Genomic DNA, 72,089 nt, shown 5'->3' with positions numbered 1-72,089 from the left:
TGCATATGGATCAACAAAATGGCACACTGCTTGCCCTACAGCCATTCCTTTCCTCCCTAGTTCTCCACCCCCATTGATCTCAGACGAACGGCGCTTCGTCCGTGGGTTCAGTCCTTGCCGGCTCAGAACTCAGAGCAATGTTAAGCCAGCAGCGTACATTGAGGGCATCATCTGGCATGACTACAGTTATCTAGTTCTCACAGACGGTCTCCCCCCTTTTCCCTCCTGCCCCTCACCTCATTCCTGCCTCAGAAAGGAAACAGGCCAAATGGGAGAAGAGAGGCACTGGGGACATGTACCATCAGAAAGAGACACAGAAGGCCCCTCTAGGCCTCGAATACCCTGGACATGTCCAGTGACATTTAAAAGAGGAGGAGCAAAAAAAGAAGCAGCATTTGCATATTATGTCCTTCAGAAAATTATTTATTTGGGTCCAGTAAGGTGTCCTGCAATGTATGTACGCTGGTCTCAGAATCAGCAGTTACTAAGTGTGCTGTTCTGGGCAAATCAACTCAGTTAGCCTGAGTATTAGTTTCCTCAGCTAGCGAATGCACATAAGGCCTCCTGAAATCTAGCTGTGGCAGATTAAAGATGGCCACACACTTTTTGACACCTCTCCTATTGAGATGTGGAGTCCTGGTTCACGATCTTTGAATAGTGAATAGGATACGGCAGAAGTGACATTGTTCAATTTCTGAGCCTAGGCCTTACTCTTCTGGAAGCTTCCATTTTTCTGTCTCCTGGAATACTTACTTTGGGAGCCCTGAGCCACCATATATAAAACCCAACTACCCAACGACATAGAGAGAACAGCTAAAGGGCTCAGCTAAATCTAGCCTTCCAGCTGTCCTCATCAGGGCACAGTCATGTGGTAAAACCAACTTGGACTCTCCAGTCCAGCCCAGCCACCATCCACATGCCAGCAAGTGACTCCAGTCAATGCCACTTAGAAGGATTGCCCAGCCAAGTTCTACCCAAATATCTAACCTGCAAAATCATGAGACATAGTTTATTATATAATAATAGGTAATCCACTTTAGACGATTGTGAGACTCAAAAAGAGACTGTAGATGGAAAAGAACTTGTAGACTGCAAAGCAACATGTTTGTCAATAGTATATAAAAGAGCAAATACAGTCTCTGAACACAGGCGTTTACCAAGTATTAATTTTGGTGACATTTGCCATTACTACTTAGGGATGCAGTCACTTGCCATCAGGTGACAGCAGTGGAGATTAAGAGAAATACATTCAACATCTAGATATTTATTCTGATAAGGGCCAAGGCTTTTTAAGTGAGGGATACTAATGCAAACTCCAGCTCAGCAAAGATACTATCAGGCTTCAAGTTATTTATTTCATAAAAGAATTTGGAACAATGATTTCTTTTCTTTTCCTATGATTATATTCACCTTAGAGTATTTTGAAATAATAAAATCAATTAGCCAGACTATACAAAAACATGGTACTGTATCTGAAAATTCCATCAGTGTTTCTTGTTGAAAATCTTTCCAAAATGCCATAATAACTTTCTTGCCTTAGTAAGTTGTTCAGGAAATCCAAGATCTGTGAAAAGTTACTTTATAAGTTGAGTGTTTGAAACTTAAAATGCATTTTCCCCCTGAAATAACACTATAAATGATAATAAGATTCCAAGACACAATGCCAATAGAATTACAAATGTTTTATAATGCTGCATAATTATGTATTTTAAGGTTTCAAAAAAATGTCCCCAGCCAATTCCACACAGTGATTTCTTTAAACCCCATAAAATATACTCCACATTATCAAACCCTTTTCAGTCAGATCTGAGGGACTCTGCAGGATGTCAGAGCCCACCCAGTAGGGCAACAGCTTCGGGGAGGTAGCGTCTGCATCCTGTTGCCTGTGTCTGTCCGGGGCTCAACACAGAGCCCATCCCCGGGAAGTACTCGGCAGCTGTCTGCTGTTGATCCCTGAAGCAGCCGGGTACAGCGACTAAAACATGGTTCAAATCAGAGAGACCGAGCTTGGATTCCGCCCTGCCTCTTGCTAGTGGCGACCATGAGCAGAGCTCAGCATCTGTAAGCCTCCGTGTCCTCAACAATAGAATGGGAATCAATAATGCCAACCACATGGTGCTCCTGCAAAAATTTCATGGAACGTTTTAACGAAAAGCTTGGTACCATGCCTGGCACACAGGAAGTCCTCCAAAAGGGGCAGCAATTATTATTACTATTACTGAATGCCGACATATCCCATTTGTGGCTCCATCCACTGCCTAATTCAGCAGTTCTGGGGAGTGGCGGGGGAGGGAGGAAGTGCAAGAAGAAGCTATTACAACTTCTGTGTGTATTTCTTTTTATCCCAAAATATTGGAGGCAAATTAAGCTTTACTTATATTTGATATACGGATTTATATTAGCATATATATATATGAGTTATAAATAGATACATTGAGAGTATACACTGCATTGCTCAATGTTTAAATTTTAAATAATACGGCTGTACACATTAAAATGTTTGAAGAGCACTGGCCTAATCCTTCAAATAAATCCTTGGAATGGAAGCAAGGGCAGTGGTAGACCCTGACCTCAAAGAAAGAGACCAGCTATGGGTAGAAGGAGCTAATGTCCTTAGCCACAAGACTGCTACTGAGTCTCTGTCCCCGCAGCCTCCAATAGAGTCAAAGTCCTGCCTCTTAGGCAGGAGTGATGTTGGAGGGGCAGAAGAGAGGGGGAGAGTAAGAGAAAGTGGGATGAACTCTAACAGCCAGCCAGCCAGTCAGCCAGGCAATCTGTTGGTGACAAAGTTGGCCAGCAAGTGGGCTGGGGTTCCCCCTGGTCAAGGGACCTCACAAGATGAAGGAGGTAGAACTTCCACAGGGCTGCTGGCACTGGGTCTGAAAAAGTGAAGGAGACAAATGAGGTCAGAGGGGTGGCTGGGAAAGAAATCTGACCCGCAGATGTGGGCTCTGCGCTAGTGCCTGGGCGGAGGGGCAAGCAGTAGGTGGGAGATCCTAGTGAGGTGGTGTCCCAGTGGGGTGGTGTCCCAGTAGGGTGGTGAATCCAGGACTAGAGTGCCATCTGTGTATTTGAGACATGTGTAAGACAGGCAGACGTAACTCAATTTGGAGCATCAGTTTTTGTAGTACAGAGGTTTGGACTATCTATCAGATCTTCATGATATTCCCTGGAAATCCTTCCCCCCCCCCAACAATTTTATAAGAGGCAGCATCATGAAGAAGGTGGAATGCTGGGCCAGGGAGTCAAGAAAGCTGTATTCTTGTTCCAGCTTTTCTATTATTTAGGTGTGTCCTTCCATCAGTCACCTAGTGCCTCTGAATTCCATTTTCTCACCTGAAGAATGAGAGCTGATTTACCTGGTCTCCAGAGTCCCCTCCAGCCCTGGGATTATGAAGTCCAAGAACCTGAGATGGGCATATTCTCTTATGATTTGCCTCTTATGCCTAAAAACTGAGTACAGGGGAAAATTACAGCTTATTAAGTGTATCTGGTAATTTACCAGTGTTTGACTGTTTCCCATTCTAGAGTCTTCTTCAATGTCTTTACTCTGAAGTAACAGCTATGTCACCACTCCTACTTGCTGTTCACATGATGAGGGCAGCTCAAAGCATTAACTCTTCTAGAGCTCCATAATATAGATTAAGGTAGTCTGAGAGAAAAAAGAGTAAGAGATGGAATTATTAGCTCGTAGGAAGCTGTAACTAAAGTAATCAGATGCTTCCCAAATGCACAGGAATGAAAACAGCTACTGACCCAATTGTATAAAGTAAGATAAATTCACCACTCCACAGCAGATAAGCACTTCTCTTTGTTTTGTTTTTGTCTTTTCCATTGTTCCCAGAAACCATCTGATCATCTAAAAAGCATACTGGAATTCAAAAAGCAAATAAGAAATGGGAGGCAAGAGAACACAACTCTTGAATTGCCAGATTCCACCAAGTGAAAATTCAGTTGGAGAGCAAAGAGAGTAGAAAGGAGAGCCTGGTGTCCAGAATAGAGGAGACATCAGCTATTACGAGTGTGTTCACTGTAAAGTAGAGACAGAGATTGGGATGTTTCCATTTTTTTCCCTCTGGACTCCCTTCCTCTCTCTACTGACCACCCCCACCCCAGTTTGAGTCACTGGGTTATCAGACCTGTTCTCCTAGTCAGTTTGAGCTGCTATAACAAACGACCCATAGACTGGGTGGCTTAAACAACAAATATTTCTCACAGTTCTGGAGACAGGGAAGTACAAGATCAAGGGGCTGGCTGATCCACTATCTGGTGAGAGCCCTTTTCCTGGTTTGTAGACGGCTGTCTTCTCCTTGTATCGTCATATGGTGAAAAGCAGAGAGAGAGAGAGAGAGAGAGAGAGAGAGCGTTCTTGAGTGTCTTCTTTACAAGGGCACTAATCCTATTCATGACATCTCCACCCTTATGACCTTATTTCCTCTCAAAGGCTCTACCTCCTAATGCCATCACATAAGGGAGTGGGATTTCAACATATGAATTTTGGGGGGTACACAAACAGTCCATAATACCTGTCTCCCTAAAGACATACTCAAGAAACAAGTGAATTATCATCTTAAATTTAAAAGGAATCTGGAAAAAAAGAAAGAAAGGAAGAAAACAAAAGCCATATTTCAACATATTGCTAGCTAGCTACATTTTTTAAGAGGAAAAAATAAATCTAAATGGAAAACTGCCAGAAATGTTAGAAAATGTTTACAGGGATATTGTTAGAAAGTTTCTGTTATGGCAAAAAAAAAAAAATGTTTGTATAGTATCTTACTCTGCCAGGAAGCAGTGCAAACATGAGGAATCTGTACACTTTCCTTCTCTACAAAGGAAGCTACAATTGAGGAGGGTTAGGTCCCCAGAACTCCCAGTCATCGGTATCCAATTATGGATATGGACTCTGGTGTTATCATTAACAGGAACCCCAGATTTCCATTGAATTGATTTAATTTCTAATCCATAGATTTCCTCAGAATCCCTAATAAGCAGAGCTAAGAGCATCTTGTGTTCTGCTGGGTTGCTAGCTTATTAATATCATTTCAAGTTCAGCCACCTTCTCAGTCCCCAAAGCAGTCCCCTTGAGCTCCCTTCCCCCAATCTACCACAGGCCTTAGCCTCCTACTCCAAGGCAGTCCAGTGGGTCTGCTCAGAGGGCCCCGAAATCAGAGAGATTGTCGCAGCCACACCCTCACCCCACCCAAAACATCAGGGCCTTTATTTTAGCTCAGGACTCAGCAACAGCAAGCATGTGCCAGACCACACGGTTAGAGGCGCTCTGAATTACTGAACTTGCATTAGAATGGTAACCATCAGGTTAAGGGGGATTGTTTCATACCAGTGCTCCGGGTACTTTCTGGTAAAACGAGTGAAAGGTGTATCCTTTGACATGCCTACTACTTTGAAGCACACTACCATGAAGGTGTAAAAAGATTATTAAATAGGGGCGCCTGGGTGGCACAGCGGTTAAGCGTCTGCCTTCGGCTCAGGGCGTGATCCCGGCGTTATGGGATCGGGCCCCACATCAGGCTCCTCCGCTATGAGCCTGCTTCTTCCTCTCCCACTCCCCCTGCTTGTGTTCCCTCTCTCGCTGGCTGTCTCTGTCTCTGTCAAATAAATAAATAAAATCTTTAAAAAAAAAAAAAAAAAAAAGATTATTAAATATGTTTTTATTGGGCGCCTGGGTGACTCAGTCTGTTTCATTTCAGGTCATGATCTCAGGGTTGTAAGATCAAGCCCCACGTGGGGCTCCATGCTCAGTGTAGAGTCTGCTTGAGATTCTTTCCCTTTCCCTCCCCCTCTGTCCATCCCCCTGCTCTCTCTCTCAAATACATAAATAAATAAAATCTTAAAAAATTTTTTTCACTGAATTCTTAATTTCAGTTATAGTATTTTTGAGCATTCTAGAATTTTTCTTTTTTTCAAATCTGTCACATCACTTTTTATAGTTTTCATTTCCTGTCAGAATGTTCAAACATGGCTTAATGTCCTTGAACACAGTGAGCATAATTTTTTATAGACTGTATCTGATCAATCCTATACCTGAAGCCTCAGTATGTCTGTTTCTGTTGTTTCTGCTGATCATGGTTTATGACATCTTATCTCCTATTGTGCTCACTCATCTTTGGTTGTGTAGCTGACATTGTGAATTAAAATTATTTGTAGAAATAATGTGAGATCTATTATCTCCCTCCTAAGAGGATTATTCATTGTATTTTATTTTATCGTATTTTATTTACTTATTTTGCCAGGTGTCTAGGGGCATCAGCCATCCATAATCACCTCAATCTCAGTTCAGGGCTTGAGATCAGGGCTTCTCAAACTGATATAAATTACGGATCTTGTTAAAGGGCAGATTTTGATTTAGTAGAATTGGGGCAAACCTTGAGACTCCATATTTTTACCCAGCCCCCCCAATGATGTCAGTGCTTGTGATGGTTAATTTTACGTGTCAACTTGGCTGGCCACAGGATGCCCAGATTAAACATCATTTCTGGGTATTTCTACAAGGATGTGTCTGGATGAGATTAGCATTTAGATCTGTGGACTCTGTAAAGTATATTTCCCTCCTCAGGAGACATCCAGTCTATTGAGGGCTTGAGTAGAACAAAAGGTGGAGGAAGGGGGATTTCACCCTTTTTTTCTTCCTGCCTGGTTGCTTGAGCTAGGATGTAGATCTTCTCCTGCCCTCAGCTCTCCTGGTTCTCAGGCCTTCAAACCCAGACTGGAATCTATATCATTGGTTTTCCGGGTTCAGGCCTTCAGACTCAGACTGAATTACACCACCAGCTCTTCTGGGTCTCCAGCTTGCAGATGGTAGATTATTGGACTTCTCAGCCTCTGTAATCGTATGAGCCAATTTCATATAATATCCATTTATACAGATGGATATCTCTCTATATCTATCTATCCATCCATCCATCCATCTATCTAATCTCCATCCTATTAGTTACATGTCTCTGGAGAACCCTAACTAATACAGTGCTGATGGTCCATGGTTCCATACTTTAAGGAACAAGTACTTAGAATGACTTGAAGCAGGCTTGCAGTTCTTTTGAGTGCTGACTTATTTCCCGTTTCTCCTCACATGGGTGTTTTCCATTTGATTTCTGCTTCCAGTAAGTCTAAAAGTATATCTGTAGATTCTGATGGGTTTTCTTACATAAGCTGTCTTGTGATCTGAAGTAATGACAATTTTATTTTTTCTTTTCCAATTCTTATACTAACTTTTGTTTGTTTTTCTAGCCCTATTGTACTGGCTAGGACCGCTAGTATAATTGAAATAGTCATAGCAGGCATTCGTTAATCTCATCAAAAAAGGCATGCCTGATCTCAAGAAAAAAAGCATTCAATAGTTCCCTGTTGTCATGTTCACTGTAGGATTTTGTACATATGCTTTATTAAGTTAACAAAGTTTTCTTATTACTCCCAGTTTGCTAAGACATTTAAAAAAAAAAATAATGAATAGGGGACGCCCGGGTGGCTCAGTCAGTTGGGCATACAACTCTTGGCTTTGTCTCAGATCATTATCTCAAGGTCATGGGATCGAGCCCCACGTGGGGCTCCACACTCAGTGCGGAGTCTGTTTGGGATTCTTTCCCCTCCCTCTCCCTTCCCCTCTGCTCCTCCCCCTGCTCTCTCTCTCTCTTTCTCAAATAAATAAATAAAATCTTTAAAAAAAATAATGAATGGGTATCAAGTTCTATCAAGTGCTTTCTTAGATATGTCTTTACATATATTGAGGTGGAGAATTATATTGTTAGACTTCCAAATGTTAAACTGAGACTGCATCCTGGAATAAACCTAACTTATTCATAACATATTGTCTTTTTATACAGTGCTGGATTTGGTTTGCCAATATTTCACTTAGGAATTTTACATCCATGTCCATGATAGAGATTGGCCTGTAATTTTACTTTCATTTAACATTCTTTTCAGTTTTGATATTGTATTAGTCTGGGTTCTCCAGAGAATAGAACAATAGGAGATGAAGATAGATAGATAGATAGATAGATAGATAGATAGACAGACAGATAGATACCTATATATAGCATAGATATAGATAGCTATAGATACAGGTATATCTGTATGGATTGGATGATGCCCATTAACAAAATAATTTTGGTAAAACACTTTGTTCAATAGAGGGTCAATGTCTATTTAAGTTACCAGTATTTCTCGATATGCCATATTTTCAGTACTATTTAGTTCAAAATATTTTCCATTGTGAGCTCTTCTTTGACCCATGGGTTACTTAGAAGTTTATTATTCTATTTCCAGTATTTAGGGCTTTCTCATTATCTTTTTGCTATTTGTTTCTAGCTTAGTTTCATTGTCATTAGAGAATAAACTTTGTATTAATTGTTTCGACATTTGTTGAGTTTTGGTTTTTTGGCCAGGAAATGGTCAATTTGGGTAAATATTCCATGTGCACTTGAAAAGAATGAGTAATTTGAAGTTGCCTTGGGGCACTGTTCTATACATTAATTGTGTTAGGTTAAGTTTAACTGTATTGTTCAAACTTTCTGCTTATTCTGTCACTTACTGAGAGAGGAGTATTGAAATCTCCACCTTGGATAAGCTATTTGAGATGTAAGTAGGTCCTGAGAGCTTGATGAGTAAGAAGGAGACTAAAAAAAAAAAGAGATAATCTGAACTGAATTAGAAATTAACAGATATATGGGGTAGATGTGGAAACCCAGAGAAGGTTAAGAGGGAGACCCCTAAACTACATGATGTGAAGGAGACAAAAGATTTGTAAAACAAAAGAATATCTATTCTATTTAAAGGTGTTTTGGGTTTCTATAATGTAAACTCCTCTCTGTCTTTCAAGATCTTCAGTAAAATATGCTACTCACTAAAACACATGGTGAGAGTGTTCTGTTTTACTTTGTCTTGAGGAAGTCAAGGGAAGAATCGAAGCCTATGTGTGCCTGTCACAGTACAGAGGTGACACTTGCTGTCAGCGTAGATCTGCTTCCCCAGAACTTTGGGGAATACTGAGTACCTGCTGAGTCCAGGCGCTGGCCAGGTGCATTAAATGCACTCTCTCGACCTTTCATTGTAGCGTAAGCCAAGTCAGAAGTGCAAGAGTGAGACCATCTGTGAACTGAATTATGACAGTGGAAAATAAGTGAGAGAGATCATAAAAATGTGAACTTTGCCCTTTAACCTCCCACAATTCCCAGAAATCTTGGGGAGGACACTGTCTTCAGGACACTATCTTCAGAATGATTCCAGCCATCTTATCCGGAGCTGAAAGTAAGGGGACCCCAGTTGGCATCTAGGTTACGTAACTTTGTAGTATTGCCATCAGGAGATAATGTTGGTAAAGCACGTGGTTCAATAGAAGGTCAACAGTCAGAAGTTACTATTCAAGCTGTTCTTGTATCTTTCTGTCTCCCCAAACTGGCAGTTAGGTTCCAGAGAAAAGGGCAATGTCTTTCTCAGGTGACACCTCCACCAGCACCTTGTGCTAGCACAGAACTATGGCCTAAGTAATACGTCTGCTGTTGTCAGGTTCTCAGAGTTCCCCAAACGTGAATAGGCTCGAGGGCTGTGTTAGCTATCTACTGATGCATAGCCAATTGCCCCAGTACATAGGTGGCTTAAAACAGCAGTTACCGTCTGTTAAGAATTTAGGGACAGCCGAGCTACACGGTTGGACTTAGGTCTCTCAGGAGTTGCAGTCAAGATGTCAGCTGGGGCTGAAGTACAGTCTGACGCTTGGCTGAGGCTGGAGGTGCCACGTCTGAGGTGGTTCACTGACATGGCCATTGGCAAGAGGCCTTAGTTCCTCACCACCTTTCCTCAGAGCTGCTTATGATATGGCAGCTGGCCTCTCTCAGACCCAGGAGAGTGAGACGAAGGCAGGAACCACAATATCTTACAACCTCAGCTTGGAAGTCACATGCCATCACTTTCACTTTATTCTCTTCAGCAGGAGTGATTCATTACGTCTATCCCCCACTCAAAAAAGGAGAGTTAGGCTCCACTTTTTAAAGTACCAAATCATTTGTAGAATTTTTTTTAATTTAAAAAAATTTTTAGAGTGTAGTTGACACATGATGTCACATGAGTTGCAGCTGTGCAGCACGGTGATTTGACACGTTTATACATGACGCTGTGCTCACCACAAGTGTCGCGACCATCTGTCCCCATAGAGCGCTATTAGAATTTCATCAACTGTATTCCCTGGGTTCTGCCTTCTATTCCCGTGACTTATTCATTCCATAACTGGAAACGCCCACTCCCCTTCACGCATTTTTGCCCAACCCTCTTCCCCCTACCCTCCGGCAACCATCAGTTTGTTCTCTATATTTATAGGTCTGGTTTTGCTTTTTGTTTGTTTATTCATTTGTTTTTTTAGATTCCACACATGATTGAAGTCATAGTTGTCTTTCTCAGTCTGACTTACTTCACTTACAGTATTTTCTAGGTCCATCCGTGCTGTCCCATATGGCACAATCTCACCCTTTTGTATGGCTACATAATATTCCTCTGTGTGTGTGTGTGTGTGTGTGTGTGTGTGTGTGTGTACACATATCATATCTTCCTTACTTATCAGTGGACATTTAGGTTGCTTCCATATCTTGGCTATTGTAAATAATGCTACAAATTTCAAAGCAGTGTTTTCATCTTCTTTGAGAAAATACCCAGTAGTGGAATTGTTGGATCATATGGTATTTCTATTTTAATTTTTTGAGGAACCTCCATACTGTTTTCCACAGTGGCTGCACCAATTTGCATTCCCACCAACAGTGCACAAGGGTCCCTTTTTCTCCACATCTTTGCCATACTTGTCATTTCTTATCCTTTTTATTTTAGCCATTCATAAGGTGATACCTTATTGAGGTTTTGATTTGCATCTCCCTAATGACGAGTGATGTTGAGCATCTTTTCATGTAACTATTGGGCCATTTGGATGTCTTCTTTGGAAAAATGTCTACTCAGGGCCTCTGCCCATTTTTCAATCAGATTGGTTTGTGTGTGTGTGTGTGTGTGTGTGTGTGTGTGTGTGTGTGTGTGTGTGTTGAGTTGTGTAAGTCCTTTGTATATTTTAGATATTGACCCCTTATTGGATATATCACTTGCAAATATCTTCTCCCATTTAGTAGGCTGCCTTTTTGTTTTGTTGATGGTTTCCTTCACTGTGCAAAAGTTTTTTATTTTTATGCAGTCCCAATAATTCATTTTTGCTCTTGCCTTAGAAGACATATCTAGACAAATGTTGCCACATCTCATGTCTGAGAAATTGCTGCCTTTGTTCTCTTCTAGGACTTTTACAGTTTCAGGTCTCACATTTAGGTCTTTAATCCATCTTGAGTTTATTTTTGTGTGTGGTGTAAGAAAGTGGTTCACTTTCAGACTTGCATGTAGGTGTCCAGTGTTCCTCAATACCATTTATTGAAGAGATGGTCTTTACCCCATTGTATAGTCTTGCCTCATTTATTGTAAATTAATTGGCCCCATAAGCATGTATTTATTTCTGGGCTCTCTATTCTATTCTATTCCATTGATATACAAGTCTTTTTTGTGCCAGTACTATATTGTTTTGATGACTACAGCTTTGTATTATACCTTAAAATCTGGGAGTGTAATACTTCTAGCTTTGTTCATCTTTCTCAAGATTGCTTTGCCTATTTGGGGTCTTTTGTGATTCTATACAAGTTTTAGGATTATTTGTTGCAGCTCTTGGTATTTTGATAGGGATTGCATTGAATCCGTGGATTGCTTTGGGTAGTATAGATATTTTAACCATTAATTCTTCCAATCCATGAGCATGGAATATCTTTCCATTTGTTTGTGTGATCTTCAATTTCATGCAAATTTTAAAGTTTTCAGAGTATATGTCTTTCACCTCCTACATTAAAGTTTATTCTTAGGTACTTTATTCTTTTTGGTGGCATTGTAAAGGGAGCTATTTTCTTAATTTCTCTTTCTGCTACTTTGTTTTTAGTGTATAGAAATGCTATTGATTTCTGGGTATTAACTTTGTATCCTGCAACTTTACTGAATTCATCTAGTAGTTTGGGTGAAGTTTTTAGGATTTTCTATATATAGTATTATGACATCTGCAAATGGTGACAGTTTAACTTCTTTACCAATATAGATGCCTCTTATTTTTCTCTTTCTAGTCTGATTACTGTGGCTAGGACTTCCAGTGCTATGTTGAATAAAAGTAGTGAGAGTGGACATCCTTGTCTTGTTCCCAATCTTAGAGGGAAAGCTCTCAGTTTCTCACCGTTGAGAATGATGTTAGCTGTGGATCTTTCATATATAGCCTTTATTATATTGAAATGTGTTCCTCTTACACCCACTCTGTTGAGTTTTTGACATGAATGGATGTTGAATTTTGTCAAACGCTTTCTCAGCATCTATTGAGATGACCATATGATTTTTAACTTTCATTTTGTTGAAGTGGTGTGTCACATTGATTTCCGCATATTGAACCATTCTTGCATCCCTGAGATAAATTCCACTTGACCCCAGTGATCCTTTTAATGTATTGTTGAATGCAGTTTGCTAATATTTTGTTGAAGAATTTTACATCTATGTTCATCAGGGATATTGGCCTATAGTTTTCTTTTTTATTGTGTCTTTGGTTTTGGTATCAGGGTAATGCTGGCCTCATAGAATGTATTTGGAAACTTTCCTTCCTCTTCTATATTTTTGGATAGTTTGAGGAGAACAGATATTAACTCTTCTTTATTTTTTTACTTAAATTCAATTAGCCAATTTATAGTACATCATTAGTTTCAGATGTAGTGTTCAATAATTTATCAGTTTCATGTAACACCCAGTGCTCATCACATCACATACCTTCCTTAATGCCCATCACGCAATTACCCCAACCCCCTCCCCATCTCCCCTCCAGCAACCCTCAGTTTGTTTCCTATAGTTAAGAGTCTTTCATAGTTCTTCTCCCTCTTTGATGACTTCTGTTTTGTTTTCCTTCCCTTCCCCTGTGGTCCTTTGCCATTTCTTATGTTCCACGTATGAGTGAAACCACATGATAATTGTCTTTCTCTGATTGACTTATTTCGCTCAGCATAATACCCTCCAGTTCCATCCATGTCAATGTAAATGGTAAGTATTCACCCTTTCTGATGACTGAGTAATATTCCATTGTGTGTGTGTATACACACATACACACACACATATATACACATATACATTTATATATATATATATATATAATCTTCTTTATCCATTTATCTGTCAGTAAGAACTCGGGTCTTTCCACAGTTTGGCTATTGTGGACATTGCTGCTATGAAAACTGGGGTGCAGGTGCCCCTTCAGATCACTACATTTGTTTCTTTGGAGGTAAATATCCAATAATGCAATTGCTGGGTCGTAGGGTAGCTCTATTTTTAACTTCTTGAGGAACCTCCATACCATTTTCCAGAGTGTCTGTACCAGCTTGTATTCCCACCAACAGGGTAAGAGGGTTCCTCTTTCTCTGCATCCTTGCCAACACTTGCTGTTTCCTGTCTTGCTAATTTTAGCCATTTTGACTGGTGTGAGGTGGTATCTCATTGTGGTTTTGATTTGTATTTCCCTGATGCCAAGCGATGTGAAGCATTTTTTCAGATGACATAATACTTTATTTGGAAAACCCAAAAGACTCCACCCCAAAATTGCTAAACTCATACAGGAATTTAGCAACATTGCAGGATATAAAATCAATGCACAAAAATCAGTTGCACTTCTATACACTAACAATGAGACAGAAGAAAGAGAAATTAAAGAATTGAACCCGTTTACAATTGCACCAAAAACATAAGATACCTAGGAATAAACCTAACCAAAGAGGTAAAGGATCTGTACTCCAAAAACGAATTTTAATTTCTTTCTCTTATCTTTTTTATCTCTCCCTCAGAAGATAAAACAACATTTAGGGCCCTTTGCAGTTCTAAGATGGCATGTGTCTCTATCAACATTTAAATTATTATTCACTGTAGGGATGGTGCCGTTGGGCTAAATTCTCCCCATTACCTACCTGTTTGGTTCTTGCGAAGAAAAATGCATTCTGTGGGACCTCTTTCTGTGCTGAGGTGTGCTCCCTGACACCTGGGGCCTGACTGGAGATAACGCCACAGTGTGTCATGTACAGCCGTGGGAGAAAATGACAGATGATTCTATCATAGCTCCAGGAAGGATGGTGATGGGCAAGCTTCTCCTGATGAGTCCACAATAGTTATATGAACACAAAATTCTTCTAACAATTAGACTTAATCATTAAACATTTTTTCTTTGCTTTGTCCCAAGAGGAATTTAAGGCTGTTGTTTTTTTTAAGTAGCTCTTCTAGCTTATCAATAAATCAGTTTCCTATTTTTAATCACTAAAAAGATATGACATTTTTATTATCTCTAGCAGTAAAACTTTCTTATATTACCCCACATTCTATATTTTATCAGAAATTTAAGAAAAACAATTTGGAGAAATGCTTTTACTTAGCAATATATTTTATAAATTGATAGAATTTCCCACTGCATAAATACCATATTTTTTTCAAAATTGAGGTTCTTTATGTGTAGTTCCCCACTTTCATTCATCTCTTCTTCTTCTTCTGCCTTTGTTGCCCTTAGATTTGCTCAATTAATCCTGTTTTAAATAGTTCATAAAAAGTACTTGGGAGTGCTCATGTGAAAATGATGATTGTTCTCATAATGGTGTCCTTCTTTGTAGGATCCAAATCTGAAAAAATGTAAATGACATGTAAAAGCCATTCAGGAAGGTACATTCTTATATAAAATTTCAGCCATAATCTGTTATGGTTTTACTTATCTATTATAAAACCAGGAGAGAAATGATCAATTTACAAAGCAGCAAATGCAGAAATAAAAAAGGATTCATGCATATGGGAAAGGCAGACTACCATTTTAACCTTCAAAGTCCTCTTTCCATGGTTATGAATCATTCCAAAAGCACAACTGTTTGAGAATTATTGGCTGATAACACTGGCAGAAAATCAGTCTGGATTTTCTCTCTAGTCTTCAGTTTGAATAATATCCATTTTATGGATGAAGGGATCATGAAACCTGAAATGTTATTTATGTCACATTAATGCATATGTAATCTACTTTGGCACATTTCAACTTCTAAGTCTTCTACAGGTGCTACAGATGAACAACTCGCCTTGCTGATGATTAATTAATTAATTATACAGCTCTGGTTGGTATATGAAATACAAAAGCACTAGAAAGGAAGCTAAGACCTGAGTAAATGAAGCCACTGGCTTCCTTTTCTTCATCAGCAATCGCAATATTCACCTAACCTCCATAATGCAAGAAATAGGAGGTCTCTTTTTTTCGTCATCGCAAAACAATAAAAAGGAATATTAAAATAGCACCTTTGATCTGCTATTCTATGACTACAACTGAATCCTAGGAAAGTTATCAAGGATATGCCCCAAGATATAATAAGGAGTCCCCAGAAGACTTCTTATAATAATGAAAGAATAAAAGTACAAAAACAACTAACTTGGTTAGCTCTATTTGGTACAGCCATATAATGGTATATTATGCAATCGTTTAAAAACATTTTCAGAAGAATACACTATTATGGAAGGAGGCTCACCAGACACTATCTGGATGAAAAAAATGAGATTAATAAATAGAACGAATATACAGATGCACACGTACGTACATACATGTTTCATCTAATTATAAAGTTGACATAACTGTGTGATATATAGATACATATGCATATAAAAAGCAACGATGTATCCAAACTATTACCAGTGATAACTTTTGAGTTGCTTACCCCCCCACTAGAACATAAGCCCCATAGGACAAAGACCTGATCTTATTCACCATTTTGTCCTCACTATCTAGCTCAAGGCCTAGCATGGTGATGACACTGTGGTACTTCAAAGAGAACTTGTTGAATTAAGGAATGGGATTTTTTTTAAGTTTTATTTTATTTTATTTTATTTTATTTTATTTTATTATGTTAGTCGCCATACAGTACATCATTAGTTTTTGATGTAGTGTTCCATGATTCATTGTTTGTATATAATACCCAGTGCTCATTACAGTATGTGCCCTCCTTAATACCCATCACTGGGCTAACCCATCCCCTTACCCCCCTCCTCTCTGAAACCCTCAGTTTGTTTCCCAGAGTCCATAGTCTTTCATGGTTCATCTCCCCCTCTGATTTCCCCCCTTCATTTTTCCCTTCCTTCTCCTAATGCCCTCCTTGCTATTCCTCATGTTCCACATATAAGTGAAATCACAAGATAATTGTCTTTCTCTGATTGACTTAGTTCACCTAGCATAATCCCCTCCAGTTCCATCCATGTTGATGCAAATGCTGGGTATTTATCCTTTCTGGTGGCTGAGTAATATTCCATTGTATACATGGACCACATCTTCTTTATCCATTCATCTATTGAAGGGCATCTCGGCTCTTTCCACAGTTTGGCTATTGTGAACATTGCTGCTATGAACATTGGGGTGCATGTGCCCCTTCTTTTCACTACATCTGTATCTTTGGGGTAAATACCTGGTAGTGCAATTGCTGGGTCATAGGGTAGCTCTATTTTTAATGTCTTAAGGAACCTCCATACTGTTTTCCAAAGTGACTGTACCAACTTGCATTCCCACCAACAGTGTAAGAGAGTTCCCCTTTCTCCACATCCTCTCCAACATTTGTTATTTCCTGCCTTGTTAATTTTTGCCATTCTAATTGGTGTAAGGTGGTATCTTAATGTGGTTTTGATTTGAATTTCCCTGATGGCTAATGATGAACATTTTTTCATGTGTCTGTGAGCCATTCATATGTCTTCTTTGGAGAAGCATCTTTTCATGTCTTTTTCCCATTTTTTGACTTGATTATTTGTTTTTTGGGTGTTGAGTTTGAGAAGTTCTTTATAGATCTTGAATACCAGTCCTTTATCTGTAATGTCATTTGCAAATATCTTCTCCCAAAAGGAATGGGATTTTTGATGAACTTAGTATTCTTTGACTATTTTTATTTGATAAATGTTCATATATATATATATGTGGAATTTTTAACTTAAGACAAGCTTTCTACTTATGCTTTTGCTATTTTCATAATTAAACTGAGTGGGAAAACAGATTTAGCTTCCTTCACAGGTGGTTTGGATCAATCTGCAGTTGTGATTAGCTAAAAATATTTTATTTGGACTTCTTCACACTCTTGATGTATAAGGAAATAGGGGAACCTTTATCTGCCCAGATTTTCTAGCTTCCATATGAGAAGTCACCTCCATCAACAAAAAGAAGAAAACTTTGGATTTTACTTCTGTGACTCCTACAAATATTACTGTTGCTATTGTATCTACTGCCTATTCAGCATTCACCGTGTACTTTTCTTTTTTTTATTTTCCAAACAGCTTTATTGAAATATGCCAGGAGTACACGGACAGCACAAACGTATGAACAGGAAAAAAAAAAAGCACATGTATCACCAGGCATTATTCTAGGAACTCCATGTATCGTTCAAACCTCAAGTTATGTCAGGAGACAGGCACTACTATTTTTCCCATTTTGCAGGTGAGAGACTTGAGGCTTAGAGAGATTAGATTAGCCAACTTGCCCACAGTACCCCAGCTGTTTGCTGGCAAGAGTGAGGATTGGAACCAGGTAACTTGCCTCGGAGCCCGTGCTCTTCACCAGCATATTACACACACACAAGGGGTGAGGTCAAACAGGGTAATGCAAGCAATCGAGACTTGTTACAGCTCTTCTTACATTCATTCCCTACACTTTGGTACAGTTTTGTCTCGTTGTAAGGAGAGACAAGGATGAAAAAGAAAACATACATTCCACCATCCCTCCCCCACGCCCTCCACGCCCCAGGGAGCAAATAAAATGAAGTCTGAGAAGCTTCTACAACGATTAGCTGGTAAAAGTAGTAGAAATGTAAAATAATAATAACATATAGGATATGTTCTGGGCTTGGTTTTATGCAGACATTTCTCCTCATTATCTAGTCATGGGAAGGAAAAAGAGCACATCCTCCAAAGCACATAATTCGCTGCAAATAGATTTCTCAGATAACCTCCATTTAGAACTAAACAAAATCCAATATATTTCACATGCTAGAATCTCTGTAATGGAAATGAATTATCCCCTCTACATAGCCTCAATCCTAATTGCACATTAGGGTAACTGGGAACGATTTTTTAAAACTCAAAGCCCAGAGGTGGGTGTCTCCAGGTAAGCCCAGTGTGTAGCCAGAGCTCAGACTCTCAGCAACCCAACCATGCTGACAGCCTTCCTTCCCTCTTCTTAGCTTTGTCATTCACTAGCTATGTAACTCTAGTGAAGCTGCTTCGTGTTCCGCAGCCTCAACTTCTTACCTATAAAATGAGGATACCGAGAGTACCGACCCAATGATGATTAACTGAGAAAACACCGAAAGCACCTAGCACAGGGTCTGGGACACAGCACACTCAAATATTAGCTATCATTACGGTGGTGATGGTGATAGTGATGGTGATGGTGATGGTGATGAAGAGGATGCCAATGTGATCTTTTTCACCTGACCGTGGGATGCTAACATGATACTCTATCCCAGAAAGCAGGGACCATAACTTAAACCCAAGCAGTATCTTATCATTTCTACCATGAGCATCTTTACCTGAACAAACCTCTAGAACCACATATAATTTGGAACTCATCGCGGGATAATATATTTAGGTCTGTAGAGGGGATGTGGTGCCTCATGAAGGAATGCACTCACCTAGGATTGAAATGAATTTCCTTTGGAACTTCCCTCTGGTCTGTGACCACTTTCTGGTTGTCTCTATAATTAATGGGGTCATCAGGGATCCTAAATTTGGCCACCTGAATTTCAGAGTCACTCAGTTCAGCATGGGAGATTCTTGCATAACCCAGTCTGTGGCAGAAATAGAAATGGTTTGTAAAGGTTTTATCAACATACAGAAAACTGATGAGATCTAATAGATATCACCTGCATTATTAGGCCAATTTTCCATTTATAACTCTTCATCACTAGAATTAGCTTGATTTATTACTCCAAATATTTATCAAAATATTGCTTTTATTACATAAATGAATAAGGAACATGCACACAGATTTAATCAACTAAACACACACTAATGAATATTCTGTCTCTACAAATCACCTATCACACGATTATGTTTTGCATCAAGAACAGGAGTTCTCCAGAATGACAGGAGGATTTGCCTAAACTCTTTCTTACCTTTAAAAATTCAAATACCACATGGATATTTTCATGCACATTTACAAGTCTAAAATAAAAGATTCTGTAAGTCTGAAAAGAACTGCACATCCTGTTTTTGCTTAGAGCTTTCAGTTCTCCAGGAAATCAAAGCATTTTATAGATGTTATCCAAATAGTTACAGTGAGGCCCAGACGGAAAAACGGGGGAACCATGGGCAACCAAGAATTCATTTTATCTTATTTATATTTTCCCTCTCCAAAAAAAAACCTATCCGCTTCAGTCATTCACTCACTTATTCAGTGAACAAATATGTCTCAAGTCCCTAACACACGCAAGCATCGTTCTACATAGGGGGATAAACAGTGAGCAAAACAAAACCCTTGTCCTCATAGTGCTTTCGTTCTAGTTGGGGAGAACAAATTAAATATGTATGTATGTATCAAATCTATCAGGTGGTGAAAAGTACCTAAGCACCCGGAGGAATAAGAGTGGAGAGGACAGCGAATGCCAAGTGGCAGAGATTGCTAGTTACAGTAGCTGGTCAGCATACCGCTCCGACAGGGTGACAATGGAGCCAAAGACTGAATGAAATACAGAAACAACCCAGACAGATATCGGTGGAAGGGTGCTCTAGGGAAAGGGAACAGCAAGTGCAAACGTGACAAAGGAGAATGCGGTTGACTTTTTTGAGGGCCAGTGACTGGAGTGGAGGGCATAAGGGCGAACCCAGTAGGAGAAGGGTCTGCACGCATGTCGGGGATGGTGGATGATACAAAACTTTCCTTGCAGACCCCTCTAAGGACTTCAGTCTTCTGAGAGTGAGGTGGAAATCCAAGCAGTTCTGTGCAGAAATGCGACGGCGACTGTGTAGACAGCAGACTCCAGGGAAAGGGTAGAAGAAAGGAGACCAGTTAGGAGGCCATGGCAATGATTTAGGTGAAAGGCGGTGGGGGCCTGAGCCAGACAAGTAGTAGGAGAAACATTCAAAACAAAACCTGTAACTACACACAAAACAGAGACAGAAACCCAGAGCTGGGGTACGTGGAGGCAGCAGGTCCGCCCGCCGTGAAGGGAAAGAGGAGAGCTGTGACTGCATCCGAATGGGGTGGGAGCTATCTGACAGGCTGAGCTATATGTCTGAGCTCAGGTCCCAAATCTGTGCAGTTCCCTGTAATTCTAGGTCACTGTCTCTAGTAAATCAGTTTCTGTTAGTTATCAAATCTCTAAGATCAAAGTTCTAACTCATTTCATAGACACTGCCTTCAAGGTCCTTCTAAAAGTCCTTGAAGATAAGGAACCAGACAATCCAAACTGTCTACTAAAACAAGGAATCTCTTGTTGTCCAGTAGGTTTTACTAAGTGCTTATGAAGTGCATGGCATTGGATTAGATGGTTGAGATAAAGTTTATAGAATTGGTTTTATGGATAGAAACTGAAAAACAATAATCCTTAACTCCATTAATTTGGGTTTTTTTTAATTTTAAATTCTAGTTAGTTAACATACAGTATATTAGTTTCAGGTGTACAATATAGTGATTCAGCACTTCCGCGTATCACCAGTACTCATCACAGCAAGTGCGCTCCTTAATCCCCATCACCTATTTCACCCATCCCCCCACCCGTCTCCCCTCTGGTGACCGTCAGTTTGTTCTCTACAGCTAAGAGTCTGTTTCTTGGTTTGCCTCCCTCTCTGTTTTCCCCTTTGCTCATTTGTTTTATTTCTTAAATTCCACACGAGTGAAATCATACAGTGTTTGTCTTTCTCTGAATGACTTATTTTGCTTAGCATGATACTCTCTATCCATCTGTGGCATTGCAAATGGCAAGATTTCATTCCTTTTATGGCCAAATAATATTCCAGTGTGTATATATACCACTTCTTCTTTATCCATTCATCTATTGGTGGACACTTGGGCTGATTCCATAATTTGGCTATTGCAAATAATGCTATTAGCAATGTCCACAATAACCAAACTGGGGAAGGAGCCAAGATGCCCTTCAACAGACAAATGGATAAAATAGATGTGGTCCATATATACAATAGAATATTACTCAGCCGTCAGAAAGGATGATTACCTAACATTTGCATCAACATGGATGGAACTGGAGAGGATTATGCTAGGTGAACTAAGTCAAGCAGAGAAAGACAACTATCATATGGTTTCACTTGTGGAACATAAGGAATAGCAGGGAGGATATTAGGAGAAGGAAGGGAAAAATGAAGGGGGGGGAACAGAGGGGGAGATGAACCATGAGAGACTATGGACTCTGAGAAACAAACTGAGGGTTTTAGAGGGGAGGGGGTGGGGGATGGGCTAGCCCGGTGATGGGTAGTAAGGAGGGCATGTATTGCATGGCGCACTGGGTGTTATACGCAAACAGTGAATCATGGAACACATCAAAAACTAATGTTGTACTGTATGGTGCCTAACATATCATAATAAAAAAATACTGCTGCTATAAACATAGGGGTGCATGTATCCCTCTGAATTAGTGTTTTTGTATTTTTGGGATAGATACCCAGTAGTACGATTCCTAGATCATATGGTAATTCTATTTTTAATTTTTGAGGAACCTCTACACTGTTTTCCACAGTGGCTGCACCAGTTTGCATTCACACCAAGGGTGCAAGAGGGCTCCTTTTCATCTGTATCCTCACCAACACTTGTTATTCTTCTGTTTTTGATTTTAGCCCTTGTGCAGGTGTGAGATGATCTCATTGTAGTTTTGATTTGTTTTTCCCTGTTGGTGACTGATATTGAGCATAATTTTGTGTGTCTGTTGGGCTATCTGGATGTCTTCTTTGGAGAAATGTCTGTTCATTTCTTCTGCCCATTTTTAATTGGATTATTCATTTTGGGGGTGTTGAGTTTTATAAATTTTGGATACTGACTCTATCACATATGTCATTTGCAAGTATCTTCTATATCTTCGCCATTCTGTAGGTTGCCTTTTGGTTTTGCTGACTGCTTCCTTTGCTGTGTGGGAGCTTTTAATTGTGATGTAGTCCCAATAGTGTATTTTTGTTTTTATTTCCCTTGCCTCGGGATACATATCTAGAAAGAAGTTGCTATGGCCAATCTCAAAGCAGTTATTGCCTATGTTCTCCTCTGATTTCATGGTTTCCTGTCTCACATTTAGATCTTTCATCCATTTTGAATTTATTTTCATGTTTTGTGAAAGAAGGTCGTCTAATTTCATTCTTTTGCATGTTGCTGTCCAGTTTTCCCAACACTATTTGTTGAAGAGACTGTCTTTTTCCCATGGGATATTCTTTCCTGCTTTGTTGAAGATTAATTGACCATATAGTTGTGGGTTCATTTCTGAGTTTTCTATTCTGTTCCACTGATCTATGTGCCTGGCTTTGTGCCAGTACCATACTGTTTTGATTACTATAGTTTTGTGATATAGCTGGAAGTCTGGAAATGTGATGCCTCCACCTTTGCTTTGCTTTTTCAAGATTGCTTTAACTATTTGGGGTGTTTTGTGGTTCCATATAAATTTTAGGATTTTTTTTGTTCTAGTTCTGCTAACTTTCCATGTTATAAACTAAATGTTTGTATCATCCCCACAATTCATATGTCAAGCTATAACCCCCAGGGTAGCCATATTTGGAGATGGGGCCTCTAAGGAAGTGATTAAGTTAAATGAGGTCATAGGGGTGGGACCCTGATTCAGTAAGATTAGTGTCCTTATAAGAAGAGGCACCATACTGTAGCCACTCCAGAAAACAGTATGGAGGTTCCTCAAAAAGTTGAAAATAGAGCTACCCTACAACCCAGCAACTGCACTACTGGATATGTACCCCAAAGTTTCAAATGTAGTGATCCAAAGGGGCACCTGCACCCCAATGTTTATAGCAGCAATGTCCATGGTAGCCAAACTGTGAAAACAGCCCAGATGTCCATCAACAGATAAATGGATAAAGAAGATGTGGTATATATATACCATGGAATACTACTCAGCCATCAAAAAAAAAAAGAAATCTTGGAGGTGTCTGGGTGGCTCGGTCAGTTAAGTACCTGCCTTCAGCTCAGGTCATGATCCCAGGGTCCTGGGAGCGAGCCCCGCATGCAGCTCCCTGCTCTGAGGAGAGGCTGCTTCTGCCTCTCCCCCTGCTCGTGCTCTCTCCTTCTTTTTTTTTTTTTTTAAGATTTTATTTATTTATTTGACAGAGATAGAGACAGCCAGCGAGAGAGGGAACACAAGCAGGGGGAGTGGGAGAGGAAGAAGCGGGCTCATAGCGGAGGAGCCTGATGTGGGGCTCGATCCCAGAACGCCGGGATCACGCCCTGAGCCAAAGGCAGACGCTTAACCGCTGTGCCACCCAGGCGCCCCTCTCTCCTTCTGTCTTAAATAAATAAATAAAATCTTTAAAAAAATGAAATATTGCCATTTGCAATGACGTGGATGGAACTAGAGGGTAATATGCTAAGCAAAATAAGTCAGTCAGAGAAAGACAATTATCATATAATCTCACTGATATGTGGAATTTAAGAAACAAAACAGAGGATCATAGGGGAAGAAAGGAAAAAATAAAACAAGAAATCAGAGAGGGACATAAACCATAAGAGACTGAGGGTTTCATAGAAAACAAACTGAGGGTTGCTGGAGGGAAGGAGGTGGGGGGATGGGGTAACTGGGTGACTGGTGTTAAGGAGGCATGTGATGTAATGAGCACCGGGTATTATGTAAGACTGATGAATCACTGACCTCTTCCTCTGAAACTAATAATACATTATATGTTAACTAATTGAATTTAAATAAAAAATTAAAAAAAAGAAGAGACACCATACAGTATATGTGCTTGCATACACTCTCTGTCTCTGTCTCCAGAACACTGAGAAAATAAATTTCTGTTGTTTAAGCCCCCCAGCCATATTTAGCATATATATATGTAAATATTTATATATTAAAAATCTGCCACCCCACTCTTCCAAGGAAAGGTGACAGAGGTTTTGGGCCACAAGTATACAGGGCCAAATGATTAGCTATTATGGGCACTGGTACTATAAATATCACTGTTCCTTGGCAACTAACAATATTTACAACTTCATTTTATACCTACTTCAGTATATATCATAAACTGTTTTCTAGAAATTCTAATGCCCACATTAAAACAACCACTTCAATATGAATGTAAACAGAAGCAGTGTTTTCAATCTGGTATCACGTATTTTACAAAACTAACACTTCAGCATCTCCCTCCCACCTTAACCCTTTGGAAACACCAAAATAATAGTCAAGCTATCTGTCCTGCAGCCACGTGGTCATGTTCTGGGCCTTTTGGAGTTTCTGAATTATTAGTGTAACCAGAACTATCTTGGCATCTCAAGGGTCTCCTTGTCTCATCCCAGTAAGCGTGTGAACCCATGAACCCATGGAATTGTTCAGGAACCAATAAGGGTCACCATTTATTAAGTCATATCCAAAGCTCTTAATAAGAGTCTACAGAACCTTACACGATCTGCTGCCTTCCTTCCCTGCCCGTATACTCCCCCTTACCTCTTCTACCACCCCCACCCCCCGACACACACTCCAGCCCCACCAGCCTCACTTTTCCTCAGACATGTCTGCACTCCTGCCTTTGGGCTTTTGCACTAGCTAGTCCCTGGAAGGGTCTTCTCCCAGCCACATGGCCCACTCCTTCAAATCTTAGCTCCAATGTCACCTTCTCGGTAAGACCTACCTAACCCCCTATTTACAATGGCACCTCACCTCCATATTCTGGATGCTCTTTACCTTGCTCCGTTGTTTCCCACCATACTCATTGCCACCTAAACTACACCACCATGGAATTATGGTCTGTCTGTCTTCCGCTGTGGTAAGGATCCATCTCTGTTTTTTTTACTGTTTATACCCCTGGTGCCTGGCATACATTATGCTCCACCAATACTTGTTGAATGACAAATAAGGTAAAGAAGAGTTGAAACATAACAGTTGGCTTTCACTAGACTATGACTCATAACTGAACAAGCCATATCTCCAATGGGAGAGAAGTTGATCCTGTGATTCTGTATCATCTCTAGAAGCCAACCGTTTTCTTTCATAAATGTAGACCACAGATCTTAGAACATAAGGCTACTTAGGGGTGATCAGTTCAACATCAACCCCTAACTTCAGGTAGCCAATGCCAAGACACCTCTTGGTGATGAACTAGTCTGTGTGGAGAAGGGTAAGGCCACAGACGGCCATTCACAGAAACCCACACCAGTTCCCAGCACTGTCCCAAGGAGGGTAGTCAGAGGCCCCAGGTCAAATATCCCCCAACAGACTGTGTACTTGCAGGAGGAGAGCTGTGAGTTTCAGGGACTATCTCCAGCATGTTCCCTCCACTGAAGAATCCTATAAGTGGAGGGACCTGTGACTCAATCCACTGTCTACATGATCTGTGCCCATGTACCTCTCTCATATCACCTCGCTCCCATCTCACTCTACTCCAGCCACACTGGCCTCCTCGCTGTTACCAACAAATACCAAGCGTGCGCCACTCAGACTTTTGTACTTGCTCTTCCCCTTGCAGGCAGTGCTCTAACCTCCCTCATTTCTTTCAGGCTGCTGCCCATCCTCCGATCGTAGCACAGCCACCCCCCACCCCACACTCCCCATCCCCATCCTTCCTACCTGGCCTCATCCATCTTTCCATCATATCTATCACCACCTGTCATTCTCTGTCTTATGTGCTTATTTTCTATCTTCTTCCACTGGAATACATGATAGTCAAGGATTTCATTTTGTTCCTGTTAGATCCCCACTGCTTAGAACAATGCCTGGCACATAATAGTTATTTAATAAATACTTGTTGAATGAATTAATCAAAAAATAAATGATTGGTCCTTTTTTTGGTATTAAACTACTTTAGCTTTGGGACACCTGAGTGGCTCAGTGGGTTAAGCGTCTGCCTTGAGCTCAGGTCGTGATCCCAGGGTCCTGGGATTGAGTCCTGCATTGGGCTCCTCGCTCAGCAGGAAGCCTGCTTCTCCCTCTGCCTGCCACTCCCCCTGCTTGTGCATTCTCTCTCTCTCTATCTTTCTCCCTCTCTCTGACAAATGAATAAAATCTTTAAAAAAATAAAATAAAAATAAAAACAAACTAGTTTAGCTTTACTTAAGGAAATAGGGCCTCAAAACAGATTTACACGCTTATTTGAATTTTAAGATCCTACAGGTATATTATTTTGGAATGAATGTGTGTGTATATATATATATATGTCTGTCTTCCGCTGTATATATATATATACACACACATGTATATATATATATATGTCTGTCTTCCGTGTATATATATATATACACACACACACAAATAAATGCATATATGGATAATATTCACTTTTTTATATGGGAGATTTTTAAAAATATAATTTACCTAGAGATCTCACCACAATATAGTAGTAATTCCAACGAGTTAACCTACCCAAAATTACGTGATTAGAACTTGGCAAAGCTGGAATTCAGCCCAGGGTTTTCATACTCCGTGATCTGTGTTTCCACCCTGCCCTACAGTCCAAACTGGCGCCGTTCCTAACATGTGTTGACACTTTCGTGCTTATCATCCTTAATAACTTACACAGTATCCTTTTTATATAATTAAGCTTAATTTACTCCCCCATTTATTCTGTCTTAAATCATTAGGCCATGCCTTGAAAAAAAAATGTTCAACTGTGTAATTAGCTGAATCAATGTTTATAAAAAGTAACAAAATTAATTGCTTCTATAAAGTTCTTCCTTCCAGGATAGACCCAAAGATCACAGTAATAGTAGATAATAAAACAGCAACAACCAAAAACCTCTGCTCACCTGATCAGCCCTCGGTACATAATATATTCACACCATCTGTCTTGATCTGTGCTGTCAATATCCTAAATAAAGAACAGAGGAGAGAACGTTTAAAGCATAAAAAACAATGCTCTATCCTGAATTGCCAAGAAAATGTGTGAACGACAGTAATAAATATGCATTTTGCGCACGCTGTTTTCTCTGCCTCACTCCTAATGATCCGTTAAGGTCCAGATTATTTATTCATTCTACAGATACTTCTGGAGCCCTCCTAGGTGCCCATCTAGGCCCTGTGCTGGATGCAGGGGTACAAAGCTGAAGGTGGGCTGCAGGGAGGGGCGGGCAGGCCAATCAGCAGCACAGTGGCTGGCTCCCTACAGCTCTCCAGGTCTTTCACTCCGAGCAGAAGTGACCGCATCCTCACCGGGCATGCTCTGCAGTACTCTGCACACACCAGCTATGCCCTTCAGTATAGTTGTTTCTAGGTTTCCACCCTCCCCTTCCCGAGCAGAGGCACTCTTAATCACGTTGGCTCCCTGGTACTTAGCATAAAGCCTGGCATTCGGCAGGAGCTCAATCTTAGTTTGTTAAATTGAATCATTGGAAATAAACACATTTGGGGAGTAATCATGAGTCTTTCTGATGTTGAAAGCTTAAGACCAGTGTTATTTTTCACCAGAGAAGCAGAACATAAACATATTCTTTTTCTGTAATGTGCTGGGAAAACTCTAAATATGGAGCTTTTATACTGAAGAAATTTCCATCTTCTTTTTAAAGAATCCTATAAATAAAAAATACACTGACTCTTGATCATTTCTTAATTTTACTATTAAAATTTAACTTAAAACAGGTTTTTAAATCATTAAAAGAAAACACTATTATCTATTTCTTAATTTTTTTCATAAGCTTAGTGGTGAACACATGGATGCTTGTTATCTTTACTATGACTTATATGTCACACTCACATACACACATGTGCATGCCTTGGCATACATGGAAAAATGATAATACATTTTTAAAATTAAATTTTAAAACGTTAATCATGAAAAAAGCAAATAAATTGAAAGAGTACTGTCTGGTTTGCCTTGGAAAGAAATAAAAATTTAGTCATTCAGTTGTATATACAGGGAATAATAAACTAGGAATATGTTTAACTGTCACGTTTTTATTAGATTTTTTAAAAGATGCTGTCAAATTTTAAGGCTGCAGAATTCAGATACTTATTTCTTAAAGAGAAAAATCTGTTCATCCAAGCATTTATGATTAAAACTCCTCTCTGCATTAATAAACTTCCTAATAGAAAAAGCTATATAGGAATCCACTGTCTTGACACAGCTTCTAACCATGATGGTGGTAACCAACAGAGGATTAAGTAAAAATCAAATAAAATTCCTCTTCCTTAACACCATCCACATCACACACGCACACACGCACACACGCACACGCGCACGCGCGCACACACACACACACACACACACACACACACACACACAGTGTAAGAATTCCTTCTCTTATTACGATGCATTTCTCCTTAGACTTGCCAAACACGGTCTTGTCTATTCGTCTGTACGTTATAGACCACGTACTTACACATTTATCTTACTAGATTTTATGCATACAGCCAGCTGCACATTGTACATACACATAGCTACCACTTACCGAGGGCCTCGTGCATACAAGATTGAGGCTCTACAGACATTGTCTTATATTTCATCCTCATAACCAGCCTGTGATACAACAGATATGACGATCACCACTTCACAGATGCGGCTGTCGAGGCCTGGAAAGTTTAAATAACTTGCCCCCAGGTCACACGGCTGGTGAATGCGGCACCGGCTGGGCTAGTGAGACCATGTGAAGAGAGAGGCCCTGCCAACAACCAGCCCCAAAGCCCCAGACATGGGAATGGGGCCGTCTTAGACCCCCACCAGCCACAGCCACCAGCTGACTCCACGACTGAACCCAGGCAAGAAGGGAAAACCACCACGCAGCCCACGGAATCAAAGGAATCTTAAACCGTTGCTCTAAACCGCTAAGGTTTGGGGTGGTTTGTTACACGGCGCTTCGTAACTGATACAGCCTCTGTGACTCCACACTGGCCAGGATTTCCTTCTACTCTTCTGACCGCTCCTTAATCTCTCTTCTGAGATAATTCCCCCTGTCTTCCCTCACCATCACCCCCACGACAGCCACATTAAATGCAGCTCTATCAGGGTTTTTTTCTGACCCTCTTTTTGCACTTCTCTAATTAGTAGCTGTGTCATCCACTCCCATGGTCCCCAAGATCACTTAGATGGTGGCATCAACTTAATCTCTATTTCTAGTCCTGATTGCCCTCCTCAGTTCTAGATCTGTATATCCAGCCGCCTGTTGGACATCTCCATCAATAGCCCACAGGCCTCAACTCAGCCTAGAGCTAAACTCATTGTCATCTTCACAAAACTCTTCTTCCTTCAGTGTTCTTTTAATAACATCACCATCACACACCCTCTGACTGAAGCCGAAATCAGGAGTCCATCTTGACTTCACTTCCTGCCTTATTCCACTGTCGCCAAGATTCACTCATCTCCCCAATATCTGATCGCCTTCCTCCCCAAGTTGTAGTGTCTTTAGCTGTGTGTATATCGAGATTTCATAGTGTACCTCCCAACCGTCTACATATCCAGGTGTGGCCATGTGACTAAATTCCAGTCAATGAAATGTGAATACACATGTTGGAGGTCAGTTTCCTGGCATTTGCCTTTAGAGATAACCTGCATATGTTCTTGGCCCCTTCTTCATCCCCTCCTCTGTCTTGCTAGCTACAACACAGACACTGCCATCGCGGACCACAAGGCAAACTTGGGAATGCAGGCTGCGTAAAGTGAAGCCACAGGACAGAAGGAGCACATGCCTGACACCATGGAGGACACCGGTACTGGAGCACCTGCCCAGACGTTTACATAAAGAAATACATTTCTCTCCTATCTAAGCCATAGTAGAAACCCTCATCGCACCATGCTCTTTCTCATCTGTCTTTCCAAGCACTTGGTAAAACGGGTAAGCCTTTTTCTCCGCGAATATCTCAAGACATGAAGTTGAAAACAAAAGGTAAAGGACCAAGAAATCTACATAAGGCTTAATGAAATATTACAATATTACAATATTTCTCATTATCAGTTAATGCAGTCAACATTCCAGTGCACATATGTCTCAAGGATTTGATTTGTGTGTCAGTTCCCCAGAGCATGATTGTATCTGGGTACACTGACGAACTGAGGTTTTGGACCCAAAGAGGTAAGGAGTAATTCCGTTAGTGAGGCCGTATATGGCTGGTCAGCTAACCTCTCTGTATATTTCATTCTATCTTTTACTCTTAACATAATAATTAAGTTGCATAAGATAGCAGATTATATTTCCTAAACGTGGCTACAACAACCCACTTTCCATATAGTATTCTTATAATGTGACTTTGATACTCCTCCCATGGAGAGATGGGATTTCTATTTCTCCCACTTGAATATGAGCAGGCTTCACACAATAGCAGAGGTCACACTATGTAACTCTCAAGGGTAGGTCATACAAGGCAATACAACTTTTTCCTGGTTCTCTTTGGGACACACTCTTGAGAACCCAGCCATTGGCAGGAAGGAAGCCCAAGTTAGCCCATGGAGAAAAAGCAGGACCCAGCACCCAAAGCCCCAACTGAGCTCCTGGTCAACAGGCAGGACCAGCTTGCCACCTGTGAAGCATCTGCCAAGTGGACCCTCCAGTCCCCGGTTGAGCCATGCAGCTGTGTGAAGCAGAGATGAGCTGTCCCCTCCCCGCCTGTCCAAATTGCAGATCCAGGAGCAACTGACGATTGCTGTGGTTTAAAGCCAGTATGTCTCTTGGTTTTCTAGACAGCAGTATATAATCAAAATACATATTAATTGTTGCACTGTTGTTGTTGTTTTTTAACATGAAGAAAAAACGTTTTATTTAAGAAATCAGAAATCCTATTAAGATTATGTTACCTTCACGCTGCCGTGTTCGATGAGCTGTACGTAATCTCTGGAGCCAGGCGCCGAAGTGAGGTAGCCCAGGAATACCACTTGATCGGAGCTCCTTTTCAGCAGTTTTGAAACAGCAATTGCCTGAAGTTTCCTGTCAAGGTCATCTCTGAAATGCAAAAATGTACTTCTTTATTGTATTTGCAAGACAATTTATAAAAAGTACTAGGTATGTAAGTTCCCAAGGAATATCTCATACAGTCCACAAATCCCGAGTAATTCCTGCTCGGATAAATGACTTAATGTGACGCAGGTGAACAAGACGGAGACACAGTGCTTCGGCGGGGCACGCTGACAGACTCTGGACTAAGAACATGATCTTTCCCCACGAGTCAGTTGAAGTCAAGTTGCTTTACGTATCTATTCAAAAACAGCATTTGCTCAGTTTTTTGTCAGAAGAAATTGCATCAGTAATCTAAGACCCGATCACCAGTATTACAGCTGAAGACTAGTTGGCAAAAAATAATAATAATAAAATAAAATTTAAAAGAGCCAGAAGTACTAGTAAGAGGGAAAACCCTAACGTTCACAGAGCACCCCAGGTTTATGTAACCTACTCAGTTACATCAACCGAACACTTTCTAAAAGCCTCCCTGGCTCTCCTGCTCAAATACTGGCTACACATGATGGTTTTATTAGACTAAGCACCACAGGTGTGTAACTGAGGTAATTAAGTAGGTACATCATGCCTTTGAGGGGATTACAGTCAGTCTGTTTGGGGAAAAACAGGGATATCATATTTGACATGATGCAGGCAGGAAAACTGAAAACGCTCTAGGTGTTTCAAACAGGCTGAATTTATTATAGGAAATTGGTTACCTAGGTGATGGGAAGCAAAACAGGAATCAGTGAGGCAACCAGAGTTTAGCAACAATGAGAAACCAGTACCATTTGTTGGACTAGAGGGACAACAAGAGGAGATGATGTGCTGAGAGTCTGCAAGCCAGCCCTAACTGGTGGGAGATGGAGCTGGGGGGAGGCTGCCCAGAAGTTGCTGGGGCCACCTAACGAGGAGTCAGAGCCACAGGAGAGACTCGGCTGTTGCCAGAGACAGCAGAGAAAGAAGCAAGAGAAAAAAGAGAGAGAGAATGAGAAACACTTTGTCTTCTCTCCTCCTCCTGTCCTCCAGCCTTGCACTAATGCCTTCCATGGGCTGAACCTATCCAGGAGCCAGGAAGCAACAGACTCTGAGAAATGTGGTTCCCTGCAATGTTTAGCCAAGAGGGAGACAAGCCAGGAATGGATCCAAGAGCAAATAGGCAATAGAACCCACATAGCTATTTATAGAGACAGGTAGCTAATAATGACTTAAGCAAAAACAAAACAAAACAAAACAACAACAACAAAACCCCCAAAATAAAAAATAAACAATGACAAAGGCAGATAGAGATGACCAAGAACTGAGAGGATAGGAGAAACTCACTGAGGTAGGATCTGAAGACAGAATTAAGCCTAGATAAGAATGTATAGACAGCTGAGTACTATTAAAAGATGTCGTAAGAAATAGAAGAGTGAAAAGAATGACCATTTGTCTAACATCTTTGATACTGAATATTCACAATAACTGAGATGCAGACATTAGCTCTATTTTTAAATGAGGCTAAGGACCATGCCTACAGTTGTTTTCTGACTTCCCTGTCCAGATCTGTTCTTAGCCCTTCTCTGTGCCCTGAGAGGCTTCCTCATGCAGATTTCATCTCCTGGGCTCCCTTTTCTTTCTTTTTTTAAAAAATTATTTAACATAATGTATTATTTGTTTCAGGGGTACAGGTCTGTGATTCATCAGTCTCACACAATACACAGCGCTCTTTTCTGCTGATATCCAGTTAGGTCTGGCCAATTGGAGGCACCAGCAGGAGATACAAAGGTGGGAGGAGAGAGAAGTTGGGGTGTTTCTTCCCCAGTAGCTGCATTCTTTATGCTTTGTGGCCCCTCTTCCCAACTACTGTAGGATCTCTTATCTGTGCTTGTGACACTTCTGACATCTTGGTGAGTAGTTCCTTAACTAGGTCTGCGGTGAATTCCGTTCCTTCAGATACACACAACTGGGATTCAGATCTGGTCAAGAGAATTCCAAAGTCACTGTACGACAGATAGTGTTCCCATGCAAATATATTCTAGCAATATATTATCAGGAAAAAATCTATGAATGTGGTTTCACATTTTCTCAGGAGATAAATTTCATCCATTGATAATAATAAAAATAAATAGTATATTGGGGCACCTGGCTGGCCCAGTTGGACGAGCATGTGACTCCTGGTCTCGGGGTCGGGAGTTTGAGCCCCATGTTGGGTATAGAGATTAAGTATTTTTTTAAAGGAAAAAAAAATAGTATATGTATGAGTATAAAGAAAGGAGAGGAAAGAAGGGAGGGGGAGGGAGTGAGAGAGAGAACACATGTCTCCTTACCTATTAGTATTTGATAAGCCTGATAACCCTGTAAGGTGGGCTGGAAAAAATAATTTTATCCAATTCAGAAACAAGAGGACTAGAACTCACTGAGGTTATCTTACAACAGAACCAAAATCATAACTACAGACTACAGGTTCTGCAGTCTTTCTTCTTTGTATATTTATGATGTAATAAGAAAAAAAAAGTGGTGATTAACTGGTGGCTCAGTTAATTACAGAAAATAACATAAACTTTAGTTACAGTGTATACCTAAACACTTCTAAGGAATGCTGCTATTTCCTATTTATTGGTTGTAAAGAGGTATTTGTGTAGTCAGTAATTTAAAAAATCGTTTTGAATCAGCTAATAGCATGCATAAGCATTCCATCAATCACTCCTAATAGGACTTCAGGTTTGTGGGCCATCATCACTAGAAAATGAAATCTCTAGGGGCGCCTGGGTGGCTCAGTCATTAAGCGTCTGCCTTCGGCTCAGGGCGTGATCCCGGCATTCTGGGATCGAGCCCCACATCAGGCTCCTCTGCTGGGAGCCTGCTTCTTCCTCTCCCACTCCCCCTGCTTGTGTTCCCTCTCTCACTGCCTGTCTCTCTCTGTCAAATATATAAATTAAATTAAATCTTTAAAAAAAATGAAATCTCTAAATATTTATTCACACTAGGAATTTTTTATCTAATATTGTAGAAAACAAAGACAAATGAAAACATGTAATGATGGCTTCTCAAATTATTCCAAGGATGAACGTCTTCACGTCACCTGCTGGGAGGTATTCTTGGACCGGTCTTCTAAAGCGCTGTGGCTCTACGGGCAAAGACGGCGCCTCGCTCTGTGCCTGAACACGAAAGATGCTTGATCTGTGTTTGATGAAGGAATTCTTTTTTTAAGCTACCCGACAGACCTTACATTTAGAGTGATCTGATTTGGTTTAATAATAATGGCCAGTATTAACTGAGCACTGACTTTATTCATGTACTTTGCAGGAGACAGTATCTCATTTAATTCGCACAAGAACCCTGTGAAATCAGTAGGATTACTGCCCCTGATTTACAAATGAGAAAACTGAGGCCCAAGGCAATTAAGTAACCTGGTGAAGGATACACCTTCAGTTAGGATTCAGACCAGACTGTCTGATTGCACGTTCTGGAATTCCCTGCTTTTAGCCACTCAAATACACTGCTTCCCTCCCTGGAGTTACAGCTCCTCGGTAAGTGTTAGCTAGCCTTGCTACTGCTGTTGTCACTGCATGGATGGATGGATGCATGTGTGCACGCACGTCTGTGTGCTTGTTTGCACGCATGCGTGCATAGTTGTGTGCGTGCATGTATTAAATCAAGCGAGTTAGTGAGAACACGTGAAAGGTGTGCTGTTGATTAGAGAGCTTTATTTAAAAAAAAATTTTTTTTTTAATTTATTTACTTGACAGAGAGAGACAGCCAGTGAGAGAGGGAACACAAGCAGGGGGAGTGGGAGAGGAAGAAGCAGGCTCACAGTGGAGGAGCCCGATGTGGGGCTCGATCCCAGGACACTGGGATCACGCCCTGAGCCAAAGGCAGACCCTTAACGACTGAGCCACCCAGGCACCCCTGATTAGAGAGCTTTAAATGGGTGGTTGATAGAAAAGGTAATCCTTCCCTCCTCTTTTCCAAGCACATTCTGAGGGCTGTCCTTAGTCTTCTCTTTTAAGTCTATTCTTTACATTTTGGAGGTTGGAAGGAACTGAAGGGCACAGGGTGGGGGGTGGGGGCAAAGAAAAAAACGGGAAGGGGTATATTCAGCCATTTCTTAGGTTAAGACCTTGCAACTTTAAACACAAAAGTGCCTATTTTTTAAAAGCCAAACCCAATGCAATGTAAGGTCAGTGGAATTGTTTCTGAATGCCTGTACTTGCTACATGAAAATTATTGCAAGAAACAGAGGCATTTCTTCAAGCAGCTTTTAAAAGAGATATGGACCGTCAGTATCATCTGTCCTCTAAACACCTTTCTTACTTCTAAAGGGACAAGCAAGGGTCCGGGAAGCGGATGGTTCACATCTGAATGGTTTGTTTATGTTACTGAGCTCTGACTTAGCTCAGAAGATACTCAAGTATGGCCCCACGGATCCACATCACACTGTGAGAGAACCAGAACAAGCACAGCAGACACCTTCGTTTTGTTTAGGCGAGACTGACAGTGCAGCAGTGTTGTTCCAATGTTCTGTACGTCACTTTAAAGCTCCGTGGCCCCTTGTCAGTCATGTGGGCAGAACCTACATGCCCTGTTTCATAGCACTTTATGTTAATATTTTCAATTGTTATTACAGAATGTTTAGCATGGCAGAGTATAAGTTATACACTTTTATCTTCTATGATATATGGTTGGCATTATTCATGATTTACTCAGTACTAAGTCACTGGTTGTAAATGTTATCCTTTGGGGATAAAACTCATTCCCCATTCCTCATGTCCCCTTATAGGAGGACTTGTTTAGAAAACCATGTCTGGCCTCGCTCTCTCACCTTTTACTTTTGGGGAGGACTTTTCTAACTACTTGAGTTTGGCAGAATGAACTGGGCATGCTTGTCTCAATTCCTTCCTCTCTCTTCTCCTTGGAACCTGCCAGCTTGCAGACAGGGTGTTTTTGGCACGTTCTCTCTACCTAGGGGAGAGTTTGACGGGGAAAACTCTGCCCTTGCTGGTAGGTGTGCTGCTTTGGGGGAGTACGTTTCCTGTGTTGTTGGGGGGATGTGTCAGCAGGCCCATGTGGACACACTTAAGCCTTGTCGCCCACATAGGTTTATCAGAAATAAGAGATACTTTGATCAGAAATGAGAGATACTCTGATCTCCCTGCCAGATTGCCCTGCCTGCCCATCAGTGGACTGTGAAAACACAAGGGCAAAGGGAATTGTCATTTAGTACCCTCAAATCCCAACAGTAATAATCCTGTAGGAAAAGGAAATTTCCTTTTTCTGTAGTCTGATTTAGCACGTGATCCCAAGTATGAGCCGGCTCTGAGTTGGGTCTGCCTAATGCCTCACCACGTGACCCCATCTGACAAGTCATCTAACCTCTCTCAGTCCACAGTCTTCATCTGTAAAGTGGGGCTATAATGGCCCTAATTGTATAGAGTATTGCACTTAGCACACCACTGCTGGCTCACACGGCATCACACGGCTGCTGCCCTGTACCATCACTAAGGACGGCCTGCATCTCGAAGGTCTCTATGCCCCATTCTTAAAACCAGCTGCATAAGGAAGAATACTTTGGGAGCAAAAAGAAGAAGAAAGGTCAGTGCATGGAAATCAAAGTGATGTATTAATCCTATCTCTTGGCATTTGGGTACTATTAGAAAGACCAAAGAAACCCACTCATGATTCCCAAAGTGTGTCACCACAAAATCCACCAGTTTGTCCGAGATGTTAACGGTCAGTGTGATGGCTGGTGCGATCTCGCCCTCTGGTGACGGAAGAAGGTGATGCTCTGATTTCACAATTGGGTATCGTGACAAAACCATAATCCTGCATTGGAATGAAAAGAAACAGTGCATCACCGTTGGTCTCACCATATCGTGGAGACAGGACTAAGCACAGGTGTTAAAAAGGGACCTGTCGCACTTCAGGCAAACCACTGAGGGCCGTTCAGAGCACTAACGCGTAGTCGGCTTGACAGGGCCATAAATCTCTGCTATTTAGCGCGTCTCGCTGTGTCACTAAGCACAGCGCCATCAACTCTGTTTTAATAGATGCTATGGAGATACAAAAAGGGCAGAATTAGTAATACACAAATCCATTCTCCTTGCATTGTTACTGTGGCAACATATTTGCATAAACAATTCTAATATCAATCAGCACATTTGGGAATGTACAATCTTCCCAGCAAGGACACGGAGTAACAATTTACAAAATTAGAAATTACAAACTGTCCGATGAAGATATGAAAACATGCTCTACCCCACTCCAAGGCCAAGAACCACATATGACAAGAATGAGCGGAGCTCAGACCGCAGCCAGCTGTCTTCCCCGGCTGGGGGCACTGTCTCTCTCTGGCCGCTGATGGAGTCCCTCCAGCAGGAACATCTCTACAGTGATGCTACCTGAATCTACATACATGTCCCTTGTCCTGTCCCACTTGGCCCTCCAGGCTGCATGCAACTTTCTATGGGACATAACTGAACTAATCCAGAGGCATCTCAAATTTAGCACAGTCCAGCTGCTCTGGCTGGTCGGTCCCATCCATTAAACAGCACCATCTCTATCAGGTATTCAGGGAAAAAACGGCGATGATGCCCTTGTCCCTTCCCGGCGCCTGACACCTAAACCATCAGCAAGTCCTGTCAGCTCTATTCCAAAGTAGTTCCTGAACGTGCCCCCTTCTCTCCATGTCCACGGCTCCCACCATCATCTCTCACCTGTGCTAGTACGCCTACCTCATCACCTGTCTCCCTGCTCCTTCCCACTCTTGTCCCGAAGAAGCTGTTCTGGGAGCAGCCAGAATGATCTTTTTAAAATGTAAATCAGATCAGGGGCACCTGGATGGCTCAGCCATTAAGCGTCTGCCTTCGCTCAGGTCATGATCCCAGGGTCCTGGGATGGAGGCCCACATCAGGCTCCCTGCTCAGCGGGAAGCCTGCTTCTCCCTCTCACACTCCCCTTGCTTGTGTTCCCTCTCTCGCTGTCTCTGTCAAATAAGTAAATAAAATCTTTTTTTAAAAATGTAAATCAGATCAGAAAGCTCCCATCTGAAAACAGCCAATGTTTTCCCATCAAAACTGAATTACTCAGTCCTCAGCGTGGACTATATGGCTCTCTAAGATCAGGGGCCTGCCCTTGACCTCATTTCTTACCAGCTCCCCCTCAGTCCCCACAGTCAGGCTCACCAAGCCTGATCCTGCCTGAAGTCTTTACACCGGCAGTCCCCTCCTCTTCCCGAGGTTGGATCCTGGGTCCTTCTCATCATGAGGTCTTCACAGAGACCATTCTGACCATCCCCCTTGCTCCTCCTCCCCAGTCACTATCCTTTTCTACATAGCGCTTACCACCACCTCAAATTCTTATTTATCTCCATGTCTACATGTTTCTTTTCTCTTTCTTCACACTAGGACGTAAGCCCCATGCACACAGCATCAAGTCAGACATGCTTAGCATTGTAACCTCGGCTCCTGCAATGAACGGTTTATAATGCTGAAGAACTGAAAATATCCAGCAACGGGGACACCTTTCAAGCACTCATGGAACATGTATATCTTCCACACCTCCTCATCCCTCCAGGAAGCACCCCGGGACATACTCAGGACTAAGGTGTGACAACATCAACTTTCCCCTCAAAGCCCATGCTGCCTGGTCTTCGGGGCCACGTTCCCAAGGTACACTCACCCCCAAGTGTGATCCCTCGTGCTTGGGCCAAAGTCAGTATAGAAACCCAACTTCTCCCCTAACCACATGGTTAAGTCATTGTTCCCAATATAGGGCTTAGAGGCGTCACTCTCCAAAATCGTTATGAAATCTGCACCTATTCAGGGGGAAAAATGCACACAGTGAGTCATCACAGTTGTGGAAAAACAATTAGCAAAACTTTATTCTTAAACCCTTTGCCTTTCCTCATAAATAATAAAAAAAAACAAAGTAATTTCTAATGAGTCACTGAAGTGAAGCCGATCAAACCTGAGCTATAAAAGGAGTTTTCCCATGTTCAGAAGGTAATTAAAACATGGGACACCTTAAAGAAATGCAGGAAAGGATAAGAGCATAATCTCTAAATTTTCTAATATTTTTAACATCTTTCCCAAAATTTAAAATAAGCATAATGCCTTTCTCAAATACCCAACTGATGTTCAGAAATAATAGAGTGGTATGCAACAGCATTTTACTCCTGGGAAAACACCTCCATGGTATTGGCACAGAAGCGTCCTGGTTTTTTCAGACCCTGGCCAGTGGTACCTCCGAGGCCTATAATCAGGACGAAGGGCGTGGAAATTTCTCAGAGGCATTAGAATTGCACAGACCCCCAGCAATTTTCTCAGGAGACATGGTTATCATTAGGACTAACCAGAACAGTTTAGCCCTTTCTGCATTTTGCTCCATGCTCCACGAAGTTCATCTAAGAACCAAATACCGGCATCTTTGAAAGGATGCTTCATACAAAGATCAACACCCCAGGACACGGAAACTTAAAAACTGGCCCTTAGGCTCTTGAGAGCAACCTGCTTCACAAATGAGCATCACTCTGACCCATTCTGCCTTTAACCCAGCTGCTTTCTGATCCCCAACAGTGGGTCCCCACGCAGCAGAAGGCAGCAGCCGGAGTATCTCTAAGAGCAAAGGCATGACAAGAACTCCCTGCAGATGCTCAGTATGAGGCTTTGTTCAGAATTAACCGAATTAATTGCTCTTGAAGACAGATGTGGTGGTAGAAACTTAATCCTTCTGCAGCTGCCCACCAGAGTAAAGCCTTTTTAAGAGATTAGTTTATGACCCAGCAAAACCTCCTCCTGTTACTTACGATCTTGTTCAAAATAAAAATAACAATAGTAGTTTCTCAAAACCTGGAACTGATTCCAATAAAAGACTCACCTGTTTGATTGAGTACTTGAGCCGCTCTTTCTAGACTGGACCACCCTTCGTTGTCGTAGCCAAACCTGAAAGGCCAGATGGCAGCAGAGACGTCTGTGGCCGGTGCCTGAGGAGTAGTGTTAAGGATAATTTAGGATGACTATGAATGGTGGCAGTTTCTCCACCTTGCTACCAGAATTCATATTTCAGCAAAGGAATTTTCTTGGTGAATTTGCCCACATTTGATCCATAAAAATAAGGTACTCTTTGCTAGATGGTATTCTCATAATAAATCTTCTGTGAACTTCTAGCTTAAGCTTAGAAATTAGGAATATTTGGAAAGTGAGCATTTATAACAAGCATTATTCATAATAGCAAAAAATTAGAAGCAACCTGGCTGTTGTTTCAAGAGGAAAAATAGGAAAATGGATGAGTAAGTGGTGTCACGTACATAAAATGGAATACAACACAGCCCTAATAAATGAGCTGGGGCTGCATATTTCCATGCGGATCAGTCTTGTCAAGGTGATTTTAAATTAAAAAAGATGGGGCGCCTGGGTGGCTCAGTCGTTAAGCGTCTGCCTTCGGCTCAGGTCCTGATCCCAGGGTCCTGGGATCGAGCCCCGAGTCAGGGCTCCCTGCTCATCGGGAAGCCTGCTTCTGCCTCTCCGCCCCCCCTCCGCTTGTGTTCCTTCTCTCACTGTCTCTCTGTCAAATAAGTAAATTAAAAAAAAAATCTTTAAAAAATTAATTAAAAAAACAAGTTGCAAAATGTACATGTCAGGTGTCATTTAGGTAAAGTAAAAAACATGGAAAAACCAGTATCATCTGGGGTTATACTGTAGGCAGTAACAGAATAAAGAAATGTGTGAAAATGATAAACACCATATTCCAGATAGAGGCCACCCTTGCACAGGAGAGGAATGAGATCACAGGGGGATACGTAGAGTACTTCAATAGATCTATAAAGCAGTCTGCTGATTCTGACTGAGTTATACATGTTGTTACCCCCCTGCTGTCCTTGCAAGGCCAACGTTCAGGAGCACAGCCCCCTTGGAGAGTTCATCTTTTGGGTCCATGGGCTTAGTCAGAGAATCACTGCCCAACCCTAACCATCCATCTCAAATGAATACCTAACTGATCTATCACAGGGATTCTGAGAAAGAGTATGGCTAGATTAGAACAAATCGACCAGCACGACCGGAAAAGCAACTTAAAGTGGACCATACAAGTTCAGGTTGGGAGAAAGATAAGTAGCAACCTCTTTAGAATGGGGGGGGGGGGCACTAGGTAACATAAACAGCTCAGTGTGCTACCCAGCCCAGTAAGCTGGGCTTTTCATCCTTATACAGGAAAGATCATCCAGTTGAGTGAATGTCATATAAAGAGAATGGAACCATCAACAGGGATTTCAAGAGGCATGATATATTCATCAAGCTATCCCTTTTCACATAACTCTGTAATTATAATTAACTGGATTTCATCACTCCAAAACCTGTTATTCTCTCATTCTTCCCCTGTCAATAAACGCCACCACCCTCAATCCAGTTGCTCAAGCCAAAGTCATTCTTGATTCCTTCTTTCTCCCCATTCAGCAACATCAAATCCATTAGCATATCCTATCAACTCTACTTTCAGAATACCATTGACTCTGGAACAACATGGGAGTTAGGGGCGCTGTCCCCCTCACAGTTGGAAATCCACGTGTAACTTTTGACTCCCCAAAACCATAACTATGAATAGCCTACTGTTGACTGGAAGCCTTACCAATAACATAACAGGCGATTAGCACATAGTTTGTACATTCTATTATACACTGTATTCTTATACTAAAGTAAGCTAGAGAAAAGAAGATGTGATTAAGAACATCATAAGGAAGGGAAAACACATTCCCAGTCCTGTGCTCTAGTTGCTGAGACTGTAAGTTTACAACATCTGTTCACAGTATAAATCGTCTATCAGTACCTATATCAACATTGTCTTATACGTTACAAAACACTGTAGATGTTACATGTATTACTAACAGTAGACAACAAAAATGAAAAGATAATGTGAAAAAGAACTTCGTATTTACTTGCAGCTATAACAGTTCATGCACTGATAATGAAGCAGCAGCAATATGTCTGTTTTATGGTGACCTAGTGTAATCGATATGGCTGCTTCACGGCAGCCTAGCCTATACACTGATGAATGCATCGTTATCCAATTTTTATGGCATACAGTATTACAGTCATAATTGTAATGCAGTTTGGAAACACTGTTACATTTTTTTAAAAAGCACTTCCATGTAATGATAGACTGATACACAGTTTCTCCAATTATGAGAGAGAGAGAGAGAGACATACTATACAGTAAAAGAATTCTTTGAAAGCAGAGTTATAAAACAGCAGGAAAATGGAGATGTTATTAATTTTACATTAAATACACTCACGTGATGCCTACATAAGGCTAGGCTGTCCCCTCCAGAGCAGTCTTGCACTCCCTGTTCTGTGCGATGAATACGTAGGCGGCAAGGCCAATGATGACCCCGAACGTCTCCTACAGTTCTTGCCGTATAGGTATTCGATTTTCACACACACACACACACACACACACACACACACACACACACACACACAGACACACACACACACACACACCAGATAGACTGATTAAGTGTATGGCCTGATGATTATTTACAATTCATGGAGTGGAAGTGGACCATCATTAGGTCTTCATCCTCACTGTGCTCACGTTGAGAAGGCTGAGAAAGAGGAGGAAGGGAAGGGGTGGTCTTGCTGCCTCAGGGGTCCTAGAGGTAGAGGAGAAGGAAGGAGAGGCAGGCCCACTCAGTGTAACTTTCTGGAAATATATTGTCCTTATTGTCTTCCTTGCTTTTCCATTTCCCTAAAAATGTTTCTATATGGTCCAGTCCTTCTTCCACCATTTGCTTTAGGGTGAGTGCCCCTGTCCTGGAAGGGTCCGTGTCGTAAGAAAAGTCAGAAGCAGGCTCACAGAGTCAGACCCCTTCTGCCGGATTGTCTAATGTCGGTCTGTTTTCTGGGGCCGCTTCTTCTGCATCTTTCTCATCATCTGGCACTGGTGCAGAAGCCCTCCTCTCCATCAGGTTGTCTTCTGTCCATTCCTCTGGGGTGCTGTCTGTTAGCTCTTGAATTTCGCCAAGGTTCATATCTTAAAACCCTTCAGCCTCCACCATTTTTGCCACTATCCACAATCCCCGTCAGGACTCCCTTGACTGGCCCTGTCATAAACTCCGTGAAGTCACGCACAACATCTGGACACAGTTTTCTCCAGCAGGAGTGTACTGTCTTGAGCTTGATGGCTTTTGTGGCTTTCGCTAATAATCCTTTGGTGCTGTGATCCTTCCAGACTTTCATGATGTCCTGTCTGTCAGGGTTCTCCTCCATAGCATTGACAATTCCTTCACAGAGTGCTGTGTGGAATGGGCCTTAAAGGGCCATGACTCCCTGATCTAGAGGCTGAATCACAGACGTGTGTGGGGGCAAGCAGACCACGTCGGTGCCTTTGGTGTTGAATGCATGGGGTCCTGGGTGGCCGGGGCATTGTCTTATATCAAAAAAACCATAAAAGGCCGTCCTTACCGGCAAGGTACTTTCTGGCTTCAGGGACAAAGCATCGATAGAACCTATCCAGAAAAAAGGTTCCCATTGCCCAGGCCTCCTTGTTGTACAGTCAAAAGACTGGTAGCTGGTGTTTATCTTTCCCATCAAAGGCTCAGGGTTAAGCAGCTTTTAGGTAAAGAGAGTCCTCATCATAAGCCCAGCTGCGTTTGCACAAAACAGTGGATGGCACACCCCGCCCGTCTTAAATCCTCGTGCTGGCTTTCCATACTAATAGATACACTTCGTGCCATTTTTTTTCCCCACAATAGGGCACTTGCACCTGCACTAGAAACCTGTTCAGGCAGATATTCTTTCTCCTCAGTGATGTCCTTAATGGTGTCTGGGAACTCGTCTGCTGTCCCTTGGTGGGCAGAAGCTGCTTCTCCTGTTATCTTGACATTTTTTTAAGCCAAACCTTTCCAAAATTAAATTCTCCAGCTTTAGATCTTTCACCTTCCGTTTGCTTTGTTGTTATATAATGAGCTCACCTTTTCTCAAGTCGTATTAGTCTATAGGTGTGCCTTTCTGACAGCAATCCTGCACCCACACAAAAGTTGCATTTTCAATATGAGATAAAAAGGTATTTTGCAAAAAGTGTAAGGTTTTCATGCCTGCGGGTTTGGCTGCAGCAACAGCTTCACAAATTCCCTTTTCTTTTTTTACAGTGGTCCTTACGCTGGATTCATGTCTCTCAAGTGTTAGTGAATGCGGCTGCAGACCCCAGTCTATAGGATACCAGGCAATCAACTTTTTCTCGTCCTGACTGTTCTCTGCTTCTTGGGAGCCCTTCTAGCATCACTAGTGGTACTCTCTATGGGTCCTGTGGGGTTATTCAAGGTCTGTGGTTTACAGACAAAAACACATGAGAACCACAAGAGATCGCCTTTTTTTTTTTAAAGATTTTATTCATTTATTTATTTATTTGAGTGAGCAAGCGAGCGAGAGAGAGAGAACAAGGGGAGGAGCAGAGGGAGAGGGACAAGCGGACTCTACTCTGAGTCCAAGACAGGGCTCGATCGCACGACTCCGAGATCACGACCTGAGCTGAAATCTAGAGTGGGACGCTTGACTGCCTGAGCCACCCAGATGCCCCAAGAGATCACTTTTTACTGTAATAAGAAATTTACTAGAGACAAACTGCTTGCCTGGAGATTAGCACCACACAGCATTTTAAACTGATACAACACTCGAGCTCACTGTGATAGCAACAGGAGGTGGCTGCGAAATTATGACAGTAGCATGGTATGTACCACAGCTAATGTTATGCACTTATGACTTAATACGGCACCCTTACGTTTGTTTACATTTCTGTCCCCTACAAATGGTGCCGTGTACGATCTGGGTTTGTGTGCACAAGTTTTGATATATTTTAATTTTTTATAATAAATTTGTGTATACTCTATTACTAAATGACAAAAAGACTAGTATCAACATATAATTTATGCATTCATAACCAACCTTTTTCTGAAATTTTTCAGTATTCTAGGTAGGGCAGTTTGCCTGCAAGTTTTTTCAAATTGTTGCAAATCTACAAAAAAACTTTCCAACATACTTATTGAAAAAAATATGCACGTAAGTCTACTGGCACAGTTCAAATTCAGGTTGTTCAAGGGTCAACTGTATATTCTAAGTCTATCCACTTCTCCCTAACTCCATTACCCACCACGCCCACCCAAACGTCCATGGTCTCTCTCCTGGACAACTGAAAAAGCCTTGTAACTTCTCTCCCTGCTTCTACTCTACAATCCATTCTTCACAGAGCAGCCAAACTGATATATATATATGTCATGTTTCTTCATGCTCCTGCGCGAACTACTCCAGTGGTTCCCACTGCAAGAAAAATCAAATGAGGACGCCTCACTGCGCTGTGTGAGGCCATCTATGATGGGATCCTCCCTGCCTCTCCCTCATCTTCTACCACTCTTCCCCTTACCCACCAAGTCTCAGCCACACTGGCCATCCTGGGGGGCCTCAAACACACCACACTTACTTCCCCTCGGCCCCACGCATGCCCCTGCCCGAATCCTCACCCCTGGCTCTGTGAAGAACTGGCTTCATTTTAGCTTTCAAGTCTCAACTCAAATTTCATCCTGTCCTCAGAGCAGCCTTCTCTAAGCACCAGACCCCGTTACTCTCTGCTCCATGACCCTACTTCCGAGCAGCCTGATCTAACGTGATGGTCTATTTGTTTCTCTGAATACCATCTTTCTCCCTGCTAGAATGTAAACTCCACGAGGGCGGGGGTCTTGTCCAACTTCTTTACCTCTGTACCCCTGGAACCAGGTACACAAGAGACATCTAGTAAGCGTTTATCAAATGAATGAATGCGTGCATGCGTCAATTTTAAACAGGTAATAAATCCAACTGGAATGACTCTTTTTAAAATGAGTCCCTGGCTGACATTAGGTGTCTTCTTCTTTTTTTTTTTTTTAAAGATTTTATTTATTTATTCGACAAAGACAGAGACAGCCAGCGAGAGAGGGAACACAAGCGGGGGGGTGGGAGAGGAAGAAGCAGGCTCACAGCGGAGGAGCCTGATGTGGGGCTCAATCCCACAACACCGGGATCACGCCCTGAGCCGAAGGCAGACGCTTAACCGCTGTGCCACCCAGGCGCCCCAGGTGTCTTTTTCTGACTGACATTATGTTGCAATAACAACAACTAACAATTAAAGGACAAAAGAGAGAGACCATATCATGAATTATTTACTTACTAAAGAATAGTTACCAAAAAAAAAAGAAAAAGAAAAAAGAAAGATCTACTGAGTTCTGAATATGTGCCAAGCACTTTCTGAGGTGCTGGAATTACAAAGGTAAATAAGAGAAGTGTGGTCTCTGTCTTCAGTATAGTTTTTTATTTATATGAAAAAATCTGCCTGGTAATATAGAATACTAAAATTCAAAGTCAACCCTCAAATCCTGCTTTAGCCAAAACTGTAATTCTAACTGCATTATGAAACACATCGAACTTCACCAGAGCAGAGACAAAGTACAACACTGCAACTTACTACTCTTTCTTCTGCCCACCTACCTAGAAGAGAAAGGACAATAAAACATTTACAACTGTAGACAGCAAGAGAGAAATGGAAGACAGGAAAACTTCCATGACCCATCAATACACAAGCTACCCAAATCTTCAAATTCAAGAATTATCTATAAGATCGTTTTTAAATCAGACTCTCACATTGCTGCCTTCAGCAGTTGTCTGCCAAACAGCACCAAAATGCCCATTATAAAGTAGTTCTTTATTTCATCGTTTAGATATGTTAAATCATGGAATGGAAAATATAACTTCATACAACAAAATTATGAGCATCTTGCCTTTAAAACATGGGTCTATTCCAAGAACCCAACTTCATGACATAGTCCTATTATGTTATCAGCCTACGACCTAAGGTTTCAAGAGATGGTTTACAGGGCCCTGAAGTCATGAAATGCAGATCTACAGGTCAAGCATAATGAAAAGTGTACAAATACATGCACATGCATACACACCATAAAAAATTCTGTATCAAAAGTTTTCATTACTTACCCCTTTGCCCAGTTTCCTCTCATAGGTTTTATGCCGTAGTCCTAATCCCAAGAGCCCTACACCAACAAGCAGCCACAACACTAAACAGAAAGAAGAAATCATTGTTTAAAAGAAACTAAGTTTGTCTTTTTAAAAATATTTTTTTTTATAAATAATGCTGTAATAAACATAGGGGCACACAGATCTTTTCAAATTCATGTTTTCATTTTCTTTGGGTAAATACCCAGAAGAGGAATTGCTGGATCACATGGTAGTTCTATTTTTACTTTTTCGAAGAACCCCCATACTGTTTTCCATAGTGGCTGCACCAGCTTGCATAGATGAATGGATAAAGAACATGTGGTATATATATTCACAATGGAATATTACTCAGCCATCAAAAAGAGAATGAAATCTTGCCATTTGCAATGACATGGATGGATGTAGAGGGAATAATGCTAAGTGAAATAAGTCAGTCAGAGAAAGACAAATACTATATGATTTCACTCATGTGTGGAATTTAACAAAACAAATGAACACAGAAAAAAGAGACAAAAAAAAAAAAAAGACCCAGACTCTTAACTATAGAGAACAAACTGATGGTCACCAGAGGAGAGGTGGTTGGGGGATGGTGAAATAGGTGAAGGGGATTAAGAGTACTCTTGTGTTGAGCACTGAGTAATGGATAGAGTTGTTGAATCATTATACTGTAAATCTGAAACTAATATAGTACTGTATATTAATTATATTTGAGTGAAAATAATAATTTTATGAAATTATTAAATCTATTAGTCAAGGATTTTGTGCAAAGGAGAAATGTCTAACTCCTGGGTTAATTTTCATGTGTGATATGTATGCATTACCCATACTTGCAACTCGGGTTTGTTTGGTTTTTTTAAAGATATTGTTTATTTATTTGAGATTGAGTGAGAGCAAGAGAGATCACAGAGGGAGAGGAAGAGAGAGAAGCAGACTCCACTGCTGACCAGGGAGCCTGATGTGGGGCTTGATCCAGGACCCTGAGATCGTGACCTGAGCCAAGGCAAGATGCTTAACCGACTGAGCCACCCAGGCACCCCTGCAACTCAGGTTTTAAGGGATCTTCCCTGAAAATATTCCAAGAACCATGAGCTTAAAGTAAAAATAAATCATAAATATATACAATAAATAATATGCAAGAAAACAGGTCTCCATGAGCAGTAACCAGCAGGGGACAAAAGCCCTGTAAAATCAAACTTACAAACACTTCAGATATTGCAGCTTTTAGAATCAGAATACAAAACAAGCATGCTTAACATGTGTCAAAAAATAAGAGGGTATTCAACAGGATGACTAAGAAATAGGAGATTAAATTAATGATTGGGAGAAAGTGTGAAGAAATAAGATAGACTTCTAGAAATCGAATGATGTAATAAATATAATAATTGCAGTTAGAATCACAGTGGACAAGAAAGGTAGTACACAGAGCTGAATAGAGAATTAGTGCAAGGGACGGCTTAAGAACAAAGGTAGATACTATGAAAGAGGCTAAGGGACACGGAGAAGCTACTAAGAAGATCCAGCACAATCTAACTGGAGTCAAACAGGAAGAAGAGAAGGAATGGAAAAGCGGCAATATTTGCAGAAATAAAACTGAGAATTTTCCAGAGGTGATAAAAGACAGGACTCTTCAGATTCAGAAAGCCCAAACACTAACAAGCAAGATGGGGGGAAGACGGAAGGGGCAGGGGCAGGGTGGGAACCACATCCAAATAGACCGTGAAACCCCAGCATCCAAAACAAAGAGAAACCCTAAGAGCTGCCAGAGAAAAAAGGCAGATGATCTCCAAAGGAGCAGAGATTACACTGACAGCTGACTTCTCAACAGCGAAAACTGAAGCCAGATAACAGAACAGTATCTTTAATGTGCTGAGAGCAGGAAAAAAAAAAAAAATCCAACTACTAAAAGAATAGAAATTGAAGGTATAATTTCCAAACTAGAAAGAGGGGTAAGAAGGAGGGGATAAGAAAAAAAGCATAAGAAAGCCCAATCAATGCAAAAGAAAACAAGAAGAAAAAGAGGGAGAAATATACCCAGAGAAAGTAGAAAAAGCAAAAGCAAAGTAAGATGACAGAAATAAAGGATAATGCCTGAGAAACCACAACAAAACTAGATCACATTTTCAAGCTGAAAGACGAGACTGAAGGTCTAGAACAGGCAAACCAATGGTGACTGTAAAAAGATGAGTAGTTGCCAGGGTTTGGAAGAAGGACAGAAGGACGAACGGGTGGAGCACAGGGGATGTTTAAGGTAGCGAAACTATTCTGTGAGATGCTGTAATGGTAGGTAGATGTCATCGTACATTTGTCAAAACCCACAGGACATACCACAGGAAGAGTGAACTCTGCTGTAAACTATGGACTTCACTTAGTAACAATGTGTCAGGACTGGCTCACCAGTCATAACAACCATAGCACGGGGGCGCGATGTCAGTAACGATGGCAAGCGTGGACAGCATCACCGTCTCTGTGGAGGCGCGGGTGTGAGGGGCTGTATGAAGGAACTCCATACTGTGTCCTCGACAGATCTGTACATCTAACACTGCTCTAAAAAGTAAAATCTATTCTTTTTTTTTTTTAAACACAAAGATAGTGGTTGCCACTGGCAGAGGCAGGGAAGGATGAACAGGCAGAGCCCAGAGGATTTTTAAGGCAGTGAAATTACTCTGTATGACACTCTAATGATGGGTACGTATCATTCCACATCTGTCCAGACCCACAGCGTGTGCAACCGCAAGAGCAAGCCCGAAAGTAAACCATGGACCCTGGGTGATAATGATAATGTCAGTGTACCCTCCTCAGTTATAATAAAGGTAAGAAGAGGGGTGCCTGGATGGTGCAGTCGGTTAAGCGTCCAGCTTGGTTTCCGCTCGGGTCGTGATCTCAGGGTCGTGAGACTAAGTCCCGCATCAGCCTCCGTGCTCAGTGTGGAGTCTGCTTGGGATTCTCTCTCCCTCTGCCCCTCCCGCTGCTCTCTCTCTAAACAAACAAATAAATAAATCTTCAAATAATAATAATAATAATAATAATAAATGTAATAATAACCTCTGGTGGGGGTTACTGATAGTGGGGGAGGCTGTGTGTATGGGGGTCAGAGGGTGTATGGGGAATCCCTATACTTTCTGTTCAAACCAAAAATGGCTCTAAAAAAAAAAAGGCTGTTTTAAAAAAATTACACAGAACTGTCTAAACAGCTCTGTAAATAAATGGTTCCAAATGCCTCAATCTGATGAGTAAACTAGAGAATTCTGGTTCTTAATTCTACTACTGCTACCAATAACAACAATGGCAACACTAAAGGCAAAGCTTGTCAGGATTAAAAACAAACAAAACCTACCAGGTCCTAGGAGATATACCTAAAACACAAGAACACACAAAACAAACTCTAAATTTTAAAAATGTCCCCGAAATTGTAATATAATCGTTTCAAATTATGGTGGAACATATATGAAGGCGTTTACATAATGGTCTTACGGCTTTGCGACATCTCTTTTAGAAATATATTACAATTTTGTTTAGCTTATTTTCTCTTTACACTATAATGTTTTGTCTTCTTTATAAAAATATCAAGGCACAGAGGATGGAGACCTATTTTTATACATCTTTGTATCCTGTGTAGTTACGTAGTGCATTGTATCCTAATATGCTATCTGCAAATGTCATCCTTTCAATAAACATTTTTATTTAATCCAGTTCATTTGAAATTAGTCAGATTGAATAGTCAACTAACTTCACATCTGGATTTCTAGTTCATCAATATTCAAAGTGTTAACATATTTAAGCTCCCCAACAAGGAGAACAAGAATTGAAATAGTCTGACATAAGAATAGTTCTAATAAGAACAAAGCATTTTAGAAATTCTACCTGTTAAGTAATCTTATCTACATGAGAAGTGAAACAAAACTAATACAGGGTATTTGTGGTTGAAATGAGAGGCTGTCAGAGATTTGCTTCGAAGTATTTCACCAAAACCAGCAAGGAAGACAGCTGTTAACAACACTGGCAAAATGTTACTAATTGTTGGAACTGGGTGAAGGGTACATGAGGGTTCATTATACTCTTTAATTTCATATATGTTTGAAATTTTATTAAAATTAAGGACTTTAAAAAAAAAAGAAAGCAAAACTTACAAAGTTTCATGTATTTTTCACTCTTTCTGAAAAGTGCTTTAGGACTATTTTTTGTTTGAAGAAAGTCAAGACTTTTCTTAGGACCAAATAGCATATTCAGTCCAATAATTAGCATCACTGTCCCTGTTAAAAGAGAAAGCAAGGACATTACATTTTAATCCAAAAATCCTCCCAATGGTAAATTCCAGGAGCCTAGACTTCATTTAAATGGACATACCCTGAAAATTCAGTTGTTGAGTTAATTTACCTCAGCGCCTAAGCAATTATTCTAGTAGAGCTTTTGATAATTGGGATTGATCCTAAGATACCAGCAAGGGTTCTAGGAACCCCGCTTTAAATGAGAAGACTCCAGCCTTTTCTCGGTGAGGAATGTCTTTTAATTTCCTGAGTGTTTCCTTGTTGTTAGGTTGGTCATAGTGTGCTTTGTTGTGGATTTTGGAGAGGAGCGTGGAGTACCAGAGAAAGGAGACTTCTGAACTGCTTTAAGGACTGAGTTTTCTGCACTGAAAAGACCTCAAATGCACCAGGTTGAGGAGCACCAGAGGAAGATATGTAGATTCTTAATCCAGCTGTGCTGGCGACAGTAATTCTGGCCTGGGGTGTGGTCCTCACACAGGCTGCACGGTGCGCTTCGCACTGTGCCCGTAAGGCGGGCCAAAGAAGGGGAGCTCCGTGGGGATGCATTACAATGTAACTTAATATGTAAAGTTTACATCCTTCCCAAGTCCTACACGATGAGAATGGAAACAGAGGTATGACCGAACAATATCTAAATTAGGAAGTGTCAAGTAGAAGTTAAGCTTAGGTGGAAGGCTAGCAAAAAATATATATATATATGCAATTTTCAGGAAATAGCAGGAGTTAACTTGATGATAGATGTATTACTAGTTTCTGATTTAATACAGATTCTCTTCAATTATGTTAAAAACTATGCTGAACATTACCAACTTGTCTTAGTTTTTGTGGACTTATCAATACATCACTCTTACTAAAAAAAAAAAAGTTTCATTGTATGCAGCTGTAATAAAGCCATTTCTGCAGTCCCGTAAATAGTGAGAAAAAAAATTCAAAAAGCGCATCATTCATAACGTTCTAAAGAAATAAACTCATGCTTAGAATGGCTCTTACTGTTGTTCGTTTTCTCCGCATGGCAGACCCCTAAGCAAGCTGGAGTAAGAAAAAAGCAGGGCATTGGACAAGAAGATAGAGCAGGACAGAGCACACACACCTGAAAGAAACCAGAAGAAATACACAGTTTGCAAAGCCAAGACGATTGCAGAGAAAATGCAGCAATATCGGTCTCTCAGTGGGTGAGAGCATGGGTGTTTACCAGAAATAGCGAATTCTCAGTTGTTTTTAAACATTTCATATAACTAAAAAATATATATCTTCCAAATCAGCCTTTCCGACAGATGCCTAGCTCAGGGAGTAGAAAAGTTTATGTGAAAATGTAGCTGTTGGAAAAATACCAAGGGCCCAAGGGGGATGTACGGCGGAATTCTAGACCTCTGTGCAACACTCACCCCAGCTGTAATTCCGTATTTGTCTACTTTCATGCATGGCGCTGTCCCCACTACACTGACTGTCCAGATGGGCAGACTCTAGGTCTCTTCAAGCCCCAGCACTGGCACTGGGCCTGGGACATACAGGTGCCCAGCAATTTTTTTTAATGACTAAATGAACAAATGGAAAAATGCATTTGTGAACAAGCAAGGACTGAATCCCCTACTGACATGTCTTGTCCCCTCAGTTTTTCACATTTTTTTATCCTGGAAGCATTCGACATGTTTTACTCAAACTGAAATGACAGGCGACATTTGGTTTGTGTATGCCTGTATTTGTCAGTAATTCTGTCCTTGCCAGAAAGCGATTTTTGAAATATTCAACTGAGCTAAGTTTATGAAATTTTCATTTTGATGCATAGTTTATAACCACTGAAATAGAAATTTATTTGTTCTATGATTTGGGAATTTATCATTTAGACTAAGATTCATATATGCAGAATATATTTTATTGGCAAAAATATGGTAACTAAAAATCATAGGTAAGATTTGGGGGAACCAAAAAAAAATCGCACTCCCTTTTTATATCTATGAACCAACACTGAAGGGGTCCCGTGAACACCATGATCTTTCCATTTCCCACCACAGCCTGTTCTACCAGTGTTACGTGGTATTTCGTTACTCTCTCCTATGGATTAAACTTGGTTTTTTCCCCACAACTAATTTACTTAAAAGGTCTTTGCAGTAATAAATATTCCTGAAACTCACTGATGAATTAAGAAATCGTTTAAGTAGTAATTGAGACATTCCTCTAGTTGTTTTATTTTTATGAAGAGAGTCTATTTTAATAAAAAAGTTAAGATCATCCTATTTATCTCCTCCAGTAACGTAAAGTGCTAGCTAAATCCTAGTCAGCCTGAAGGGTCTTTTCAACCAGTTACTTTAATCCAGACCTTTCAAATATACTCACCCAAAAGCACATCAGATCTCTCTCTAGCGTAGACACCTCCTGGGACAAATTTAAAAGCCGTGCACCACGCACAGAAAAATATCTCTAGAAGATAAAATATCATGGCAATGGTCATGGCTTTCCCAGGGCCCGACCCCGAGCTAAGAAGGTGTCCAAGCACTTGCGGCCACACGGATGCCGTGAAGAGGGCGAGCACACAGCCAGAGACAGCAGCTGCCCCCGGGGGCAGGTAGAGGAGGCCCACAGCCGAAGCTGCTCCTGTTTGCGACAGAGAGAAAGAAAAAGAATCAGACAAAAAGAAGAGTCTCTTCCGTTTTCTAAAAAACATAATAATAATAACAGTGGGCTCATAGGCTAGCCGATATATGGCTGTTCAGAGCTGGAAGGCAGCTATAGGGCACACAGGTCCAGTCTCCAGACTGATGAGCGACTGAGGATAGCATGGTTAACGCGATTTGCTCAAGGTCACGTGGCTAGTTACTTGCACAACTGGAGGCAAGATGTGAGTCTAGTAACTCTCAGTCCAGAGCTATTTCTTCGGGAAGGGCAGGGGAGAGAAAAAGGCATTTTTAGGTTATTTGTGTTAAGATCCTAATAGCAAAAACAAAACAAAACAAAAACAAAAACGGAAAAAACCTGAAATTATCTGTAATACCAAAACTATGTCCGTTGAATTTAACCAGCCAGATCCAGGACATTAAGAAACATGGAGAGTCAGCGTGGTTTCTAGGACGTTTTTGTTAAGGAACTTTCTAAAGGACTGTGCGTCCACTTGAATGCTGCCCCTTGTCCTGCGGTATGTAAGTGGGCTTTCCCAAGCACACGTCCCCAAAAGGAGATGTGGCTGACAGACGATGAGTGGGCTCACGGCTTTAGCAATTCTGCGGTCGGTTCATTCATGACCCAGCAGCCTAGTCGGTGTTGAGGGCTATGCCATCTGCCCGGTCCACAACAGGTACTTTGTAAATGTCTGCTAGTTTGCTGAGCCCAACCTGAGAGCGTAACATTTCTCCCAGTTCCTGTGACATCAGTTCTGAGACAGCACATCAGGGTCTTACGGCACCCCATTTGGGATCCATCAGGGTAACACCTTTCCATCAAATGTGACATCTTACAGACAATTCAGTCGGTGTTGTGTAATGGTGGCCCACCCTTCCAGGATGTCTCCAGCAGGCTCCTCACTGCTGGGGCAAGAACTCCAGAAAAGGAGTACGGAGCAGGAAGTGGCTCCAGCCAGCCCCCCCCCACCGGCTCATCCATCAAAGAGTTCTACTTGTACCACCGCAGGGCAATGCCGTGGGACTGCCTAGCCCTCCCTGCCCCCACTTCAAAAAGAACATCCTGCAGAGGAACGTGAGAACCAGATCCCAGAACCCTCTATAACCCACAGAGGTTAACCCCACACTAAGATCTTATCATACTTAGATATGACAATGGTTACTTTAATAATGAAAAAGTTATTTCATTTTGAAATCAACAAAGGTAATGACTCCTTGCTGTAGAAATTTTTTAAAATAGAGAATTTAAAGCAGTTAAGGACTGCCTAAGACCGAGCCAATCACAGCCAATACTCATCTGTATTTTCCCTCAAGTCTGGTTCTATGTACATATAAAAGTATTTTTATACTAATGGAATCATACCACAGATTGAGGATTACATTCTTCTTTTTATGTGACATTATATCAAGAACATTTTCTCATAACATTGTCTTTTTTTCTAAATTATTTTTATATATATACTATACTATGGATAAATACACGTTAAGCCACCATTTTCCTACTGTCGGCCATTTACAAAGCTTCCGACACTGTGAGGAACATCTTTCTTGGTCCGCTAATCTCTTACCTCATTTGTGATCATTTCCTTAGAAGAATCCTTTAAAAAGAGACTTAAAAGTACAAGTACCATATCAAGAGGTAAAGGCATTTTAGAGTCATTACTTATGGTCAGCTGCTTTTGTGAGAGGTAGAGTCAATCTTCATTTCCTCCAGAAACCTTGCCCAAAGTCTCACCTTGGGAACCCTGCCGAAATTCTTTCTTTCTAAAAATCTTTACCAAATTAATGATGAAAACAGTTATCATATTTTGAGTTTCACTTTTCTGATGATTCGTGTGTGTGAATTTTTCCTGTTTACCACCTTACAAAGGCTTTTTTTTTTTTTTTTAAAGAATGAGTCCTGAGTTGATATTCTAAACGAAAGACATTAGAATGACTTTGCTGTTTCTGTCTTACTACAAAGAATTATCTGGAGGGAAGGAAAACATCTTTTCAAATCCCCTTGACTGTTACTGCTTTTATTTTTGATTTCTATTTTTAAACGGGCTATTTTTAAATCCACTACACCTGTATTTTTAAATAGGTTATAAATTCAAAATCCAAAATTCAAAAAGGTGAAACGGAGTCTCTGGGCCCATCACCCACTAGTTCCCCCTAGTGGAGGCAACCATTGTTAGCACTTTCTTCCGCTTACTTCCAGAGATGGTCTGATGCTTAGGAAGAAATACATGCGTGCGTGTGCATTTCGGTCCCTTTTTCATACCAGTGGTGGCATATCACTGCTAACCCCTTTGCCTTTTTCACTTAACTGTATACCTTAGCTGATTTGTGTTTGAGACAGAGTCCTTCCAAATAATCTCCTCCAAATCTTTACATCTAAGGCACCAAGCAGAATTAATGGTAACTGAATATTTCAGTAATATTTATAAAAACCTGTTGGTTTTCAATAGATCAAATTTTCATACAATAAAATCAAAGGACCACTGTGTAGTACACTGGGCTCCTCTCGATGCATTTGATACACCTGTTTTTTCTTTTAATAGAACTTTGATTTTAATAATTTAATTGCCATCAAGATTTAAAGCTCCTGTATCTTTGCTTTTGTAAAATTCTATTGGTCATTGCCATGATTTATTTCATGTTGGGACCGACTGGGACTGCAAATTTTAACTGTACAATGAAAAAAATAAGATTTTTTTTTAATACTCTGCTCTTTGAGATGGTTTCCAGAGATGGGTCACAGTGAAAAGGGGGCACCATTTCGGGGTAATTGTGTGAGCTCCAACTTATTTCAGGTGAGCAGGTGAGCAGAGATGGAGCTGAAGCCCGTGAATTGTGGCCCCGCTTTCCTCTTTACTGCAAAGAGCCCATTAAAAGCCACAAATCTGCTTGCCCCTGTGGTCTTTTTAAACTACTATTTAATACTTCAGAGAGACAGCAAAACTAGATTAGGTCTGACTCTACTTATCTGGGGAAATGAGTATCAGCATAACACTCGAGGTTCATTGTTTTTCTGTCCTTTATCTAATAGTTTATGTTTCTGGGGACCTTGGTTTTCCATGTTTTAAGTGAAGCTGCCAATTCCCTGCCCAGGAAGCAGGTTGCTTGGATCGCATGAGAAAAGGCACGATATCCATGCCTGAACAAACTTCCAACGTACTTCGTGTCCCTCTTCATAACGGAGTACAGATTAAGAAGCTATGTATGTTCACTGCAAATTCGGCATGTACAAAAGTCTCTGGCCCTTTTCTTGAGGAATCTCATGAGGCATCTCTCATGGGAAGAAAGGTTACTTCTGCATTCCCTTCATACAAACTTCCACAGACCCCATATAGAATGCCCACCAGAAAACACGCATGCAAGTGGAAACGGCTCAACGTGACTGCAAGGGTTTGCTCACACAGCTCGGGGAGGATGAGGGCCCGGCTACGCTCATTAATTGAGCCTCTATTTGGATGACACGTATGTCTCCACGCAAGGGGGATGGTACTCAGGGTGTAGAGACATCTACTTACTACGCCAGTCAACCCGCATCTTCTGTTACTGCTACACAGTCTCGAACCCACATAGGGCGTCCAGAGCGACACTCTGGATCACTGGCTTAACGAATATGTATCGGGGCCTCTCTCCTCACAGGAACCAAATACGCTGTTTGCTCTGTCGCAGAGTGGGGAATTTTTTATTTAACACTAAAGCTGACTCTAACCCTTTCTGCCTTCTAGCGGGAAGGGAGAAGAGTGGCATAATTCAGTCATAATAATAAAATATAGTCATAAAAATAAGTAGTTGCTCCTCAAATATGATGGCCTCCATCAAGATTCTGTAATCCTAATGGGTGTGACGGGGAGGAGAGGGTCCCAGCCTTGGAATGAGCAAACGTGAACCCCAAAGCTGGGTTGAGGGGTGACAAGCTAAGGAGGGTTTCCTGAAAACCAGAGAAGCAGGGAATCTTGGAGAGGGCAAGAGGTCTGGCAGCATGGTGAAGTCTGACCTCCATCTCCTCAGCCCTGCAGGAACACCGTCGCTGACACACATGCGTTGTTCAGGAGATGGGTGAGAGATTGCAGGTGTCGTCAGGTAGCAGTATGGGGCTACAGGAAGAGAGGCGATGAAGGAGGAGGAAGCAGGAACCTGGAGCCAACAGGCACTGGCACCCTTGGTGACATCCGGGTTACAGTGGCTGCAGCTGGTTACAACAGCCCACTTGGCAACAGCACACATTGGTATGGCCGCCTTGGCCATTGACTTCCACTCCAGGCACGCATGCTGGCAAGGAAATTGTCAACCAGAGCGGACTGGCTGGCCCTTCTACAGGCAAACCCCACGTACCTGTAACCCACCAGATTAAACTGGAACCAGGAAACCATGAACACGCCGAGAGCATCAATCCGCTCGCCAAGCCCAGCAGAACTGCACCTCTGTAAGAAAATGACAAACTATGGGGCATCTGCCATCATTAATATTTCATTGTCCCAAATATAAAAGGGAAATACATCTCCTACCTTTAGGGACAGCCGAGAGATAAGATGAGGGTGAAAAAAGCCAGAGCTCATGAGAACCCATTGAAAACCAATATAATATCCATCCAGAACACGGAAGTAATAGCAGCTCAGGCTTGAGATAAATTATGATCATTGATCTTCCATGGCCAAGGTAAAACACAGCAAAACGAGTTTTCTCAGACTATTAAATTAGAGTCCATATTGGCCATATGACATTTTATTTTATTTTTAAAGATTTTATTTATTTATTTGAGAGAGAAAGTGCAGAGCGAGCATGGGGAGGAACAGAGGGACAGAGGGGGAGGCAGAGGGACAAGCAGACTCTCCGCTGAGCTTGGAGCCCGCTGCAGGCTCTCCGTCCCAGGACCCTGAGATCATGACCTGAGCTGAAACCAAGAGTACAACGCTCCACTGACCGAGCCACCCAGACGTCCCGGCCATGGGACATTTTAAACCACCCTACCGAAGACCACGAGAAAAAGTCACTGGGAAGAGTTGCTAAGTAGTCTGCTTCTTTTCTTTCTTTTCTCTACCTCAGGACAGCCCAGGCCTTTCTGGGACTGCTGTCAATTTGAAAACGAATTGAGAGTTGCGTGCATTTTTAAACAACCACTCACTATTTCATTCTTCTGCTGTTTGGCGAAGGAGGAATAAAAGATTTTAACTCAACGTTAGGGGAAGATCCAGAGGCGACAGCAGCTCCGACACGGCACTCAATTAAACAGGTGCGATATAAACTAAGCAAAGAAACCACAGCACTTACTACCTCCTGGCACCGTTTTCAAACTTTTACATATTATTAACTCATTTAATCCTTACGCGTCTCTAAGGTAAATGCTATCATGATCCCGTTTTGCAGAGGCAGACACCGGGGGAAAGAGCACTTAACTAACTTGCCTCGGTAGGACTGAGAACCCAAAAAAGGCCCTTACGTTCTGGAGTCTCAGCCACTATCCTGCCGTCCCTCACCCCCAAAGCGAAGGATCATCCTGGGTCTACGTGACAAAAGGCCAGGGAGGACACTGTTGATCTTTCTTCTATCCCCAATGCAACAACAAATGTTTATGAGGACCTACCACGGGCCAGGCTGTGTTCTAGGGGCTTGGGACACATCCGTGACCCAAGATCCCTTTCCTCCCTACGGCCCACATTCCAGTGGGGAAGAACAGACAATGAACACAATTAGCAAATAACGCAGGCTATCAGAAGGTGCAAAGCACGACAGGTGAGCGCCAGTACTGAGGTCGGGCCACTGGGGTGGGCTGATGGGAAACCGGAAATGTGACTGAGACACAGCTTGTCTCGCTCCCTCGTTCTCCTGAGGTCTACCATCTGCACTGATCCTTCGGCTTCCCAAAGTCCCCTCGGCACGCTCCGGGCCTCTCCTTCCTCACCCTTCTCCCGTCTCCCATCTCCCATCTCCCACCTCTTTGCCCCAGCCAGGATCCATTCTCTTATGGAGAACCTAGTGAATTTTAGAAAACAATTCCGACTGCAATGGTCGTGGCTGATGACGGTCCTAGTGCAACATTTCTCAAATAGGGTTCTGAGAAAGACTCTGTTAACAGGTGTTCTAAAAAAGGAATTCTACTTTCAAATAAGTCGGAGAGACTCCCAAGAGTCTCTAATATGCTAATGTGCATTGTGAATCACAAAAAAAAAGGAATATGAAATGCAGTCTTTCCTAAACCGATAGGATCTAGGCGGCTTTTTCTTTTTCTCTCAGAGCATCTATTAGTATCACAAGACGCCAGTGCTTCCACAGAACACAACCTGGGAAATGCTCGTCTCGCGAGATGCATCTCCATCCTCAGTGTCTCCCTCCAACACACAGAACTATAAAATGTCCAAAGTAAGTTTTTTTTAAAAAAAAGCCTCATTTTACAGGTGAAGAAAACAAAGCCGGGATGCAACGTGACCACAGATGAATGGTGAGTTGTTGGCCGACCAGGACTCCAGCCCGCGAGCCTGGCCTCAGGGCCCTGGTCCAGTTCTCCGTTTGCTCTTCTAGACAGCTGATGCCTGTTTGCATTGGGAACTTTGGAAACAAAACTTTAACACGTGAGAATAAACCCCTTTCCGTCCCTTCCCTTCTCTTCCTCTGTGCCTTTCTTCCTTCTCTCCCTTCCTCCCAAACATGCTAAGGGATCCAGGATCAAAAGATACAGACTGTGAAGGAGATAACATACGAGCTCAGCACCTGACCCAGAGGAAGTCATAAATATTGGTTCTTTTTCCCATTCCCTGCCCTCAAGGAGCATAGTGTCTAGAAAGGAAGAAAGACATAAAATCACTGTAATATTTCAAAAACTGCAATACAGAATAAGGATATAAGAGGGTGGGCATGGGATTCCAGGTAGTATGTGGCACCAAAGAACCCTTGGGATAATCAGAGACTTCGCAGAGGAGATGCCTGAGCTGGGTTTTGAGGGGTGAGTACGAGCTCGCCAGGACGCCAGGACAGAGAAGGCAGCCTAGACAGAAGGAAGGGCACATACTTGCAGCTGAAGGCCTGGAATACTCCAGCACTTCTGGGGAACTGAAAGTGATTTCAGCTCAGGTGAAGCACAGGAATAAGGCAAGAACAGATCCTGTCTCTCATGACCTCATATGGAAAAATCGCTCGCAGGTTTTAAGCCAGGGACTGTTGGGGTCAGATCGGCATTTTGGAGAGCTCGCCCAGGGGCGGTGCAGGGAAGGCCACACTGTAGAGAGACCATTAAGAGGCAAGACAGGAAGCCTAGAGGAAAGATGGTGGGGACTCCACTAAGAGAGATACAGTGGGGATGGCGGGAAGGGACAGATTTGAGAGAAGTAGTAGAACTGACTAGACTTAATGCCGAATAGATGCAGAAAAAGAGAAACACAGTTGTAGGATGACTCCTGGCTTCTGGCCTGATGATGGAGTGACAGCCGGAAAGGGTGAAGCAAGGAGGAAGAGGAACACATTTGGGGCCTGGGGACTACGGAGTCCAGATGAGGACAGGCTGAGTCTGAGGCACCTGGGGGTGTGCTCTCACGTCTGCTGGGGAAGGGTCCCCGCAGGCAGCTGCATGTCTCCGGATGTGGGAATCTCCACACTGTAAGAGGAAAGTTATCTGAGGCGGATGTTTTAAAGGTTCCTCCCATCTTTTTACACAAAAGTCTGGGCCTGAACACAGGAGAAAACGTATCCCAAAGATTAGAGAAAAGGTTAATGAGGACCAAGTACAGGAACCGGTACTTAAACTCAGGATCTCCCTGGGCTTCCCTCCTGCCCAGAGAATACAGATTGATGCCCAGGCTGCCAACCTGGTCTCTCTCATCAGGGCCCCGGGGTCTCATCCCCCCAGATTCCAAATGAGGGGTCTGGAGGAAACGGGCCGGGAACGCCATGTCCCCCCGGCCCCTGAGAACGCTCCTCCACACGGGGACTCCTCAGAGCGCCCAAGCAAGAGCTCCCACAACCTCTTACTCAGCCGTGTACATCCCTCAGGCCTCCTTCATCCGCTTTCTAGCAATCCTCCAGCCCAGGGGCAAATGCCCTTCTGGCTCCGTCTGCACAGTACACAACAATGTCACGCAGTGTTTCTGCTGTCAGGAGAGTGGGATGTGCACCTTCTGGCTGGCACAGGTCTAGCTGCTCTTCCTTCAACTATAACGGCCAATGTTTGATCGCTTCCAAACCGAAACTCACCCAAATGGGTTAGGATCTGGCCCTGGATGGGGGTGCCCTCTCACTGCCCATCTGGAAACAAGCGAGACCTCTCCAAAAATCCAATGGGTGAGGAACACAAGACTGCCAAAGGCAGCCCCTGCCAACCACCAGACAGGTTGGGAGGCCATGCCCTTGACCGCCTCGCCAGGCTTTTTTCCCTCTGGTTTATTGCATTCGCCATCTAGGATAAAAAAAAAGAAATGGAGAAGAATCAGTTACATGGAAATTTACTCTACCTTTCATAGACTTTTAGCAAGTTAAGAAACGGTACCTGGCGTGAAGGAGCTTATTTCAGAAGGGAAGGTGAGACATGAAACTACACTACAAAGCAGAACACGCTGAGAAGCTAGTTGGTGGGAGGGACGATTTGAGGCAGGCTAGATCAGGGATGGTTTAGGGAGAAGCAAGCATTCTGGAATTTCACAAGTGAAAATGCATCAAGGTGGGGCACCTGGGTGGCTCAGTCAGTTAAGCGTCTGCCTTTGGCTCAGGTCATGATCCCAGGGTTCTGGGAGCGAGTCCCACATTGGCTCCCTGCTCAGTAGGGAGTCTGCTTCTCCCTCTCCCTCTGCCCCTCCCCACCGCTCATGCTCTCTCTCTCTCTCTCAAATAAATATTTAAAAAAGAAAGAAAGAAAGAAATACAGCAAGTTATTTGCTTCATGTGAAGTTAACGGTATGAGCAAAAATATAGAGAGCAAAGGGGACTAGTATGTTCAGGGAACAGATGCAGTCCAACTTGAGTGGAACATATCCAGGATCCCAGGCTGCAGCCCCCCGCCCCCCCCCCCGCCCCCGCCCCGGAACAGGGCTCTCATCTAACCTGCTGTGCACCCAGAGGGACAGTAGTACACTGACTCAGCCATTACTGAGGGTCAGGTCCTGTTCCCAGCCTTTGATATGAACACATTCCACCCTCCCAACAACTTCGTGAGGTAAACTCTATTACTAGTCCCATTTCACAGATTAGAAAACCAAGGCCCAGAGAGAACAAGCCACTTGTCCAAGATCATACCACTGGTAAAGAGAGCTTAGGCAGACTGGTTCCCGTGCCTGTGTGCCTAACGACAACATACTTCATGGGACTTTTTGACCAAGAGGTCTCATTTCCTTGCATCGGTGACTTCACATACAAAAACATAAGAGCTGGATGGAAAGGCTGGCAGAAGAATTTCTCTGTAGGAACAGAGAGCCGGTTGGGCAGAGGCCTCATGATACTGCGAAGCTCTCTGCAGGGTAGAAGAAAACCTTAGGGTCTGCCTGTGGGGCTGGCGGCAGGATTTCACAAGGAGGAAGAAAGCCCTTCTGCTAGTAAAGTCGGAGGAAGGGGAGCAGAGCTGGGAGCCACAGGGATGATGGGGCGGGTGGTGAAGACGCAGGAGGCCAGGACCTGGAGACGAAGCAGTCTTTAGGAAAGGAGAGACTTAAACTAAATTTGCTAAGTATCACTGCTGTGTCCTATGGTGCGGGACCCCTCTCCCAGGACCCAGCAAATCTTCGATAAAACCATAAAAATGCCTGGTATGATCTGATATTCTGGAGAAACAAGTGAGGAGTCTGGAGTTTTGTAAATGAGACACAGGGCAAAAACAGGAAGGCAAGAAGAAGAAAACTCAAGTCAGGAAAAGTAAACGATACCCTGACATTCAGATCCTTATCAGGCTGTACCTGTGAAATTCGCTGCCTGAGTGGGCGCCTTTAGATGTTGGTGTTTTATAAAACATAACGCATGTATCAGCGCGCCAGGCCGCTTTCTAAATGTCCTAACTAGTGTTAATGTCACCTGACCAATTTGCTTGTCTGATGCTCCCTTATTCTTCCTGCCCCGGTTTCACGCCAAAATTGGGGCCAAAGGGGGATTATACAAGCACCTTGTTCATGGTGAGCCAAAACCCTCTAAACTTCCATTAATCTGTGAGATTTCTCCTTGTGTTGACAAAAGAACAGTGACTCACTGAGACTTACACAAAAAGCCAGGTGCAAGTTAACCAGAATCTAGTAACACTTCTCCCTTCTTTTGAGAAGGATCTCAAGTTAGCCTATGGAACGAACATCCAAGTTGGGTATGTGTATGTCTCTGAGAAAGTCAGCTCCAGAGAGAGGTGATTTGAAAGGTGGTGTAAATATGCAAGATTTCCTTTCTTTCCAAGCTTCAGGCTTCAGCTTAAATACCTTCAGACTCCCGGGGCACCTGGGTGGCTCAGTCAGTTGGGTGTCTGACTCTCAATTTCGGCTCAGGTCGTGATCTCGGGATCCTGGGATCAAGCCCTGTGTTGGGTTTCCTGCTCAGCGGGGAGTCTGCTTGTCTCCCTCTCCCTCTGCCCCTCCTTCCGTGTGCTCACGCGCTCTCTCTCTCTCTCAAATAAATAAATCTTGAAAAATATATATCTCTTCAGACTCCCAGAAACACACACACACACACACACACACACACACACACACACAAAACCGATACTTCTCCCAGCCCTTGCTCACAACTAAATTCTCATAGTGTAGAGATATACCAGGGTCAGTATGGAGGAAGAGAGATGAAGGGTCTCATCCTGGAAAGCTTCCGTCCAGAGGGAAAATGGAGAAAAACGGAGCTGAAAGCCAGCGGGGAGTCTGAGGCCTGGTTTACCCTCCCACTCCACACTGATAAGAGCCAGAATGTTCACCCTCTGTTCTGGTGAGGAAAAGGTGCCTTCTGCTTGGATAATACTCCACTGGCTGTGCCGGTTACTATCTCAGAGGGAGAGAACATCGAGATGGAGATAGAGTGCAGAAAGACTTTTTATCTTTTCAAGATGTATTGCATTCAGATAAGAAAACTAAACTATGCAAGAGAACAAATTCCTAAAAAAACCTGAGCGTGCACGTACCTGTGTAAATGCGATCAAGTGTGGCTATGGTACTTAATGTCAGTATCACCCTGTTGGACATCTGATAACTCCAGACTGGGTTTAGTGAAGTGTACCATATGCGGAGAACAAGAAGAAGAATCTGTCCTAAAATGAATCCCCAGATTCTGAGGTACCTGTAAATACAGAAATATATTTAATGACGCTTTATGTGGTTTCCGTGTGCTATGTTTCATAGTGAATGTCACGATTTCAGAGAATGAGTATATGAAATAGTCCTGTGGGTAATTTGCAGTAAGGCACATGCCTTAGTCTTTATACGGTCCATTCCAAGGCAACTTGCTATAATTCCTCAATTCTCAAAACATTAGGGAGACTGACGGTAAGTGTTCCCATTCTGATTTTGTGAAAAAGAAAAAAAAATGAGACTTGTACAAGCCATATGCCAAGTAAATACTGTGACTTGGAAGTCCGGGTCCCAACTTCCCGTTTGGTAAGTGATCACGCTTATGTCTACAGGCATAAGGTACAGACCTTTGTCTGTAGATGGAAGATACCATACCTTTGCAAGCCGCTTCCTGTCCACCACGTCACGGCATTCACGATCAGCGAGGAAGACACACCCAGGGCAAGGACCACCAGCCGAACCCTGGCATTTGGAGCCTGGAACGAGGCTATGCTGCCTGCGAACAAACAAAGGAGAGCTCAGCATTGCTGGCAATCGTGCCCTGGAACTCCACGATGTGCCTTTGATAACTGTTGTGTCTGATACCATCTTTATGCTCAGGAAGATCAAGTTCATATATAATTGTGAGTATAAATCGTTAAAAATTTTTTGTGATGTCATTCGTAACATGAAATCCACTATGTTGAGTGTACAGTTCAGTGGTTTCTAACATACTCACGAAGTCGTGCAGCTCTTACCACTATCTAGTTCCAGGCTATTTCACCACCCCAAAAAGAAATCTATACCTGTTAGCAGACTCTCCTTTTTCCTCCTCCCCGCACCCCAGCCCCTGGCAATCACTAATCTACTTCCTGTCTGTATGGATTTTTCCCATTCTGAGCACTTCCTTTAGTGGAATCATATCATCTGTAGCCTTCTGGGACTGGCTTCTTTCACTCGGCATGAGGTTTTCGAGGCGTATCCATCCTGCAGCACATATCAGCACCTCGTTCCTTCTCACGGCTGAGTCACATTCCACTGCGGGGTGTAGTGCACTTTGTTCACGCATTCATCAGTGAGGGCCACTTGGGTCGTTTCCATCCTTTGGCTATCAAGAACCATGTTGCCATAACCATTTGTGTACGAGGTCATACGTGAACCAATGTTTTCGTTCTTCTTGGGTGTATACTAAGAGGTGGAGCTCTTAGGTCACAGGATAACTCAGTGTAACATTCTGAGGAACTGCCAAACTGTTTCCCGAAGCAGCGGCACCATTTCGTGTTCCCACCAGCAATGCGTGAGGGTTCCGAGTCCTCCACATCCTTGTTGACACTCGTCACTACCTGTCTTTTTGATCATAGCCATCCCAGGGGGTCAACATTTTTGAGGAAAGAAATAACTTAAACCAATAAGAGCATGAACTAGCTTAATAGTTAAGTACAGAGTAATTCACTTAAAATAGCGGAGGCGCCAGAGAGGACAGCATGTAACGCCCAGATCTCCTCTGTGGTTATACAGGATACCTTAGGACTCTAACAACCAAGTCGCCTCATTTCATTTCCTTCAGAAGCATCTGAAGGGAGTTTTCAGGTAAACCGTGGCTTCCAGCAGCCTCTGTTTAGCCTCAGCTCCAAGCTCAGTGGTGACCTGGACGCTCACCCTCATCTCTGCGCCCCTCTCCTACCTCCTCCATTTTCTCACATTTCATTCTAGCGCTAGGTGACGGGTCTTCACAGGGGAAGGAGCGAAAGGAGAACAACAGGAAGCATGCCAAACACCCCAAACTTACCATATCACCTCCTTACGGCGACCAGAGGTTACCGGGCCACCAGTGGACTTAAATAATAAAACCTACCCCAGTAACTCGCGGTCGATAGTCTTGTAGGTAAGGCCGGCAGAAGCAGCACTGAGCAAAAGTGAAAAAGGGCCACCGAGTGTGAGGAGAAAATGAAACTCGCAACACAGAAGTTCACGGAAGGGTACTGCAAGCCCCCGGCAGCTTAACTGACTTACTACACACTCGATTCAGGGTAGAGGGTTTCATCTCTGTTATTTCCGGAGCTGAAATTTTCAGTCATTTGATAAGTCTTTCCATTCCTATCGACACCATCTTTATAAAGGGTGCATTGTTCAGTGGTCTATACCACTGTTCTTTCTGAGCCCAGGATCCTGAAAAGCCAGAGTTCTGCACCCCCGTGGGCATCCCCAGAACTCACTGCACTAACCTTGGTCTGCTTTCTTCAGAGACTGGCCCACAGAAGAGCAGAGGCAATGCCCTAGTAATTCTGCCACTGTTTCTGAAAAAAGTCAAATGACTGTTTCCAGAGAGAAGAAATACACAGCACGACTCATGAGCAAACGCCACTCAGAAAACTCAGAGAAACCAACCGCATTATAGCAGAAGGGAAAGACCCAGAGTTCTCAGCCACGGACTCAACCAGACTGGAGTCGGCTGTTGTTGTTTTCTGAACCTTCTCTTCCATGACTCCACCCTCTTTCATTTTTACGACCAGTACTTCTTCAAGGTCTCTCACTATCCCTTAATATGAATACTCTTAAGTCTTTGTGATAGTAAGTGTACATTTAAAATTTTTAATTGCTCTGCTTCTCCCTCTTCCTCTGCCCCTCCCCCTCCACATGTGCTCTGTCTCTTGCTTTCTCTCTCTCCAATAAATAAATATTTTAAAATTTTTAATTGCTAAAAAAAAAACCAACAATTTTTCATTGCTAAATTTTGGCAACGTAACATACTCGAATTCAGAATTCAAAAGATACAGAAGGTATACATTGCAAAGTTTCCCTTTCATGCCTATGTCTAGCTAGATGCCATATTCAAGCAACTAAAATGCTATCAGCTTTTTTTAAATCCTTCTAGAGCTATTTAACACATGTTCAATTAGATACTAAATATATTTCCATCTCAACTTTCTTACACAGATGTTAGTATTCTGCGCACACTGATGCTTTTTTGTCACTTAATATATTTTAAAGAACATTCCATTTCCTTACCTAAATAACGTTCTCATTCTTTTATAATGATGCACAGTATCCTATAGTATTCCAAGTTTCAAAACCATAATTTACTTAACCTATCCCATTTGGTGACATTTAGGTTATTTCTGATCTTGCGATTATAAATATTGTGGCAGTGATTAAATAACCCTGTATTTTTACCATTTTAACACATATGTGAGTATATCTGTAGTATATATTCCTAGAAGTGGAATTGCTAAACAAAAGAGTGTGTGTGTATGTGTGTGTGTGTGTGTGTGTATTTGTAATTTTGCTAAATGCTGCTAAATTATCCTCTGCAGACCTTGTGCCAGTTTACACTCCCACCAACACTGTCCGAGTGCCTGCTCTCCCATCCTTACAATACAGTGTTACTCGACTTTGGCAATCCAGTAAGGGAAGCTACATACAAATATGTATGTGCCTCTGTGTGTGTGTGTGTGTGTGTGTGTGTGTGTGTTTGTATTCTACACATTTTAGTATTTTTTAAGAACCAATTATACTTCCTTTCCATTAAACTGGTCATATTCTTTGCTCTGTTACCCACTGAGTTGTTGGTCCTTTTTATTACTGATTTGTAAAAACTCTATATGTTAGTGAAATGAGCCCTTTGACTAAAAGAGTTGCATGTATCTTTCCTAATGTGTTGTTTGACTTTACCTATTACAGTGTTCATCGTGTTTAATTTTCCTATTTTCATGCAGTAGCATTCAACAATTTTTAATGGTTTCTGAGTTTTGTGTTGAAGTTGGAAAAAGAACACAAAATGCTCAAGAGTTGACCTGTTCTCCCTCTTCATTTCAGTGATTCTTAGCTTTTCCCACCTGACAGAAAAGTTAGAAATGTAAAAGACATGGACCTTGGTCGAGCCTTCCAATTCCACTAAAACTCCAGGGTAGTAGTAAGAGAAAGAGGAATCTTGTTTCATTTAATCATTTAGCATTCAAAGAACAGCCTACATATTTTCACTTGATTTTTGACCAAAAACAAACAAAAAAACCATAAAGAAGCGCTTTTAAATCTTACCCACAGTAATTATCCGCAACAGGATTAGCGTCCACTTCTTGTTAGCCAGTTTCCAGAAAGGAGTAAATATTAGGAATACTGGAGAAAGAAACGCTATGCCAAAACCTTCAAGCCCAGTGAGTTCTAGAGTTTGCAGGGGAAAGTAATAGATCATCGGTCCAAGGCCATGGCAGAGAGACCAAGAAACATACCCTAGGGGAAAAATAAAATGTTTAAAGGGCGAGTGCAAATGTGTCCTCGTTTGCAACAGCCCTGTCCCCCCACTGCAACTGCTCCGGCTGACCCACCCTCCTTCACCATTCTGACCTTTTTTTAATAATAATTTTTTATTATGTTATGTTAGTCACCATACAGTACATCCCCAGTTTTTGATGCAGTGTTCCATGATTCATTAGTTGCGTATAACACCCAGTGCACCATGTAATACGTGCCCTCCTTACTACCCATCACCAGTCTATCCCAATCCCCCCCCCCTGAGGCCCTCAGTTTGTTTCCCAGAGTCCATAGTCTCTCATGCTTCATTCCCCCTTCTGTTCACCATTCTGACCTTAACCAGGTTGCACTACAGAATTCCTCCCCTTCCCCCGTCAGAAAGAGAATTTCCCAGGACGAGAATGCATCCTGCTGTGGTGAGTCCCTTGACACCCCTTGTTTATTCCTTTAACCTTGTTCACACTCCCACAGGTCATTCGTTTCTTAAAACCTCTTCATCTGAACCATCTGGGTTGAATTTGATGTTCTGTCAAGACCCTAATTGATAAAATGTCTTGAACTGAGTCATCCTTTCTATTAGGGCAGTATCATGAAAATCAAAAAGAGGAACAAACAGGGGTGCCCGGCTGGCTCAGTTGGAGGAGCACGCAACTCTTGATCTCTGGTTGTGGGTTCAAGCCCCATGTTGGGTGTAGAGATTAAGAGAAAAAAAAAGTCGAAAAAAAAAAAAAAAGAGGGACAAGCAGCAGGACTCCCCCCCTTCTCCCCACTCCAGACTACACCCAAAGGCAGGTTAGTTAGGCAACAATCATTTTCTTGTAAGTAGACTTTTTTAAACCTAACCTTAGGAGACAGAATGGGGTAAGTGAAATATCCAGATCTGAAGTCAGGCTCACCTCTGCCAACTACTGACTCCATCATCTTCTACAGTGATGGTAATTAACTAATGGGCACTCACTACGTGCCAGCGTGTGTGCTAAGTATATGCAGAGATCATCTCTTTTATTCTTCATCCAACACATGTCCTATGAAATGGACACGTTTACTCCCCTCTTACAAATGTAAAAACAACAAAAAGCTTCTGAGATTCCGAAAGTAATTGCCTAAGGTCAAAACGGTAGCACATGGCAGAGTGAACCTAAACCCGGGCAGTCTGGTTCCAAAGGCAGCCATCTAACCATCACGTGTAGTTAACTTTCTCCCCACGTCCTTCTCAGCCTTCCTTTCCTAATCGGCAAAATAGCTCTTTTAGCCCCCTCACAGGGTTGTTAGGATTAAATGAGATCAAGTTCTCAGAGTACCTAGCACCCTAGGTACTTAATGTAATTCGCTTTACACTGCTGTACTTATAAGATACCTTCGGATGGGGGGGGGGCGGGGAGAAGGGGGGGCTCCTGAATATTCGCAGCTCCCAGAAAATCAAGTTTTTAGGCAGGTGCCCCTCCCAAGCCAAAGGAATGTTTCATAGTGAAGAGCGAGATTATAGCATTCTCCCAAACGTTTGGCTGGGAATTCTGATTTTAATCATACAAGTCCGACAGAATTACACCAATAATTGTTCTTGGGACTTTTTGCAAAGCTACGAAGTGCGCTCACAGGACTCCAGCTCGATGCTCTTACGTGAGGTGTGCTCACCTCAAGCCGCCGGGGAAAACGTGGGCCCCTTTTCTTCAGATAGTTAAGGTCCAGTACTGAAATTTATTAATTTAAACATAAAGGTCGGGGGGGTGGGGTGGGGGGGGAGGTTCAGGAATTGTACCAGCAGCCAGTTCCAGGCCTCCACGTGGAGAGCTGGGCGCAATCCCAGGGTGGCGTGGGAGCTCAGAGGCACTGTCACCCCCTTCCCACCCCGCCCCCCATCCTCAGCTTCCCAACCTCAATCCGGGTCTTGTCTTTTTTTGACTTCGGTACAGCATAAGTTCCCAGGGGGCTTCTCTATTTTGGGCGCTCCCTCCTTCCCGAGCCCAGCCCCCGGGCCGAGCGCCGCGGCCCCGGACAGGTGTGGGGAGCGGGCCGCCCCGACCGCGCTCGCAGGGCGGCCTCAGCTTACCCAGCAGGCTCTCCAGGAGGAGTTCTCGCCACAGCCAGGGCATGGTCGCGACGCGGAGCAGCGCTTCTTGAGCCGGCAGCACGCGCCCGGCCCGCCGCCGCGTCCTCGGGAGCGGGGTCCGCGCGCACGTCCCCTCGCCCAGCCGGCAGCCACCCGCCCGCCCGCGGCCAGCGCGCCCCGCCGAGCCCTGGCGAGGGTGGGGCCGCCGCGCGTCCGCCCCCGCGCACCACACCCAGCGCAGCCTGCCCGGGCCCGCGCCACCTGCGCCGTGCCCCGGCCGGCCGCCTCCGGGCCCGCGACCGCTCCCGGCATGCTCACGGGGGGCCTCGGACCCCGCCGTCGGGCAAAACCCGGGGCGTCCGGCCCGGCTGCAGAGCAACCCGGGGAAGGAGCGTGCAGACGCCCGGGAGGGCGGGACGCGGCGCAGCGCCGGGTTTAAACGAGGCCCACGGGGGTGCGCTGACGAGGGGTGAGGTTGGACGGGAGGGGGCCCGCAGGACGGGCGCCAGCGCTCCGGCCGGACAGGTGCCAACAGGAGCTTAAGGCCTGGGCGACGCTCGGGAGGCGGGCGGGCGCCCCGAGCGCTACTCCTCAGCTTGATAAACAG

The 72,089-nt window shown here is 42.5% G+C and overlaps 1 protein-coding gene across 1 annotated transcript; it reads right to left on the bottom strand.

Annotated features, from left to right (window-relative positions):
* Positions 1 to 13,741: 13,741 nt before the first annotated feature.
* CWH43 (cell wall biogenesis 43 C-terminal homolog) lies at positions 13,742 to 71,591 on the bottom strand. The gene is made up of 16 exons (XM_026508869.4): positions 71,483 to 71,591; positions 69,220 to 69,411; positions 65,578 to 65,698; positions 65,037 to 65,191; positions 62,156 to 62,357; positions 58,307 to 58,395; positions 53,700 to 53,957; positions 51,228 to 51,350; positions 47,080 to 47,159; positions 39,947 to 40,052; positions 38,750 to 38,885; positions 36,746 to 36,895; positions 30,955 to 31,099; positions 26,981 to 27,042; positions 18,717 to 18,872; positions 13,742 to 14,702 (listed from the first exon to the last, which is right to left on the bottom strand). The coding sequence occupies exons 1-16, from the start codon at positions 71,523 to 71,525 to the stop codon at positions 14,624 to 14,626; spliced, it is 2,097 nt and encodes a 698-aa protein (XP_026364654.4). The 5' UTR covers positions 71,526 to 71,591; the 3' UTR covers positions 13,742 to 14,623.
* Between the last annotated feature and the right edge of the window lie 498 nt (positions 71,592 to 72,089).

The sequence above is a fragment of the Ursus arctos genome, unplaced genomic scaffold, assembly GCF_023065955.2.
Source record: "Ursus arctos isolate Adak ecotype North America unplaced genomic scaffold, UrsArc2.0 scaffold_9, whole genome shotgun sequence".
Classification (NCBI taxonomy): Eukaryota; Metazoa; Chordata; class Mammalia; order Carnivora; family Ursidae; genus Ursus; species Ursus arctos.
Note: the sequence above shows the minus strand (reverse complement) of the source record. Positions and strands in the feature narration are given on the sequence as shown.

Excerpts from the sequence above, each read along its gene's own strand:
- CWH43 (XM_026508869.4), bottom strand. The coding sequence starts at position 71,525 with ATGCCCTGGCTGTGGCGAGAACTCCTCCTGGAGAGCCTGCTGG. Across the intron at positions 51,351-53,699 it reads GAGATCTGATGTGCTTTTGG|GGACAGTGATGCTAATTATT; the intron begins GTGAGTATATTT and ends CTCTTTTAACAG. Across the intron at positions 18,873-26,980 it reads ATGTACCGAGGGCTGATCAG|ACTGGGTTATGCAAGAATCT; the intron begins GTGAGCAGAGGT and ends TTTCTGCCACAG.